Source organism: Eurytemora carolleeae, unplaced genomic scaffold (genome assembly GCF_000591075.1).
Source record: "Eurytemora carolleeae unplaced genomic scaffold, Eaff_2.0 scaffold71, whole genome shotgun sequence".
Lineage (NCBI taxonomy): Eukaryota > Metazoa > Arthropoda > Copepoda > Calanoida > Temoridae > Eurytemora > Eurytemora carolleeae.
The window spans coordinates 288,116-355,633 of record NW_019396152.1 but is presented as its reverse complement, the minus strand read 5'-3'; the positions used below and the strand labels follow the sequence as shown (position 1 = coordinate 355,633).

Genomic DNA, 67,518 nt, shown 5'->3' with positions numbered 1-67,518 from the left:
TGGTATCCCTGGTATCCCTGGTATCCCTGGTATCCCTGGTATCCCTTGTATCCCTGGTATCCCTGGTATCCCTGGTATCCCTGGTATGAATAAACCTGGAAATTTCGAGGACGACTCCAGGTATGCGGCGGAGTACCGTTTAATGAATGATTCTGTATTTTAACCCAGAGTAAATGCATCCATCACACTGTATCATTAAAATCTATATATTTACTCAACAACAAGGCAGAGCCCATTCTTATACACAATGCTTTAATCTATCATATAATTATATTCATGAAATATTTCTCTAGATATGAAGAATGAAGATATTTAAGCAGTGTTCTGTAAATATTGTAAATATTTGTTCATGTGCATTGGATGAAGCAAACGTATATACTTTCATATCCTTTTATTCTAAATTCACAATGAACATTGAAATTTGAGACATATAACTTTAAAGTGGTTCCTCCTTCCATCTAAACAACTTTTTAACATTCTTTCCTTAATCCCTTCATTAGAAATATTTCTAAACCTTGAGTTTTTCAAACCTGATCCTTATCCAACCCTCCACATAATCCATTCCATTGAGTTATATCTTCTTTATCTGCGTCTAAACCAACGCTTCAATTCTAATCGTCCTGGCTCTTGATTGTATCCGTCCTAAATCCTGAATTCTATCCGTCCTGACTTCTGATTGTATCCGTCCTAAATCCTGAATTCTATCCGTCCTGACTTCTGATTGTATCCGTCCTAAATCCTGAATTCTATCCGTCCTGACTTCTGATTGTATCCGTCCTAAATCCTGAATTCTATCCGTCCTGACTTCTGATTGTATCCGTCCTAAATCCTGAATTCTATCCGTCCTGACTTCTGATTGTATCCGTCCTAAATCCTGAATTCTATCCGTCCTGACTTCTGATTGTATCCGTCCTAAATCCTGAATTCTATCCGTCCTGACTTCTGATTGTATCCGTCCTAAATCCTGAATTCTATCCGTCCTGACTTCTGATTGTATCCGTCCTAAATCCTGAATTCTATCCGTCCTGACTTCTGATTGTATCCGTCCTAAATCCTGAATTCTATCCGTCCTGACTTCTGATTGTATCCGTCCTAAATCCTGAATTCTATCCGTCCTGACTTCTGATTGTATCCGTCCTAAATCCTGAATTCTGTCCGTCCTGGCTCTTGATTGTATCCGTCCTAAATCCTGAATTCTATCCGTCCTGACTTCTGATTATATCCGTCCTAAATCCTGAATTCTATCCGTCCAAACTTCTGATTTATCCGTCCTAAATCCTAAATTATATCCGTCCTGACTTCTGATTATATCCGTCCTAAATACTCAATTATATACGTCCTGACTTCTGATTATATCCGTCCTAAATCCTCAATTATATCCGTCCAAGTTCCTGATTATATATCCGTCCTAAATCTTCAATTCTATCCGTCCTAGCTCCTGATAAAATATCCGTCCTAAATCCTCAATTCTGTCCGTCCCAACTTCTGATTATGCCCGTCCTAACTCCTGAATGTATATCCGTCCTAAATCCTAATAATATATATCAAAACTCATGATTACATTCATCCAACCCTTCAATCATCCTAACTCCTGATTTTATCCAATCTAACACTTGATTTTATCCAATCTAACTCCTGATTTCATCCAATATAACACCTGATTTTATCCAATCTAACACCTGATTTTTTTCCATTCCAGGTTCTTCCTTCTTTAATTCGTCCTAAAAGCACTTTTCCCTAACCATCCTGGCTCCCCTCGCATATTCCGTATCAATATGCGACACCTAAACCTACCCTTGTACTGGTTAAGACTGAACCCAGACTTATATTTCTAGATGGGTTGAGAATACAAATTACAATTACAACCGTATCTCTGCACCCTCCAAGTCCTATCGGCTTCTTTTAACCCCATTTTTTATCTCGACACTAACGCCTGTATATTGTAAACCTTTGAATTGAATCCTGCAATAAAACCCTTGTTGTATAAATAGCCTTGAATTATACCACCCTGTTTGGATCAAATATTCCAGAATTTCAGATTAATATTTTATGTTTTCAAAAATTCTAGATGAATTCAAAATCACTTCACTCAAATATACAAGAAAGAATTTTAGCTTTTTGTTGCTAATTTTTCTGCAGAACTTTCTTCTTCGTTTGTTTCAAAATAATAACATTTAAAAATGTCGAGAATTGTCTGTTTTCATTGGCAGATGTTTTTAAAAACATTTTTTCCGTGGCATATTTTTTTTTAAATGTGAGCCATCACAAAGCAGTACGGACCCGAAGGGTTTAGACGTTTATTAGAGTTAAACAAATAAACAATCCATATCCATATATACGTATAGTATATTTTAGGTTAAACAAATAAACAATCCATATCCATATATATGTATAGTATATTTTAGGTTAAACAAATAAACAATCCATATCCATATATACGTATAGTATATTTTAGGTTAAACAAATAAACAATCCATATCCATATATACGTATAGTATATTTCACACTTTACACTTTACACTTTACGTGCTAGACACACTAGCAACTAGTCACTGATTAATAGAAAATAGACCTGGACATGGGGTTGGAAGGGGTTTTTGGTAAAAAACTGGCTTAAGTATTTTATGGGGTGGGGTATGGTTATGAATTGGATTTTAAGAAGGGGGGGAGATCCGGGTTTACTGAATTGATTTAAATACAATTATACGCTTGTGTCTGGGTTGCCCAATCAAAAAGATGGGAATGACAAATAGCTGTGTCCTTTGATTAACTCTAAAACAAGGTTGGGGGGGGGGGATGGATGTTCCTGAATAACCATCCCACCCCCTCCCTAGACTGTGTGCGTCAGAATGTGAACTAATATTTTTCCGTTCTCAATTTCGGACCAAAAAATTTAAAATTCTTTTGCCAATTACTCATTTTTAAACTTCACATTCGGCCCGGTCTCGATAGTTCATGCATGATAGATAGAGTATAGATAGAGGTAAATGATGCTAAATATGATGTCTTTACTTTCGAATTGTATCACATCTACTAAAAACGATATAATAATTCTACGTCTTTCGCCGAGCTTTGGATATGAGATGTGCCCTTATACATAAAGAAATATATATGTATTTAACTTCACATCTTCTTATTATACAAAGAATTTTACAAAATGATGTTATAGTGCGCGCATTGCAACAATCTTCAGAAGTAAATATTTGATCAACATATAAACATGTATCTATGTACAGCTTTTTTCTTGCAATACAGTGGCAACTATAAACATGAGAAATAGAGAAAAGATTTCTTAAAAATATGTGTATTTCATGTTAAATACAAAAGGTGTTATCGGTATCTTGAAAACCAACTTATTAAGACAACTAGGTTCTTATAGTACACCCCACAATTACTATGTTTTATGTAATGGAACATTTTTCAAAATCAAAGCTTGTGTCTGTTTTATACAGTAATCAAAATTTAACACATATTCAGTAGAGTTCTGATATAAGATATAAGGAGATATATCGATATACAGCGTGACTCCTGTAATATAACTCACACTGTTTCAGAATAATACAAGTGTAACTGTATCTTCGTCCAGAGATAGGAATATTCAAGGAACAATGTACTTAAAACATGTTGCCATTATCACAAAATAATCACGAACAAGAAAAGTTTTAGTTATGAACCTTCTTTAACTACGATAATTATATAACATTACCGATTACTGGTAACACTTTCTGACCTTGTAGCTCCTCTAGTTATCATATTAAGCACAAGTATAAGAAAAGCAAGTTAATCCGGTTACATATTAAAAATTCAAAACATTTATGTTCTTCTCAATACCTTTTAAAAAGAGGAGTTATGAATTATGATCAAAAACATTAAATATTTCTATTAAAATAAACTAATATAAGAAAATATGGAACTCAGAATCTGTTCGATTCGAAAACCTAAAATGTGTTATATGAAAAATGTTGATGGTTTTTTTATTTATTGAGTGAAAATGGTTCGAAATGGAGGTTTCACAGACAACCAAACCAAAACAACAAAAATAAACATGTTACATGGCGTGCTTGTTAGCTGCATTCTAGCTTTTTTATGATTGAACCTATCTTAATGCATGTTCATCCTTTGTGACAGCTATATGCATATGTAAATAAGCTAAAATTTGAAAACACACAAATCAGATTATTGAAAAATATAGGACTTTGAAAAGTACTTTTTCTTTAACTTAATACTTTAAAAATTTGAACAGCTAACTTGATAGATTTTTGAAACATTTCAATAATCTGTATTTCAATAATCTGTATTTCAATAATCTGTATTTCAAATTTCAATAATCTGTATTTCAATAATCTGTATTTCAATAATCTGTATTTCAAAAAACGATCTTTAATGACTACAATTTTCAGAATGGTTCAATTTAAATTTTTTTTTTATTTTCCAATTCTACGCAACATATCCAATTGATTTTAAAATGGCAAATAGGAAAATTCGTAAAAAAAAGCATCAAAACCTATGAGTAGGGTTGTTAATCGTTGTCAAAAACGATCGTAACAACTCTTTTTGAAGTTTTAAGAATGAAAAACGATCGTTTTTGAAGAAAAAATCGTTAATTTTAATTTTAATTTTAATTTTTCCAGGAATATTCGTCGGTTTTTAATTTTATCGTTTTAAAACGTGAAAACGATCTATCCCTACCCAAGGGTAGGTAATGTACCAAAATCTAGGATATTACATTATCTAAAAGTTGCAAAAGAGAGAGAAATGTGCAGCCGTTGATGTGGACAGTATTGTGCAATGTGCATAGAGCGGGCAATACTGGTTATAATACATTTTTTTAAATATGTATTTTTGCATTTAAGAAACAGTAAAATTAATTTAAATCATTATTTCTAATTTTTTATCAGTTATTTTTACATTTTATAATATTGATGAGCAAGTAAAAAAAAAGCTTAATTTTACTTCTCTAATTATCTTATCTGGGCTTCCGGGGGGCTTGGCCCACATCTTCAATTTTATATTTTGATTGTTGTTCTAAAATCGATTTTTAATTTTTTGGCAATTTTTTATCTTTAACCATCCGTACACTTTCCCCGGGAGTATTTGAGGTCCTAGAAAAAAAACTGGGCCCGATCAGTTCAGCCGTTTTGACGTTAATCCGAGTGGCAAACTTCAAACTGTCATAACTTTCACAATTTGTTAGTTACACACCTTTGAGACCCTTTGAGAGGTGTAGAGTCCTCAAGGAGAGTTTTGTTGTGACCCCCTCTGTATTCTTGAGGTAAATCCTTTGAGTTTATTTTTATTAAAATCCCCTCCCAGTATGTTCCCTTATCACAATATCTCAGATATTTTATAAACCTTACCCCGCCTCCTTCAACAATAAAAGATTCCTCCCCATAACTCGCCTAGTGTCCATCTTGTATTATATCCTTGAGTCGGAAACTGGAGATAATATAAAATGTCAAAACCGGGGTTTGAAACTTAAAAATGCGCTCTTCTGTGTCTATCTGTTTAATAGATTTGGATACGGGGAATGATAATTTTTAAATAAATATTTTTCGAAACTTTGACTCGCAGGTATTTTACATTTAAGTTTCCATCTCTGCTCCTCTGCTCCTCTGCCCCAAATATTAGCCAGGATGTTTTGTATTGAACCTGTTAGTGTAAACACGCCCAAATATGGATATATACCTCACACATTCATAATATACTGAACCATCACACAACTTTACACACAACCATATATAAAGAGATATACCTCACACATTCATTATATACTGAACCATCACACAACTTTACACACAACCATATATATAAAGAGATATATTTCAAACATTCATAATATACTGAACCATCACATAACTTTACACACAACCATATATAAAGAAATATATACCTCGCACATTCATAATAATCACACAACCATTAATACGACTCAGAGATATACATCACACAATCAAAATATACTTGGTCACTTTTACTAAATATACTTTTATTAATCTTAAGATTAATTTAATCTTGCATTAATATCCAGGAACGTATCTATAAAACACAGCCATTCAGAGAATATCGACTATAGAAACCGAAAAGCCAATCAGAACAGCCTAAACTTTTTAAATTTTTGTGCGCAACCAACGAGAGAACTCTCATAGGTCGGAATTCACCAGCGATATCCAAAAAAAAAGAATTAAAAGGAAAATCAAAAGTGTTCACAGTGGATTGAGAGATTTAGCAATCGGAATAAGGGAATCCAATACAAGAGTTTTCATATCCGGCCATATTAAACCAATCTTCACAAAACCCATATTAGTGTTTACACAAAACCTTTTACTATGAATAACACACATCCATAAATGTGTGTTATTAATTCATATTGTTTTAATATTAACTGCAGTGTTATGTCATTTTCGTCATGTCTGACAACCTGTTAAAGTCAGTTTTGGTAGGATTGCTAGATTTTGATTATGGATAATAAAACCATAATGTTCGTAAAATGTTTTTTAAAAAACTAAATGTTTTGGTGACATAATTTTTTCACATTAGGTCACATAGAACGTTTGCCCAATAATCATGTTGACGTATATATTTTTTTTAACCAACAACCCAATAAACAGACAAACCTGATAAATACAGTGAAAAACAGAAAAATTTGGAACAAAAAGTCGACTTAAAGACTTAAGATATGTCTTTAAATAGTCCAATGAACATGAAATACAGTAATTGTTTAATGTAAACAGATCCATTTCACTTAATAAATAAATGATTTCATAACTTTACTTGTAAAATTATTTGCTTTGTAACAACATAAGATGCACTTCAGTATTGTTTTAATGTCGTCGACATTTCATTTCTGGTTCTCACTGTATATAAGTATGAAGTTTGATATAAACTTCTAAAATATTTTTAGCAACTCCATTCTTGTGAATTTTGTACAATTAACAATACTGCAGTACAATCTTAGTGATTAATGACTATGTAATATATATACGTATATGACACTCATAGTTATATATTTATGTTTCATGTAAATATTTATCATACTTATATTTGAAATTTATCTAATGTTTATTGTATAAACTTGAAGTTCGTGGTATATTAAATTATTCTTTGCCACGGGCAAAACTAGGGTAGAGAGGGGGCAATGCGCTTATGGTGTAGCAAATACCTACTTTATAACAATTTATTCGAGACGTATCTATCCAGGTTTATCAGTTAACACAATCAAACAGGACCGGCTCTAAACGCCACACAGGGACACGTGCGTCCAATAATATAGGACAAATCGCAGACTCTATATTCAACCAGAACCGGCTCTAGGGGCACAAGCATCCAATAATATAGGACAAATGTGAGACTCTATATTCAACCAGGACCTTTTTTGTCCTCTATATGCGTCCACGTGCACATCGATTGAGCTAGCAAATATTTTGTGCAGAAAATGTGCACACTGGGTATACCAGACCGGACGGTTCCATTAAATGTATATATATTGTGTATATATATTACGATGACACTAATCTATATATTGTCAATTTGGACAAATAAGATGCTTTGAAGTGTACATTTTGGATACTTTGCGTAAACTAGCATAATCCAACCCTTGGAAATCTCTTAAATACAATTCAATTATTAATCAAAAATGTCCTTTTTTATTTTATTTTAAAGCATCAAAACTCTTACTGATACAAGTGCAAGACAAGATGTAAAAGTCCAGTTTTTCCCTGATTCTTTTATTTTGGAATATAAAAACTCTTTAGTATATCTTTAACATATTTTGTACTAAATAACGGAGCGGAAGTATAGAGGGGCGGTGGGTGGTCACAATTACATCAACGTCATCCTTTTGAGACCAAATTATGTCTAAGACACTATCTGAGTCACAATTCTAAGTCACAGTTATGGATCTAAGACACATTCTTAGTCACAATTAAGACAAATCCATACTTTTGAGACCAAGTAATAATATGAAATATATTGATATGGAATATGGACATTGTGACTTGGGATTGTGACTTAGAATGGTGACTTAGAAATGTGGCTTAGGCAAAAATTATGACTTAGAAATTTGTCTGACTTGGATACGTGGCTTAGACCATAAAGATGACTAAGAAATGCGACTTAGAACTAAAAATTGACTTAGGAATGAGGCTTAGACACAAATTATGACTTAAAAACGTGGCTTAGACAAAAGTTATGACTTTTAACTCTGGCTTAGACCGTAAAAATTACTAAGACATGTGGCTAAGAAATGTGACTTAGACAAAAATTTTGACTTAGAAATGTGTCTTCTTAGATAAATATTATGACTTGGAACTTAGACTGTAAAGAAAGCCAAGAAATGTGGCTTAGAACTAAAAATTGACTTAGAAATGTGACTTAGAAATGTTATGACTTGGAACTGTTGCTTAGACCGTAAATATGACTAAGCTATGTGGATTAGAAATGTGACTTTGAACTTTTGACTTAGAACTGTGGCTTAGACAAAAATTATGTCTTAGAAATAATTTAGAGATGTCAACGATAGTGTAACGTAACGTAAAATGTACGTTTTTATACGTTACGTAACGTTTTGATATATTCTATATAACGTTAACGTTAAACGTTAACGTTATAGGAGATCATACCTAACGTTAACGTTAAACGTTAACGTTAGAAGAACCTACCCCCAACGTTAGCGTTTTGTGGTAATGTAACGTTATTTTTCTCACATATACAACTTGTTAAGAAATGTTTTGTTTCCATGAGGAGCTTGAAAGTCAACGTTTGAAAAATTTACTGTGATTTGATTGAATATCGTAACGAAATGATTTCTATTTCAAAATTCAACTTAAAAAAGTGTAACGTTGTAGAACTAAAAAATTCATTGATGTTTATGAAAACGTTTTGAAACGTTTTCCCTTATAGTATAATGAAAAATTCAACGTTTCAGAAATGGGTTATTATTTTAAGAATCAGGAAACGAAAGTTTTTTTACAGAGTATAAATTTCAATAATGTAACATACAACATTTAAAAAATTTAATTTTGTAAATCAAAACGTTTCATAACTTTTCTCTGAATACTAAATTGATTAGTCTAACGTTAGATAAATGTCTGATGTAAATATTGTTCATAAAACGTTAGACTATGAGGGCTGAGTTTTAATTTCAAAAGTGTAACAATATTTCTGCCAATCAAAACATTTCAAACCGTCTCTAATCTATTAATGTAAGAGATTCAACGGATGATTATGACAGTAAAGACTAATTGTTTTTCATTTCAAGTTCAAAGAAAATCAGTTTATGCCACAAACTCTAATTTTCATATACTATACCTTTAAAACCCGATTTCGTTGACAATTAATATGGAGGTATACAAGGTTTGAACCATCAGGTTGGAAAGATAGGGATTAGTATATTTGACAAAAACTGAAGTGTAAACGGTTTTTTTGTAACAAGCTATTAGTGAAAATTCAAATCTTTTATAAATGTTTCTTTTGCCATTGTTTAATGCAACCCACTAAAAGTCTGGAAACGGAAGACATTTTAGAAATTTTACATTTGCATTTTCTGTTATAAAGCAAATGATTTACTAATAGTAAAAAAATCAACTTATTAAGTGGAACGGGTCTGTGAACAAACACAATTGCTGCTGGGTTTCATATTTATTTGACTACTTGAAATCATAACTTCAGTTGGCATGGTTCATGTTTTAGGTTGAAAAATTTAGAAATGTAGATACTTACTAAAATGCAAAAATATTTTATCATTTGGAAAATGTGTGTTGTTTAGAATAAAATAAAAAACTGATTTTTTAATCGATTTGTTAAAAAAATGTTATAAATATTTATTTTGCGTTGTTTGCGGTAAAAAATATAAAATTTTATTTCGCGTTGTTTGCGTTAAAATATAGCACTTGTCTTTCTTTATTTGATATATTTTAACCCCAAACATGAATTCAGAAAACATTTTCATTGTGGTTTGTAAACTAAAGCTATAAATGCCGCTTTTTTACTCACTTTGTAAGTAACATAAAAAAAACACAAAAAGAACTAAAAATTCGCCACAAATTATAATTTTCTAATGTAATATATCTTTGCAAGCAAACTTTTCATATTTCATACTATGACTTCTGTTAGATAAGAAAGTCTAAAGGAATTGAGTTGTTGTCACAAACTTATATTTCTAATCCCTATATCTTTGCTACCTAATGTTGTAGACCTTAGATATTTCAAACTATGAATTCTGTTAGATACAAGAAAATCCACCGGAGGTTCAGTTTGCATTGCGTAAAAAAAGAAAAAATTAACCCTAAACTAATCTAAAATAACTGGCGAAGCGCCATCTTCTATTTAAATTGTGAATATGTGCTTTTGTTTACATTTTAAAACAAAGAAGAAAAAATTTTCCCTTTACGACACACACTTGAGTTGAAAGTCTATTGCTAAAAACTTTCATTCACAAATTTAAAAACCGTTAAAAATAATAATATTAAAACATCTTTATATTGCATATTCTTCTGAACATTCTCTAAAAAGGTTAACAATACAACAGCAACAAACATAATACAGGGTGAGTAAAAAAGAGAGTAACAACACAATTTTTTTTTCATAGCATGTTTTGGGATGAAAACTACTAAAGTAAGAATGTAATTATCACGAAAAAATTCATTTCATTTAGAAACAATATTATTTATAATGAAGCGTAATGGAAGAAACGTAATTTGGCTTGAACATTTTAATACAACGCAACGTATAGAACATTTTTTTCAAATCTTTCTTAGAAACGAAACGAATAAACAGTTTTGATTGCCAGCTGTAAAAAAGTGTAACACAAAAGTTTTCACAATAACGTTTCGATAAATCGTAACGTAAGAAAACTTGCATTTTAGTAAAATTTCTAAACGTAATTAAAATAGTTTATATTGGAAAAGTTATCATAAAACGTAACGTTAACAAAAAATATTCTTTGCACTGAAGTAAATTGCAACGTGCAGAACTATGCCTAAAAGACGTTTTATTAAAGCAAAACGTTTGTCACCTTTTTGTTTTCAAACAAAGTGGAAGTGTAACGTAAGGTCTCTGAAAACATTTACCTTGCATGAAAGTGGAACGTTAAAAAATTGTGGTTATATTACTAAAGCTTTAACGCAACGTTGGGAAAGTTCTTTAAAATGGGAAATGCAAAAGCGTAACGGAGCTTACTTTTTTTCTCTAACATTTACAAAAGCTTAACGTTGTATAAGGTATTCAAGTGCAGAAAATTCATTACGTAACGTTACTCTATGCCATAAAATTTCATTATGTGCAACGTAACGTTTCAAACGTTTATACTTTTGATGAACACTATCGTAACGAAAGCTAAAATCTAGAAAAATCATAACGTTAACATCTCTAAGAAATATGTGTCCTAGTTAAATATTATGACTTGGAACTGTGGCTTAAACTGTAAAGATGACTAAGAAATGTGGCTTAGATATTTCTTAAATATTTCTAAGCCTGTTTTTGGGGACAAAATTATGTTTAAGACACTTTCTAAGTCTCAAATTATAAGTCACAATCATTATTAAGTCGCATTTTTCTTTTTTTAATTTTGTTTAAGAGTATGGCTTTGATACGATTGTGAATTTAAATATATAAATACATCATTGAAGACACAAACATATCTCAGTTCTTTTCTTAGGCTTGATAATATTCTAAGTCGCAACTCATAAGTCGCAATTCTAAGTCATAATGTTTGTTGCTTAGTCAAATAGAATGTCAAAGTAAGCATTCCATATCAATGTTTTTTCTATTTATATTAAGATTTAAAATTCTTTTAATTTTAATTTTTTTAAAGTGTAGTAGCCTTTGAAAAGTGACTAAATCCATTAACTTCTAACTTGAAGCTATTAACTATTTGCCATTTCAACCAAGTATTAAGAAATTTGGCAATTTTGATATCCTGAGTCATTATATCCAAAAAGGGGGGGGGGCATCTCTTGCCAAAACTTGCTCTAAGATTTTTCTTGATTTTTGACCTTAAAAATAAAAAATTTCTTTCATCTTATTTTACAACTGATGAGGAAATATTTGTGGTGTAAAATCCATCTGAAAAGAACAGTGAAAAGCAATGCTTTCTAATTTTAGCTCTTTCAGTCATAATTTTACTGGAAAGTTAATATTTTCTCTAAAAGAGTGAGTAAGGCACCAAATTTGATTTGGTTTTTGCTTTTGATGCTTTGAAATGTTGATTTCCATGGTTGCAAATTACACTTTTGATGCTTTACTACACGGTTTATTAATATATTGTAAAGAGGCGTAAACAGAATCTTGTCCTGGATACTTTTACGGGGGGGGATACCCCCTTGAAACCATAGATACCCCCCCTTGTATACGTCCCTGACCATTTACGTTGCTTATCTTATAATTTGAGACAAATTTTCCGCGAAATATTTGTTTTGTCTGTTCCTCATAAATTTGCGTGGTTTAAATTATTGTCATTAAATATTTGAGATTACGAGAAGAACAATATAAATTATAATTTATAAATACAAATATGCAAGATAATGTACAGAGAAGCATGAACAATATACATAATTACGCAACTTATATATTTTAAATAAAAAAAAAAAACATATTAAATAGACTGACGCGCAATTATCTACAGAATTATCTTTGTGGTTGACAAATCTTTTCTTTTAATTATGGAGATATCCTTGTTTTTCTTCTTTAGAAAATTGGTAGCCTACGGATTCTCTATATCAGTGAGATTTCATCAGCAAAACCAAGGAACGGAAATAACAAATTTATCTCTTTTCATGCATGATACGGACATATGTATCTCTTTAAATAGAGGCTCACTTTAATTTACGTCACAGTCCCTTTAATTCCTGCCAAAGATTCCAAACCTGGACGTTTTTATCATTTATCATTTATAAAATTGCCCCCCCCCCCACCTTACTCAATCCTTCCACACATCTTTACCCTCTGGCCACACTTAACAGTTGATTACAGGTCTATTATTTAAAAACTGCCCCGGCTCTAGGTCTATAATGTAAAAACTTCCCGGGCTCGAAAGGATTGATTTTAAACACTCCCTTAAAAAATTCTTTTGTCCAACCTGGTGCATTTTTTGCCTCAACTTTATGAAAAGCATTATTTCTCCTTTAAACCAGCGTGGTAAATTCCTAGAAAAGATTTAACAATACATTCATCGGTATTTCCGACGGTGGGTTAGAAGCGTATATGCGTACAGACGCCTCAATGCGTATATTGTTTAGATTTGAGTAGGTGTGTGTACGTTTTTTTCCTTGTGAAATAAATTCCTAAAGTCGGCGTATTTTTTACAAGGTTTTTTTTGCGCAAATTTTACAAATTTTAACTTAGCGCAATTTTTTACAAATGGGAGTGAGTGTTAATGAGCATATTGCAGGTTTATTTCGCTATTTTTAAAATTGTAAAAAGTTTTATTGAAACAAATTTACACAGCGGCGGGGCGAGGGGTTCTAAATTTTGAAGGGATCCAAGAATTCAATAAAATGAATGTTTTCAAAGATAATTTTTAGCATTACGCATTAAAAACGCACTTTTATTTAATTAGGGATATTAATTAGGAAATAGTGGCTAAGTGGCTCAGCTAGCCAGACTACATTGTTGTATAAAACGTGTTGGGTCGACTTCACACTGGGTAGTCCAGACTGTACAGTACGACTGAATGCATATTTTCATGAAGATATATTTATAATTAAACCTTTTTCTGGTCAAAGAGGAGTTATATTTCCTTCTTTTGCTCTCGAACAAATGAGTTCTCTTTAAAAATGAAATGCGTATTTTTGCTTTTAACACAATTCAAGAAAAATTTTCCTCAGATAGAGATTTGAAGGGTAGCAAAGTGAATGAGAAGTATATTTTACTTGAAACAAGTCCACAATCCCTTTAAACCTGTTGTTTAATGTATGCCAAAGGCAGTGTTTGGTCCGGATATACATTGATTGATTCAATTCTCTTCGGTTTGCTCTTGAATAAACTTCATTCTGCTTCAATAAAAATTCTTCCGCTTTGTTTCCGTTATTTTTTCATAATTTTTCTTACACTCTTTTCGTGCTTACTTACCTTCTACTACTTTATTTTACATTCTCTCCTTTACTATATTTCGTTCTTTTTCACATCTTTTTCGTTTTTTGCATTTTTGTCTTTCGCTCTTTTTCGTATCCTGATCTTTTTCTTTATTTTTACATATTCTTTTCTTCGTTTTCATTATTATCCTCTTTTTCTTTTTTCCCGTTCATTATTTTCTTTCGCTCTTTTTCTTACTGATCCCTCCCTTCCGTTATTTTTTTCATGCTTTCTTAAATAATTTAAATGTGTTCATTAATTCTTTTTTGTTCTCCTCTTTTCTTTGGTTCTTTTTCCTTCTCTTTAGTTCTCTTTCGTTCTCTTAGGTTCTCTTTCGTTCTCTTTTGTTCTTTTTCGTTCTTTTTCGTTCTCTTTCGTTCTCTTTTGTTCTCTTTTGCTGTCTTTCGTTCTCTTTCGTTCTCTCTCGTTCTCTTACGTTCTCCTTCATTCTCTTTCGTTCTTTTTCGTTTTTCATCTGTTTGATTTAGTTTGATCCAAACACTCTTCTTTCATCGCAGTGCGTTTTAAAGTTTGATAAATTCAGAAAATTCTAAATTTTAACTTGTTAAAGATTCTGTGAGTTTTCACCTTTTTCTCAACCTAAACAACATTTCTGATTTTTTTCTATTTTTCACCAACATCTATTGGAAAAATACACCAAAGTGTGGATGTTGTTTGTAATGATCTATCCTTATTATAACGCTCTAATGATAATCCTGGTGTTTATTAAGAATAAATTATACAGTCAAAAGAATATGCATCAGACGATAGATGTTATTTTTCCTTTAAATCAAAATAGTTGCATGTTTCAGATAAACTTATAACGGGATATTGTAGGTTGGGTCGGAAGTATGAAGGGTGTCCCAAAAAAATATAATTTATCAAAAAATTGTTTAACAATTTTTGTGATTTCTGGTTTCTTTAAATTTTGTTATAATTAGACTAGTATACGTATTAATTTAAAGTATATACTATTTATTTTTAAGACACCCAGACGAAAAGCTAAAATTTTAAAGGACAAATATTGTAGACATCGTAAGGAACATATATATAACGACTTCAAGAAAGAATATGATTTTAGTTGCTGATTTTCAAAAAGATCTTTAGTAGATATTTTTAATCTAAAATTCCTGTTTTCTCCGTCAAATTCCTGTCAAAAACCTCAATTACAGAAGAAAGAATGAATAAGATAATGAAGGAAAATCGAGGGAAGGAGGTAAAAATAAGGGGAGGGGAGGGATATGGGGGGTTTAGGAAATTAGAGGGAGGGATGGGAGGGAAGGTAGGAAAATAGGGGGATGAAGGGAAAGGGAAGTTAGGAAAAGGAGTTAATGTAGGGGTGGGGGGGGGGTTTAGAAAAATGAGTTGATGGAGGGGTGGAAGGCGATGTAAGAAACGGAGGGAGGAGGGGTGAAATGGAACTAGGAAGATCTGGGAGATTAGGGAGGAAGGGTTTATATGGAGAAGCAAGAGAAAGGAAAGTAGTGACGAATCACTGAAGATTTAAACGAATCATGCAACAGTATCTTAAATCATGTAAATCATGTCCTCTTTTTCTCTTTCATGAAAATCTGTTGAATTCGAAAAGAATTAGTTTAACGTCATATAATTCACTTCATTTTTCTCAAATAACATTTGACCGAAGATGGTGTAAAAAAGATGCATTATATAATGCCAAACCAAATTTGGAAAGAGGTAAAATTATCCGACAACAGAAATACTATGGCAACAATATTTTTGAATCCCTTGTTTCTAACTATTGCATTTTTCGGCATTACATCATCAGACTAAGGAGCTAAAGTTGTAAACAGTGCATCAATATTTTGTAGTTTTTGATATATTTTACATCTGACGTCTGCAATATTTAGCTATAGAAGCATCATGGAAGAATAAAGAAGGGAAATGTATAATATAGAAGCTGCATGGAAGAATAAAGAAGGGAAATGTATAATATAGAAGCTGCATGGAAGAATGAGGAAGGGAAATGTATAATATAGAAGCTGCATAGAAGAATAAAGAAGGGAAATGTATAATAGAGAAGCTGCATGGAAGAATGAGGAAGGGAAATGTGCGCAGTAAAGAGGAAAGCTAGAAGCTGGAAGAATAAGGAAGGGAAATGTGCACAGTAAAGAGAAAAAGCTAGAAGCTGGAAGAATAAGGGAGGTAAATATGCACTGTAAAAGAGAAAAGCTAGAAGCTGGAAGAATAAGGGAGGTAAATGTGCACTGTAAAAGAGGAAAGCTAGAAGCTGGAAGAATAAGGAAAGGAAATGCAGAAAAAAGGAAAGCTAGAAGCTGGAAGAATAAGGGAGGTAAATGTGCGCAGTAAAGAGGAAAGCTAGAAGCTGGAAGAATAAGGGAAGGAAATGTGCACTGTAAAGAGGAAAGCTAGAAGCTGGAAGAATAAGGGATGGAAATGTGCACAGTAAAGAGGAAAGCTAGAAGCTGGAAGAATAAGGGAAGGAAATGTACACAGTAAAAGAGGAAAGCTAGAAGCTGGAAGAATAAAGAAGGGAAATGTACACAGTAAAGTGGAAAGCTAGAAGCTGGAAGAATAAGGGAAGGAAATGTACACAGTAAAAGAGAAAAGCTAGAAGCTGGAAGAATAAGGAAGGGAAATGTGCGCAGTAAAGAGGAAAGCTAGAAGATGGAAGAATAAGGAAGGGAAATGTGCACAGTAAAGAGGAAAGCTAGAAGCTGGAAGAATAAGGGAAGGAAATGAACACAGTAAAAGAGGAAAGCTAGAAGCTGGAAGAATAAGGAAGGGAAATGTACACAGTAAAGTGGAAAGCTAGAAGCTGGAAGAATAAGGAAGGGAAATGCAGAAAAGAGAAAGTATGAAAGCAGGATAACGGGAAAAGAAGAGAGGTAAAACGAAAAAAGTCACGGAAGAAGTATAAAAGAACTTGCCTCAAAGTCTAACTTTGTAATACCTATATTTTTTCAACCTTATGGTTTACACCTTTCATACTTCAAACTCTGATTATTTATCTTGCAGAATATCAATACTCCACAACACCAGGTTGCAAAGATAAAAAGAGGAGGAATTGGAGTGATCAGGGAAATTAGAATTGGATCGATTTTAAGTATCGGAGGGATTGGAGGAGGGAACAGAATGAGTGGAGGGGGGGATGGAATGAGTGGAAGAGGGGATGGAATGAGAGTAGAGGAGGGGATGGAATGAGTGGAGAAGGGAATGGAGTGAGTGGAGGAGGGGATGGAATGAGTGGAGGAGGAAATGGAGTGAGTGGAAGAGGGGATGGAATGAGAGTAGAGGAGGGGATGGAATGAGTGGAGGAGGGGATGGAGTGAGTGGAGGAGGGGATGGAATGAGTGGAGGAGGGAATGGAGTGAGTGGAGGAGGGGATGGAATGAGTGGAGGAGGGAATGAAACGTGGTGAAGGGAATGGAGTGAGTGAAGAAGGGGATGATTGGAGGAACTCAAGAGTCTGGACTTGGAGTGACTACAGGTTTGGAGGATTGGAGGTGTTAAAAGAACAATGGGAATTGAAGGTATAGAAGGGATCTGATGGGATGAAGAGATGAGATGAAAGGTATCGTGGAAATTGTTGGAACAGCAGAGGTTGATGGGATTGGAGGGATTGAAGGAACATAAGGAAAAGGGAGAGATGAGGGGATTGAAGGAAATGAAGAAATTAAAAGGGTTAAATGGATTGAAGCAATTAAAGAAAAATAAGGGTTTTAAGGATTAACAAGAAATGAAGGGATTAAAGTGTTTGCGCAATCTGTACTTTGCTTTTAATTATTTTGGTTTTGTTTTCTAGGCTTACAAAGAACGTTTAATATGTTTTTTACCAAGGTTGCGTGATTTTATCAATGAGTATTTTATGCTTGAAATTCTATATTTCAACATATTAAGTCTTTACATCCTTAGATTCCCATTCTGAATCAATTTTAGGATTACTACGGTGGTAGGCGAATTTATCAATATAATCATTACGACTTTAGATTTCAATTTTGATTTATATCAAGCTTTTAAACAGCACGGATACACAAAAACACGGAAACATAGAGAAGCTGTCAATCATAAAAGCTTTTCTTTTGTTAATTTGTAAGTCTAACAAAAGCTTGATAACAATTAAAACCTAAATAAAAATGTCGACTTCATTATATTATTATACTCGCATACCACCGTATGTTAACAGCTTTAAACTTTTAAATTGTAATACGATAAATTGTTAAATTCCTTTCAAAAAAAAGTTTTCCAAAGCACGAACGGTTTTACAAGTGATTAAGTTTGATAAAAGTGACTTTTAGATTATTCTAAGTCTATTTTCTTACATAAATAGAGCATTTCTTGTTAAAAATCAAATTGACTCCCCATTTATAAAATGGTGTACTCTTAAAAGTTTCGCCTAATAAAAAATATTTGAATTTTTTGTTCCTCTATAAAAGTGACTATAAGCGCTATTTTGCTGAGGAAACAATGAGGAAAACTTCAGAATTTAACACTTCTTTTTGAGTGAAAAACACGATATCTACCACGGTATTGATCAGGTACAGGTTTGATGGGTGCTGTTGTAAATCGTACATGCCCCTATATAAAAAGTTATCTTATACATCTAAAGTTACTTAACACATGATTTAAAGAAAAAGAAAAATTCACTTTTTCAAAAACAATTACTTAATAGTTATTACATAAAGGTCATTTTTCGATTATAAAATATATTTTTATATTTTTCTCAAACAATGAATAGGAATTCTTTTTCTCGTCACACGCAATGATGAAAGATAAGTTTTATGACGAAATAAAGTAAAATTATATTATTCTATAAATACAAGGTTATCAGCTTTTTTATCCTTTCTGGCCAGAATATTTAAACACCACGAAATTCCTGCTTAAATCCTACATGAAGATATTAAAATATGTGTTCAGCTTATTAAAGGAAATACACACACCTTCAAGGGACTGTACAGTGTACTGCAGTGTACACTGTACACCTGATTTCAATTGCAGAGTAGCATACACGATTCACAGCGCAACTAATAACTAAACTTTAAGCGAAGAATTCTGTTAATTTCCTCTTTTATCTCTTGTGCATAAAACCTTAACTCACTTTCATAGAGAAATTAAGATTAAAAATTATCAAATGCTGAGACGTGTCCGTTGAAAGGACAGGCAGCATGTTTTTAAACGAAGGCAAATTTGTGCCATTAATGGTAAATGTTTTTTTTTGTTATTTATCTATCTATCTATCCATCTATCTATATATCTATCTATCTATCTATCCATCTATCTGTATATCTCTCTATCTATGTATATCTCTATCTATCTATCTATCTATCTATCTATCCATCCATCTATCTGTATATCTCTCTATCTATGTATCTATCTATTTATCTATCTATGAATATCCCTATGTCTGACCCTGAAATCTAATGAATAAAGCATAATACACACCAGGCAGGGATTTATTCAAATATTTTTTTCTTCTTTCAGAAAAAAACTTCTTTTTCAGAATTAGTTTAAGCCAGGATAAGTCCCCCCTATCCCTTTATACTCCTCTAAATCCCTGTATATTCCTTTATATTCCTTGCATAACTCTATAATGCGAAAAACAAGTAATTAAACAATAGACGGAGCCATTAATAAAACTCAATAAAGGGATTGTTTACATGTTTTCCTAAGCTCCCATCTCTATAAAGGGATTGTTTACATGTTTTTCTAAGCTCCCATCTCTATAAAGGTATTGTTTACATGTTTTTATAAGCTCCCATCTCTATAAAGGGATTGTTTACATGTTTTTCTAAGCTCCCATCTCTATAAAGGGATTGTTTACATGTTTTCCTCAGCTCCCATCTCTATAAAGGGATTGTTTACATGTTTTTCTAAGCTCCCATCTCTATAAAGGGATTGTTTTCATGTTTTCCTCAGCAATGTCTGGAAGAGGAGGACAGGAACGTTTAAACCTGCGCCACGACAGGACCACCAGAGGCCGAAATTAAAGAATTTGAGCCGCGGTTTAAATCCGCCAAAACCCGGTTTAAATTAAGCGCCGGCTTAAATCTTGAAACATTAGATACAATTTTAAGTGGAACCAACCATATTTAAACCGCGGCTTAAATTTAAACCGCCGCTCAAATTCTTTAAATTCGGCCTCAGGTTAACTTTTTGGGGATAGAGGAATGGCATCCTCTCCGCACCGCAATCCAATTCAAAATCTGTGGTCTATGCTGGAGGAAGACATGAAGTCGGAAAAGAACCAGCCTCAGAATATTGCTCAATTGGAAAAGCTACTGAAAAGATCCTGGAGAAAGATCAGCTTGGATACCCTGGAGGACCTGAGCTGAAAACTTTAGAATGAGATATCCTTAATCCCGATCAATTAATTAATCTGGAGATTAATAACGAGAGGATAACAAGCATTATTTAATCTGGAGATTAAGAAAAAGAGTGGATTAAGAATTAATCCCGATATCCACCATTATAAAGTTCTCAGCTCTGGTCTTATCAATGCCAAACCGTGTAAAAGATGTCTATTACAGTCGGAGTTATTTTATGTAATAAAATAAATCTATAATAAACAATTTTTTGACGCATCTAGAAGATTTTATTTTAAGTGATGCACACTTTATTTATAAAATGGTCGAGATGAAGAGCGAAAAATAGTAATAAACCGGCTGCAATTTATTTTTAGCTCACCATAAAATCAATAATTTCTTTATCTCTAAAATTAATTTGCAAAACCACAACGATCCAAAGGTTACAAGCTCTAACTCAAGTACTGATGAGAATTTTGCCAATTTCTTGAATATTACTTAAAAACTAAAGCTAATAATAATAATAACTATAGCTCTGAAACTAAAAAATATTAGTTAGATAAAATAAAAGTCATATTACGTTGATGCAACTTATTGTTAGTCACTCCTTTCAAATTTCATTGTTACGCTACCTTATTGTTGTTTTTGTGCACAGACCCTTTTAATTGATTTAATGTCGTGATTAATTCTCATCATGTAGATAATACTTATTTTATTAAATCTTTTCTATCATGAGTAGGCAAATATACAGATAAGGATGTAGCAAATATACAGATATAGGATGTAGCAAATATACAGATATATGATGTAGCAAATATACAGATATAGGATGTAGCAAATATACAGATATATGATGTAGCAAATATACAGATATAGGATGTAGCACATAAGCAGATATATGATGTAGCAAATATACAGATATAGGATGTAGCAAATATACAGATAAAATATGTAGCAAAAATTTGGTTTACTTTTTTCGTACATTCAATTCAAGTCATCTCTCAACTGTCATGTTTCGTGGGACACCCTGTATGTCACCACAAAAAAACCTTCAGTTTTAACTTCTTGCTTCTTCACAATATCTTTCATGGAATTAAGTGTTTGACACAAACTTAAATTTTCTAATCCATAATCTTTGCAACCTAATGATGTGAACCTTTGATATTTTAAATTTAAATTTTTGGAGTAAACAGAATTTAAAGTTTAAATCATTAGGTTGCAAAGATATAGAGATTAAAAAAAAAAGTTTGTGTCAAAGACACAATTCAATTTAAAAACTATCTATGAAAGAACATCATATATGTTTGCAAATTAAATTTTTAAAAGTTACGAAAGTACACAATTTGTTATCATTGTATTGAGACAGTTTCATATAAGCCACAACATGGTGGGAGTATATGATGTAATATTCCAAATAAGTCAAAAAATAAAAATTAATAGCTAAATGCATTGTAAATTTAATAAAGGACAGAAAAAATGTAAAATTTGATAACATCCGGAAGAATGTAAAATAAAAAAAAATTAGAGAAATATATGACACCCGTGGCACTTAATTGAATCCTACCAAATGATAGATTTTTTGTTTGAAATCTCGCAACCTCGATTCTACAAATCTGCGAATGCGTAAACACACGGTTTTAAAGCTGTTTGATCAGAAATAAAATAAATAAGATATTATTGCATATCCTTCCATCCTAAAATTCCATTTAAAAATTTCTCCTCCTCATGAATTTTGCATTTACCTGACTTTAAAAGTGAAAAGTGTTAAAAATAAGCTAATATAGTTGCTAAACGCCCGTCTTTAAAAAACGCAAGTTTGTTTACGTTATTCTCATGTTTAAAGATATTCCCTGTAAAAACTAATAAAAATTAAATTGTAATGAATTAATTTCTTTTAAACTTGAAACTAAAATACCTGACACAATGGAGACAGCCAAATTTAAACTTGAAACTAAAATACCAGACACAATGGAGACAGCCAAATTTAAACATGAAACTAAAATACCAGACACAATGGAGACAGCCAAATTTAAACATGAAACTAAAATACAAGACAGCCAAATTTAAACTTGAAACTAAAATACCAGACACAATGGAGACAGCCAAATTTAAACTTGAAACTAAGGAAGATGAAAGAACGGGTTGTTGTAGAATGAGATGCGCGCATGTTGTTTGTCACATGCGAAAACGCAGTAAGACAACCAGGCAACATAAGTAATTGCGTACAAGTCAAATACGATTTAACTCTTTTGTTAAGTCTGTGGGCTGAATGTAGAGTGTAGAGTGTATAGTGTAGAGTGTATTGTCGATTGTGTTATGTTAGTTGTATTGTGTAAACTAAATGAAATGCTCTTTTGTTTTAAAAATTATTTTTGAATATTTAATCATGCAAGGGTAGTATTGTATACTAGATATTATATATGTGCTTCTTATCCTATACCTACATGTAATAGATTCATGACAGGTCCCACACAAAACCAACATTTGTATCCATTTTTAACGGGAATGTCTTTGTGAGGATTTACTTTATATCCTTTGTAAGATCTTGTCTAGATTATCAGAAGCATCTTAGAATTCAGAATTCCAGAATGCGCGAGCGCCGCGTTTCATTCTGTTAACCAGAGAATGCATATCTCGTGTTTACAATAAATAGAAATATCTTGTTATACAAATTTTCGCATAAATTATAAATTTGATGTCTACATATGATTTATCAGTTTACCATATCTATATATTTAAATAAAACTATTTACAAGAATACGGTTGACGGTTGAACAGATTGTATTCAGTCTTATTTCCTGAATTCATGTTTACTGAAACAAGCCATATCGTCGTCTTTGCATTGAGTTGAAAATATGGCTAGATTTTTTTAAAGTTTCAAAATATATGTTAGGTGACTCATTTAGTTATTGGCCGGTCTCGTGTCATAACTTTCCTCGAAAAAAAATCAAATCCATCAAAAAACTCCAGTCGTCTAATCCTTATAATTTTTCAAGATAATGTGGTAGAACTACAGATCAATTAGTTGTTATTTGAAATTAAAGGTTTTAATCAACAGAATTTAGAGGTCGGACATTTCGTGTAAAGAACCATTAACTTTATACGCTTGATCTCGATATCTAATGTGGTCAGCTTTAAATTTAAAGATCATTGTTTGATCCATCAATTAAAATTAGCCTTGCATGGTATGATCACCTTGTGATCTCAAAGAGGGGTTAAATTAATCTGCTTTAGATGGAAATCAATGCCTGAACCCGAGCTTCACAACACAAAGTTTTGACTTTATATATCGGAAATTTTTTTCTGGAAGTTGAGAAAAGTGTTCAGTTTCTTTGCAAAAATTTATCTAATGATTGAAATTACAAAGAAGAAGAACGTTGTTTTTCTGGTTTGAAAAGTGTTTAATTCTTATAATTTCTCCACTGTTTCTGAAGCAAGAAACGTAACCACAATTCAAAATAAACAGTTTTCAAAAATAAAACATGGATATATAATTTATACTTGATCATGGTTAAAGTCACTCTATCACTTGAATTTACATTTACAGTCCCTTTAAACAAATTTTTACTTCAAAATAATAATGATTTAAAAATGATTTAAATAATGATTATGTAATCAAATTATGTTTTTTTAACAAGGTTTCCTTTTTTAGAATTTTAAATACTTCAAAGAATTGGGAATTAAATTATGACTTTCAAGTCGTCTTCATTTTCCGCAGCATTTATTCATGAATCTGAAGCATGTGACAGTAGCAGTAACACTAATGTTTGGGAATATCATCTATATATGAGTATTGAGTATGCATAAATGTCCAAGTGAAAAAATGGTAATTATATTTTGATTCTTTTAACATCTTTAAACTGTGCTTCATTCATTTATAAATCGCTCTTGTCTCATTTATATATGTTCACTCAACGGCTAAACCAAATTGGCTGATTTTTTTTAGGGAACCCATGGGCAACGTTCGGCACTTCAGCTGTAAAAGTCAACTGCAACGCGTACGATTTTAAATTTTAAATTATTAAATATTATTTGTAGCCCAGGCCCACGATCTGTATAGTTGAAACAAGGTGTTGACGGAAATAGATTTTGAGATTTATCATTTAAAAGTATCATTAGCGATTCACAACAATTGTATATCCTTCAAACCTAATAAACGGTTGTCAGCATGCAACTTGCAATAGTTAAGTTTGGCAAAAATTTGCATGACTAAAATATTTGTGAAAACTTATGTTTGGTAATTTGCTAAATCTGAAAAGTTAGCTGTAATTGACACTAGTGCATGCATAAAAAAGCATGTTATATATTTAAAGAATTGCGAACTTTTGTTTTGTAAATTAATCCCTTTCGTAAAGAGCATTGCCAACTTTGTCAGGGCAAATAAAAGGGCAAATCCAATGATTTAGTTGACTTACGCTAAACTCTATTAATGTTTTTCTCTCTCTCTTGCTCTCTCTCTCTCTGTTAAGTATGTGAATGAATGTGTGCAAAAAGGAGCAGGGTTCATTATAAATATATTTATTGGTGCACTTAGACCCATTCATTTATCATTTTACCCGCGTGGTCAGGAGCAGGATAAGATCCGCAATTTTCCAATAAATAAACTTGGTCAATAAATTACAACAAAGAGAGACTAGAACTTGGTTTAATGCCACAAGCACATCTGGGTCTGCATTCAAAGATCCATTTGAATCCGTGCCATTAGGGGGATATCCAATGTTGATTGCAGGGTAGAGATATACACACTGATTATACACGTCCAGCGTATGCAGCCTGACCGTAGGATGCTAGAGAATCAGATGCTTCAGGAGCACCATATCCTTCTTCAGGACTGAAAGCATCAGATGCCTCAGGTGCTCCGTATCCAACCTCAGGACTGATAGCTTCTGCGGCTTCTGGTGCTCCATATCCTTCTTCCGGGCTAAACGCATCTGCAGCTTCAGGGGCTCCATAGCCAGCATCTGCACTGAAAGTATCAGCTTCAGAATAAGATGGAACATTGTTGCTAGCATCAGCATAAGTGGGAACATCGTTACTAGCATCAGCAGCAGCCTCAGATGCTTCAGCTCGGGCAGCAGCAAGCTCGGAATTCTTTTCTGAAGCAATAGCTTCAGCTTCGGAGCAGTCAAAGTTGAACCACCAGTCGCAGATGAAGTAGTTCTGGTTAAAGATGGTTCCATTAGGACAGAGGAAGCTGTACTTGGCAAGACCTCCTTGACCATCAGCAGTGCAGATATGGAATACCTGGCATTCAGCTCCAGAGTCAGCATAGTAACCTCCATCTACTTGACCATCACAAGAGAAAGCAGTTTCAGGAATATCACCATAAATTGGGTAGTCTTCTCCAGGTACGCCGGGAACAGCATTCATCAACATTTTGATTCCAGTATCTCCTTCAGGCTCATCACTGACATTAGAGCCTGTATAGGTTGGGGGAGCAGCCTGATCAGTGGGAACATCAGAAGGATCATAATCATCATAGGCTTCCTCTGCAGCAGCGGAATCCAGTTCAGAGGCAGCACCATAGTTATCAACAGGTGCCTCAGCAAAATCATCAGATCGAAGATCAGCTTCTACATTGTCAACTGGGGCCGGAATAGCTTCTTCGGATGCAGCTCCATAACTGTCAGCTGGAGCAATTGATTCATCAGCTGCTCCGTAACTACTTAAAGGAGCATCATCATATGCTTGGATATCCTCAGAAGCAGCACCATAAGTCTCACTTAAACAGGGAAAATGTCAGATTTAAATCTTTGACACATCAAATGTGTCAAAAAATTAGTTTTACAATTATTTGAATATATTTTTACCTCGGGGCTTGGTTGGAGGCAGAGGGAAGGGGTTCATCTGCTGGAGGGAGGTAGGAAGTTCCTTGGCGACCCTGGCGGGAAGACCCTTGACGTCCCTGACGTAAACGCTGAGGAACAGAGGAGCCTAGGGCCAGGATACCTAAACATAAAGATAAGTTAATGACAAGGATGGGAGAGGAGGGGGGGATGGGGGTGTACTGTATATGACCTTGCATTCTTACACACGTTCACATATACAATACATATAAGTCGTGTGGACTAAACTAAAAACAAACCTTTGCTCATTAATAGCTATAGACAGACACACAATAACGATATTTATATGTACAACGTAGTTCTCCTATTCAAGAAGGTGTGAATTCTATAGTATTTACATATATGAAACACTATCATGTACGTACAATGTACATACAAGGTACAAATAGCTAAACATATTGCTCATCCCTCCTACGGTGTATAATGATTAATCGAATGTATGACCTTATGTATAAATATATTTGGGCCTAGTGCCCTATATGACTGCAATATATAAGCACAGGTCATGGGGAATTATTCAATCAGTCTTATTCCTTCAGACATCTGATCATATTAAAAATAAGAACAAGAACAACCACAAAAATGCAACAATAGAAGTGTGTGGAATGTCGTTGGAGTGTTAATTACTTGGAGTTTGATAGGAGTGCAAATTTTGTTGAGTGAACAGTATAAAATGTGGAGTTATAGTGAATTGTTTCGGTATATGGAGTAAAAAGTGTAAATCTAAAGTGTTTAGATTGAAGTGTAAAATGTGGAGTATGAAGTATATATATATTGTGGTACTGGTATGTGGAGTAAAACGTCTAGAATTGGGGTGTTAGGAATGTGAAGTATGAAATGTGGAGTATGAAGTATATATATTGTGGTATGTGGAGTAAAACGTCTAGAATTGAGGTGTTAGGAATGTGAAGTATGAAATGTGGAGTATGAATATTACGTATTGTGGTGTGTGAAGTGTAGATTTCAAGTGTGAACTTCTAAATTATAAGATGTGGTGTTAAGTAACAGGTGTAGATTGGATGTGTTTAAGTACGTGTATATAAGTGTAGACTGTAGACAGAATGTGAAGTTTTATTTTGCCTGCATAATATACTAAATATGGACTAATACAGACAGATTTGTCAACTCCTCCCTTCCCATCCCTACCCCCGGCCATCCCTACCCCATCCCCGCTCAAATATATATTCACAAATTATCATTTTTATCCTATTGATTTGAAGAGGAATCTATGTTTTTAAGATGATTTGTATCCGAGAGCCCTGAGGGCTGTTCAAAGCGTCGTTTAATGCCTAAATTAGGGATGTTATATTCACTCAGCCTGTCAAACATGATACAGTCGATACTATTAGTTAAACAGAGATTTAGAGATTTTTGAGTAGGCTCTAAATAGAATGAGTGGAATTGTCAGACGGAATTTTTTTGACCATCTTCGGACTGCGATGTCTTTTAAATTCTTGATCCATGTTTCTTTTTGATGTTTATTAAAAAAAAGGCATGATTAACCGAAGGTTTAAACCCATCTTAGGCATATTATACATTTAACATCAAAGTAAAAATCTTCTGTATGATGTATGAAAGTATGAGGGTTAAAAGAAAAGATATCTTTCCTCATTCCTAAATAATAAAAGAAAAATGCAAAAAAAAATCGGAATTTAAATTGCAAAAATTAACGAACAAACATTCATTATTTAAATTTTGCAAAACATTTAAATCAAAGAATTCTAAAAAGTGGATCGTTAAACTTGCCCAATAGTTTTGATAATGAAAGTATTTTTGAAAGACTAACTTTGCAAAAAAAAGTCATCTAGTATAAACGGTATTTTTCAAGCGATAAAAATAGATAAGCACTCTAATTCAATTTATATAATCATTGATCTAAATACTTGAACAAAGAAATAAAAGAGCATACGAAATTGAAATATTTTAAACTTGAATAAAATCTGAACGTAAGAAGAAAGTTATGAGCAATTAAAACCAAGGAAATAATTACTGTCACAAGGAAATCTGTAGAATTTTTAACATTAAGCAAAAGAATGCAATTTCAATATTCCAATTCTTATCTTTCACGTGTTTAGGGAGGGATTTATTTTCATAAAAAGTTCCTCTTATAAAACGATAAACCTAAATGTCGTATAGTATTTATCTTACAGATACTTTTTATGTCATGTATATTTTTTTACTATAACAAAATTATGAAAATGAATATTTAAAATTAAAATATAAAAAAATATAAAATATTCTTAAAACCTAAGATTATAACAACACTTCTCGACCGTTTTCCCTGCAATCGTGCCGTCTACTCTATAATTTGACTCCATTATATAATATATTTCTGAATAATGATTATTAGATTTGTACAAGCGTAGAGGGGGGTCTTCACGATACATGGAACTGTACAGGGATTAAGTCGGTACATAATGCCAATGTTGTGTAAGTGGCCGATCAAAAAAGAGTGTAATTCTTTTCAACATTAAAGTTTAAATGCCTTTTAAAAACTGTATCTAAATATTAATGATGGGTTTCAAAACTGTAAAAAAAAATTGATAACAATCTTCAAATGTAACGTCACTTTATAATATCAATGTAAATACCTTTACCGTAATGTTAATTGTTACGGAAAAAATCTATGTTGAAGAATTTACGTTGTGAATATTTACAAGTTGTATAAAAACGAATCTTGAAAAATTCTAAGATTTAATGTTTCACGATTCACTTGCTATACAAACCCCTAATACCCTACTATTGCCCATGAATATATGTATATTTAATGAGTATTGAATATTATTTGTAAACACGCATATTAGTTTCCATATTTATGCATAAATGGTTGATAATGAGCTATATTATGCATCTATAATATTAGGGGAGAAAATACTGACGTTGAAATCATTGACCTTTTTATTTTACAATATCATCTGTATACCCTGTACTCATTGTATTCTCTGTATATAATTAGTATTCCTCTAGTATTCCTGTATCCTTATATCCCTTTTATCCCTGTATCCCTGTATCCTTGTATTCTCTGTATATATACATGTTTACATGTTTACTAATATTCCTGTATCCTTGTATCCCTTTATCGCCTGTATCCCTGTATCCTTGTATTCTCTGTATTTATACATGTTTACATGTTTACTAGTATTCCTGTATCCTTGTATCCCTTTATTCCCTGTATCCCTTTATCCCCTGTATCCCTTTATCCCCTGTATCCTTGTATTCTCTGTATATATACATGTTTACATGTTTACTAATATTCCTGTATCCTTGTAACCCTTTATCCCCTGTATTCCTGTATCCTTGTATTCTTTGTATATATACATGTTTACATGTTTATAGTATTCTTGTATCCTTGTATCCCTGTATCCTTGTATTCTCTATATATATACATGTTTACATGTTTACTAGTATTCTTGTATCCATTTATCCCTGTATCCTTGTATTCTCTGTATATATACATCTTTACATGCTTACTAGTATTTCTGTATCCCTTTATCTCCTGTATCCCTGTATCCTTGTATTCTCTGAATCCTATGTAAACCCTGTATCCCATGTAACTCTTGTATAATCAGTATTCCCTGTTCTCTGTATCCTCTGTATCCTCTGTATCCCCTGAATCCTCTGTATCCCTTGTATCATTGTACCCTTAAATAACTTCATTTCAAATTCGGTGTTAATGATGCTCCAAACTTCACCTTAAATCACTTGTTTATCTTTTATCCCTTTTTTCCATGTATCTCCTGTATCACCCTTTATCCCTATAGCCCTGTATACACATGTATCCCTATCAATGTAATATCCGTTTTCTTGTTCATGTACCCATATCTATCTATCTATCTTCCTATCCAACTATCTATCTATCTAAAAATCTGTAAGTCTATCCATCCATCTATCTATCTATCTATCTCCAATAATGATGTTGACTTAAACCAAAAACCAAAAAACATACTTCCAAGACAAACTAATTATAGAAATGGTTACTTCAACAAGACCCAAAGCAGACCTCCCTACCCCCCTCCTCCTTCTCCTTGTTGTAAGAAGGAGTCTAGAAACTAAACTGAAGTTAAAGGAAATGAAAGTTAAGATGCGAACAGATGAACAGAAGTTGTAGATGGAACATCTTATATAGATATATATTTATCTACACAGTAAAGTTCATCTCTGTTGTTCTAACTTTCAGTCCGGCAAACTTATCCCTTAAACTGTTTCAACAATTTTAATTAAATGTAATATTAAAGTTATAAACTTATAAACTATTATACCTGATTTAATTCGCTTTGTTTTAGACTGGTTCTGTTCTCTTCAGTAAATATCAAAATAAAGTTTTTGGACTTATTTAAAAAATATAAATTTACTTTAGAAATAAAAATAAATAAAAAAATTGATATCTGTCCTCGTTTACCTTGATGGAGTATAGTGACTGAATTTGAGCTGCAGGATTGAGGCTTGGCCCAGGAATTTAAGGCCTTTCTCGATGACCTTCTCATTAATTCGAATCTGTTGATTGTCGTGAAGGGTGTAGGCAGACCCAAGGGGTGGTCAGAAGCCTTTTGTTCGAGTAAACATCTTTCTTCTTCGATCATTTCTGAATAAAGATAATAAAATTACAAACAGTATTTTAATGGGTGCAACCTTTTAAAATTGCAATTTCCCTTTCTAGCTTTAACATTAAGCTTTTTATTTCAAAACATTGTTTTCTTTTTCATCCTCAATATACGCAGTTAATAAAAAATCGTTGTAAATGGAAAACGCAAAGAAAGGTACGTTCTCAATTATTATTAATAGGCAATATTAATATTGTTTGTATCTGTAATGAAAAGTTAATATAGGCAATATTAATAATGTTTGTAGCTGTAATGAAAAGTTAATATAGGCAATATTAATATTGTTTGCAGCTGTAATGAAAAGTTAATATAGGCAATATTAATATTGTTTGTAGCTGTAATGAAAAGTAAATATAGGCAATATTAATATTGTTTGTTGCTGTAATGAAAAGTAAATATAGACAATATTAATAATGTTTGCAGCTGCAAAAAAAATTAATAGGCATTATTAATAATGTTTGCAGCTGCCATGAAAAGTTAGGCAATATTAATAATGTTTGCAGCTGCAATGAAAAATTAATAGGCATTATTAATAATGTTTTCAGCTGCTATGAAAAGTTAGGCAATATTAATAATGTTTGCAGCTGCATTGAAACGTTGATGTGTGAGTTAAAATACACAAACCAAATGCGCAAATATTCTTGTAAAGAATGCGCAAATCTAGTTCTCCAACTCTATAGCTACATGAAGGGGTTTTCTTAAGCAACCAAGATTTGGCCTGTCCATTTTCATTTAGAATTTAGATAATTAGAGATTTAAGTTGAGTGCAATATAATAGTTAGAACTGTCCAGGGCTCACTGCACTGAATTAAATACTAGATATTAAACTCTGTTACTACCTGAGGTGTCTAGTGTAAAGTTATATGTACACTATATAGGTTAGAACTGTACAGGGCTTACTGCACTGAATTAAATACTAGATATTAAACTCTGTTACTACCTGAGGTGTCTAGTGTGGAGTTATATGTACAATATATAAGTTAGAACTGTCCAGGGCTCACTGCACTGAAATATATACTAGATATTAAACTCTGTTACTACCTGAGGTGTCTAGTGTAAAGTTGTATGTACAATATAATAGTTAGAGCTGTCCAGGGCTCACTGCACTGAAATATATACTAGATATTAAACTCTGTTACTACCTGAGGTGTCTAGTGTAAAGTTATATGTACAATATATAAGTTAGAACTGTACAGGGCTCACTGCACTGAATTAAATGCTAGATATTAAACTCTGTTACAACCTGAGGTGTCTAGTGTAAAGTTATATGTACACTATATAGGTTAGAACTGTACAGGGCTTACTGCACTGAATTAAATACTAGATATTAAACTATGTTACTACCTGAGGTGTCTAGTGTAAAGTTATATGTACAATATATAGGTTAGTATTGTACAGGGCTTACTGCACTGAATTAAATACTAGATATTGAACTCTGTTACTACCTGAGGTGTCTAGTGTAGAGTTATATGCACACTATATAAGTTAGAGCTGTCCAGGGCTCACTGCACTGAAATAAATTCTAGATATTAAACTCTGTTACTACCTGAGGTGTCTAGTGTAGAGTTATATGCACACTATATAAGTTAGAACTGTCCAGGGCTCACTGCACTGAAATAAATACTAGATATTGAACTCTGTTACTACCTGAGATGTCTGGTTTAGAGTTATATGTACACTATATAAGTTAGAACTGTACAGGGCTCACTGCACTGAAATAAATACTAGATATTAAACTCTGTTACTACCTGAGGTGTCTGGTGTAGAGTTATATGTACACTATATAAGTTAGAACTGTACAGGGCTCACTGCACTGAATGAGATTTTAAAAGCTTAAACCCAAGTAAAACCCGGTCTTTACATCTGCTCAGACCCAAGTAAAGCTCAAGTGAAGACCCGGGTTTTAGATGACCTTGAGTGTAGTAAAAACCAACCACCTTGGGTTTTTACTCTTTTCAAGGCTCGAGTCTTCAGCAGCTGATGATAGTAAATTTTGAAAAACCTTTTATATTTGTACATTTAAATTCTGGGGAATTATTTGTAGTGTCATATTTGATCAAAAGTTTGAAATAAACAAACTATACAAAAAATGTATCTATGTAAAGTTAGATTTTCAAAATGTACATCTCCTTGTCACAGCTGATCTGCTAGTAATCTGTCTGCTACAGAGAGAAAGCTTTCTAAGCAGGCTCGGCTTGGTCCAATCATAGCCAATCCTGACTTGGGTTCTATCTGAGCCCAACTCTGAGTTTCACTCGGGATTAAGCTTTTTAAATCTCATCTCAGGGTTCACTACATTGAATTGTTATAAATTTTTTACATTAAACTCTGTTACTACTTGAGGTGTCTAATGTCAAGTGTCTTGTGTATAGTGTTTTGCACATTGTATACTATAACTGACTGCTATTTTGGTTCGCAGTGTTATAAAATGTTTGGACAAAAATTTCCCCTTTATCGAGAATTAGAATTAATTTTTTTCCGAGCTTTGGTGAGATATAGAGAAAATTTAAGTCCAAAAACTTTATAACACGTGTTGTCCCATAATAATAGTGTTTAGATAATTTAATGAAACGTTTGTGTACTTGTCTTTTTTCAATGGTCATTTTTAGATCAAATAAGCTTTGAAACAAAAAGCAGAAGTCAAAATATAAAGTTGATTTCAATTTCATTTTCATTTCAATTGAAAAAAAATATTTTGAAAATATCCTACATTTTTTGGAGAAAATCCGGGAACCAATGAAAACTTTATAGCAAACGTGCAATAATGTACAGCTAATTTAACTTTATAGCACGATAATTACTTTATGAAATTCACGATGAAGTGAGTAAGAGAATGATAAAGTACACAGTAGTTTCATAAAACTTTGTTAGTACCTTAGGTGTCTAATGTCTAGTGTTATGTACAATATATACTGTAACTGTCAGTGTCCAGGGTTCTTTACGTTGAATTAAATTGAATACTATACATTAAACCCTTTTGCCACCTAGCTAGGTGTCTAATTTGTAGTGTCTAGTGTCTATTATGATATAAAATATATAGGTGTCTAATTTCTAGTGTCTAGTGTCTAGTATGATGTACAGTATATATATATTATAACTGTCAGTGTCCAGGGTTCACTATACAGAATTAAATTAAATACTTTACATTAAACCCTGTTGCCACCTAGCTAGGTGTCTAATTTGTAGTGTCTAGTGTCTATTATGATATAAAATATATATATTATAACTGCACAGTGTCCAGGGTTCACTATACAGAATTAAATTAAATACTATACATTAAACCCTGTTGCCACCTAGCTAGGTGTCTAATTTCTAGTGTCTAGTGTCTAGTATGATGTACAATATATATATATATATTTATAACTGCACAGTGTCCAGGGTTCACTATACAGAATTAAATTAAATACTATATATTAAACTACTCTTCAACAAATACAAATACTACAAGGTTTAGTTATACAACAACTTTATTCATCAAATAGAAAACTTTTAGGAGGAAACATATTAAACGGATGTTTGAGAGAGGTGGGAGGAGGGGCCACGGGTTTAAGGCATTAGAATCAGATAAAGTTTCAGTTTTAATTTTGATATCATTTTTTTCTCGTAATTGACTTTACAGGAAATGCAAATTTTTAAATTTCACAATGGTCACCAATATATTGTGGAACTGTAGCACAATCAAATATTTTCGTTCATACCGAGGATAAACGAAAACATTGGAATTAAGAAAAATCTTTCTTGTTTTCTGATTTTTATTTTTAAAAATGAAATCATCAAAATTTATACTTCTAAGCAGATTTTAATTTAATTTCATAAGTTGAAATAATGAGAGCAAATTCACAGAAAACACGGAAAGGTGTAAAGACGATATAATAGTCGTCAATTGATTCCATTTTTAATCATTAGGGATAATGTAAATTCATAAATTTTTAGTCTTTAAAACTTAGGATTGTATTATTTGGGGACCACTGTACTTTTTAATGGAAATATTTCAATGAGGAAAAGTTACTATTTGATGCCTTAAACAAATTGAATAAAAAAGTTTTGGTTTCTTCGGTGAAAAAAATTTAAACATTAATTAAAGAAAAATATTAAAAAATTTGAATTTTCAAAATGTCTTCACAAACAAAGTGTCGAATAAAAAATCGTTGCGTAACCAGAGCTGGGAACTTTTGAACGGTGGATATCGGGATTAATGCTAGACCCACTCTTTTTCTTAATCTCGAAATTAAATAACGCTTCTTCTCCTCTTGTTATTAATCTCCAGATTAATTAACCGATCGGGATTAAGGATATTTCATTCTAAAGTGTTCAGCTCAGCATCCATAAGAATGTTAAACGCAATTTAATATATATACGTATATATACGTATCTATAAATCCAGAGGCCGAATTTAAAGAATTTGGGCCGCGGTTTAAATTTAAGCCGCGGCTCAAATATGGTTGGTTCCACTTAAAGGGACTGTAAAGAAAATGAAAGGGGGGTACAGGCTGAAAGCTAATCACTTTAGCTCTTGATCGCGACCCATGAAAGTTTGATCTGATGTTCCTGTCTCGAGAAATTGATATAAAACTGTGTTAAAATTATACGAAAGTTCATAAATGTAAAATGTAGAAAATCTTAAACTTAAATCACGTGACCAGAACTATCACCAATGGCAGAGCAGTAAACTGGTCACCTGTCTCCGCCTGTATCACGTGACCACTTCACTGCACTGCCATTGGTGGCATTTCTGGTCAAGTAATACGGACGTATAAATAATAATATGAATTAAATCTATAAAAAATAGAAATAACAATTATAAAATTAGAATTGGAGTAAACCTANGAACCTATATATACTCCAGTATACTGTGTTTAGAACCTATATATACTCCTGTATACTGTATTTAGAACCTATATATACTCCTGTATACTGTATTTAGAACCAATATATTCTCCTGTATACTGTGTTTAGAACCTATATATACTCCAGTATACTGTGTTTAGAACCTATATACCTGGTGTTTAAGAGCCTCTTGTTTAGTCCTAACTAGACTAAAGTTTTCCCGTTAAAACAATATATAACAGGGAGGGATATATATATAAAGTATACAACAGGGTGTAAATAAACATCATAGGGATCAATAAATCCAGGGCTTCATATGTTTTACCAATAAAGAACTGCTTATTTTCTTTTTAAACTTGTATATGAATTGTTAGCATGGTCTATAAATCAAGATGGATGTTAATCTGATTGCATAAAGTGATATCTAAAGGGACTGTTCACTATCACATAATGTAATGGAGTATGGGTAGAAATCAGCATTATGTGGGTACTATCTGAGACCTCAAAAACTATCGTAGACCCCCTGATATTTAATGATGACACCAATTTTTTTTTATCTGAGACCCCAAGATTTTTTTATTGAATACCACCAAATGTTTATCTTTTTATTGGAGATCTATTATTTATTGCGTCTGTAATGAAGACATGGGGGTCTCCGATGAAAATCTTGGGGTCTCCGATGAACATATTGGGGTTTCCCATGAAAATATTGCGCCTCCAATGAAATTTGGGGATCTATGATGAAAATCTGGTGTCTCTGATGACATTTCAGGGGTCTATGATAAAAAAATCTGTGAGTCTCCAATGGAAAATTGTGTGGGTCTTCGATCATAACCTTGGGGTCTCAAATGAAAATATGGGTACTCCAATGAAGAGCTTAGGGTCTCCGATGAAAAGCTTTGGGTCTTCAATGAAAATTTCAATGAGATGGCCATGAGGGTGTCTCCGATGAAAGGGATCTCCGATAGTATACTCCAATCCCAACGCTGAATTGCATTCCTGATTTTCAACTCAGTACCCGGCCTTGAAATCTTTTACTGAGAACCAAATTCAACATTAGAGCGAAGATTTCATTGTTTTTCAATCCAAAAAAAACCATATAAATTTCCTTTATTGTCTCTTATGCATAAATCCGCAATGAATTCTTTAGATAAAACGACGATAATAAAAATCAATTTTCAGGTATACCCAGAAAATTGATCTTAAATGTTTTTTCATAAAACTAAAAACAGGAATAATTGTTCTCGGCCCAGAAAGTATCTTAACCTAACCTAACCCTAAATAACAAAAAATTAAATAATAATAAATTTGCTGAAAAATAAATGGTCATGTACAAAATTGATAGGAGGGGGGGGTCCAAAAATCGTATACTAGGACAGACCCAATACTTGAAAAGAGGTACTTAGTAATCTGCAGTACACTGACCAAAGATAGCGGAGAGTGAAAAATTGTAGAATTTATTTGTAACACATTCATATTGGTAGAAAAAATAATGCATGTTACAAGAAAGAATATTTTCGCGTTTACTCCCTTTAAAGATGAAATTATTTGTTGCTCAGCGGTGCAGATTCTCCATTCATCCCCCCCCCCTCCCCCCAGTTCAATGTCTTAAATGAAGTTTAAAATCATGAAGAAGAAATGTTTTTGTTTAATTTTGTAAATGGATCTTGTCAGATAATTAGCTACGCTTCTCTTTATGCAAACAACAAAATACATTCTCTAGAGTGAAGAGAGAGGAGGGGGGGGGGGGNGTATATTTATATTGAGGAGATCTGTTGCCGAATTTGAAGAATTTGAGCGGCGGTTTAAATATGGTTGGTTCCACTTAAAATTGTATCAATTGTTTCAAGATTTAAGCCGGCGCTTGATTTAAACCGAGTTTTCGCGGATTTAAACCGTGGCTCAAATTCTTTAAATTCCATCTCGGATTGGATAAAATCTGTATGTACACCCTTTCCGAAAATATCATTGCTGCATATATAGGTTTTTGTAATTTTGACAATAACAATAGGAACTTACGTTCACATGAATACTAAGGTGTGCTTTTTCTTCTTCAAGCAACTACGTTTTTACCCATTATGGTTTAAAGAAATCATTTCTCCAACGTGTGAATGTTTATGGTTAATCCTGATTAAAACTTTACACTGAAAGAATTTTGTCTAAGCTCTGTTGAAAATACATATTTCAAGTTTAAAGTGTTTGTATTCCTGCTTTCCAATATTCTTATCTCTAAAAGTGTATTCAACTTAGTATATAAATATATATAAATATATATTTATGTATATAAATATATATAAATATATACTTATATACTTTATACATTTATCTATATTGTGTACAGAATTTAAATAGTGTTTAATTCTTTAGTTTTAAACATTGTGTTCAAAATCTAAAACACAATGCTTGTGAGAAAAGAATCGTGAGCCGTCTATAATCGTATGTAGTCTTTAAACTTTGATTCAGCATCAGATTTTAATGTTGAACTGAGACTCTTTAACTGCAGGACTAACTTCAAAGAATGATACCTATTTGAAGACCTAAAACTTTGTAAACATTGCGGGGTTAGCATCAATAATCCAGAATTGCCTGGACATTATGTATCATTTTGTATATTGTACATATTTCAAACTATGAATTCTGTTAGATCTAATAATCTAATTTTGAAATACCATTAGGTCGCAAAGATGTAGGGATTAAAAATTTTTAGTTTTTGGCAAAGGCTCATAATTCCTTGAGAGAAAAGAATAATAATATCAACATCTCTTGAAGTCTCATTCTTTCTGAACTAAACTGAAGGTTAAATTCGGTTTAAACATAAAGCCTAAGTTATAATTGCTAAAAAGATGGAGATTGCATAAAAACACAAGAATTTCCAAAATTATGTCGTCTCATCTTTTGCGGGTAATTCTATAAATATGTATATAGATTTATTCAGAGGCGCAACTGGGGGGGGGCGGCCGGCGCGCGCCCTCCCCTAGCACCTAAGAGGTGGGGGCGCGCCCCCCCCCCTGCAGAATGAAAAGAAAGAAAGAATGGCGAAAATCAGTATCACAGGAATAAGAAAACCAATAGAGTTATTGTAGAAATTTTGTTATACTGTAGTTAGTTTTAAAAAGAATATTTTTATCTTTCTCAATTCTCAAGGCTAAAGGCCATTGTAAACATTAAATGTAAAAAAAGATCTGAACTGTATTTTATTTGTGTTGAGTTTATAGAGTACTCGTAGATATCAAACTTTGAATTCTTATGGTAAAATATTCCAAGTTTGAAATATCAAATGTTTACACCACTCGGTGCAAAGATTTAGGGATTAGAATATTTGAGTTTGTGGCAAAAACTCAGTTCCAAATCTAGAGAAAATTCTGAACCTGGCAAATTTCTAACTGATTATCATATTTGATAACTAACAAGATTTATCTTCTCTGACAGAAGTTCTGTAAAATCGAAAATGAATTTAGATTATGAATGTTGGTTAGATCAATAATTAATTCAATAACTTCAAGAGAAAAGGTAACATTATCTGTCCTTTTTCAATGTAGATGATTGAAATTATTATTTACCTATGTATTTTTATGTTTTTTTTCCAGAAACTATAAATGATTATTTCTTGCAATTTAATCTGTAATTAAACCAGGTACTTAAAAAATACTCTTTTGCGATTCGCATACATATTCAATGAATTGACTCATATCATTCATTTTACAGCTGTTGGAAGCATAAATTTTGTAAAAACACAAGAACAAAAAAATCGATTTGAATTGAACACATCCAAATCTGCATGCAACAACTTAAAATTTCCTTTTTTTCGACTTCAAACCCTTAAAAAAGCACTTTTGTTTTTGAAAAATTTTCGAAAAAGGGGGGAAACCCCCCCTTAACCCCCCCCCTAGCAACAGTCCTAGTTGCGCCTCTGGTTTTATTTATTATATATGGTGTATGTATACAAATTTAGGGCTTTTTGAAATTTTGAAAACTATCATAAAACGATCGTTTATCTTTTCGTTTTAGATCGTTTTCAAAAACGGTACGGTTTTTATAAAAACGTTAAGGGACCGTTTTTTATACGATTGTATTTTATAAAAACAATAACGGACCGAGTTTTATACGATGGTTTTTTAATAAAAAACGATCGTTCTTTAAAAATCTATTGTTTAAAAAAAATTGTCATTGATAAATATGAGTTTCTTTATGAAAAAGTTATGAATGTCGTCTTACCTACAATTTTATCGAATGTCGTTTTACATGCAGGTTTATAAAAACATAAATCGTTTTACGTTTTAAAATTTATTGTTTAGTTTTCGTTTTTCGTCGTTTTTTTAATGACATAAGGATAGTTTTTCAAAAAAATTTAAAACGATCCATCCCTTTCTACAATGGCCTTTTTCTATTAGATACGAATCATACAGAAGTGATAAGGCCTGTAGACACTACAGTGCAGGTCTATAGATCTATACCCTAAGAACTCAAGCTAGGTCCAAGATATTCACATTAGTGGTAAACCGGTTTTTTTCTTTTCTTCAATCATCGTGAAATGAAAAGTTATTCAACATTTTTATTTAAAAAAAGTTTTACCATTATTAGTTTGTATCGGAAGATTACATTTTTTTATGTTTTAAATCATAACTCCTCTCATTGAAGAGCTTTTGAGAAAAACCAATTTGTGCATTAATTAAAATCTAAGGTCACAAACTCGCACCAGTGATGTCGCTTTAAGCTAGAGTAAGAAAACAGGTCGTTAATTCTGATAATAGAGAGCTAATAAAAGTTGAACAACAAAATATTTCAAAAATATTATTACACACATTTGACTAAAAGTGTAAACTAATGTGCATTGTGCACGCCAGATCAGGGGAACAAGAGAGTATAAGCGGATTGTTCGCCCTGAGCTGGGAACTTTAGAATGGTGGATATCAAGATCAATGCTTGATCCTCTCTTTTTCTTAATCTCGAGACTAACCTAATCTTGTGCTTGTATTCCTGAAATGTGTATAAAATTCAACCAATCAGAGTCGGGAATCAGAAGCCAGGAAATTTGAAATTTTGCGCGCCATTTAAGATTAATATACAGAAACGGGACTCTCTAATTTTGAAAAACCGGTTTTTGGTTTTTCTGTAATATATCCAAAAAAGAGTGGATTAAGCAAGAAACTAAGTGTCCACATTGGATATTCGGATTAAGCAGTCGGGATTAAAGGTATCTCATTCTAAAGTTCCCAACTCTGGACTAACTATTTGTAATCAAATCGCGTGTTGGTCTAACATTCGATCAGCGTTAGAGTTACTTTTTTCATTAAAAACAAATCTGCCGAAAAGATTAGGATTAAAGTCACATCTGATTGTGGCGAGACAAGGCTATAATTTCAACACTTCAAAGTCGACCCGGTCTGAACATTGATGCATAACTTCTTAAGTTTTTTGGCATCTTCTGTAATGTGTAATATATTAATCCTAGGATAAAAAACTTCAATTATTCTTAAAATCAAACCATGCAAACCTTGATCAGTATAAATCTAGGTTACACAAGAATTTAAAATGTTCAAAAAGTGATGTACTGACACAAAATGTTCAGGGATCTAAATTACAATAAAATTCTGAAATAATCCTGAAATCTTTCTTTTTAAATAATACAATTGATTTTCGAGATCTTTGACGCATTTTAATCTACAAATAGATATTCAATCATTGTATTTCGCGCCGATCGACGACTTACAGATCAACATGAAGGACGGGGATTAAGTCTCTGAGGTTCAAAGGTACAAAACGGTTGAAGTAAAACTTTATTCATCTTCGGATGTTCATACACTGAAATAATTCATAATTAGAAAAATACAATTAAATTACAATACAATACAAGTTGAAAGAAGTAAATACCAAATGACGCTCAGGAGTACAATTATATCCTCCATGTACTGATATACTGGGTGCTATGACAAACTCCTGAAAGACAAACTCCTGAATTAAAGACAAACTCCTGAAAGAAAAAATCCTGAAAGACAAACTCCTGACAAGACAAACTCCTGACAAGACAAACTCCTGAAAATACAAACTCCTGAAAGACAAACTTCTGAAATTATGAAATTTTTCTCTGAATGAAATATGATAAAATTCATAAACTTTAGGAGAAAAAATCCGCAAATATCCTAGAAAAATTCTCAATCTTTAGTAATTTGAATATGCTTCAAGCAGCAAAGTATTTTAATGATCAGAATAACCAGCAAATTTATTATTATTTATTTTTTATTATTTAGGGTTAGGTTAGGTTAAGACACTTTCTGGGCCGAGCGCTGCGGCTAGGACAGGCTAGGGGGGGCCGAGCGCTGCGGCTAGGACATGCTAGGGGGCCGAGCGCTGCAGCCATGGGTTAGGTTAGTTAAGACACTTTCTGGGCCGAGCGCTGCGGCTAGGACAAGCTAGGCGGCCGAGCGCTGCGGCCATGGGTTAGGTTAAGTTATGACACTTTCTGGGCCTCGAGCGCTGCGGCTAGATTAAATATAAATTGTGAAACATTTTTTTAAAATTGATATTATGGAGTTTGTATTTTAGAAGTTTTTATTTTCAGGAGTTTGTCTCGTCAGGAGTTTGTCTCGTCAGGAGTTTGTCTTTCAGGAGTTTGTCTTTTCAGGAGTTTGTCTTTCAGGAGTTTGTCTTTTCAGGAGTTTGTCTTTCAGGAGTTTGATTTTCAGGAGTTTGTCTTTCAGTAGTCTGTCATGGCGCCGATCTTCAGTAGAAACTGACAACTATTCACACTCAGTGTTAATTGTAAACAAAACCGGATTATAACATACAGAAAATCAAGGGATTAGGGTTGTTTAAAGTTTTACAATTAATTTACCATTATAACACCGACATACCCGGTGTTTACAGAATTTAAAGTTTTACAATTAATTCATTAAAGGAAATGGGACTTCGGTGTTTTACAACTAATTTATTAAACCATGCTAGATCGCGAATCGCGATACAAAAGCGAAACACATTGAGCAAATCCCATCCAAGACCACCACTCTCATTAGGCCAGTAATGAAGATAGAACAAAGGATTTGCCTGGGACATGTCATAATGTGTTTTAAGTTGATACTCAGTTTGGATTTTGCAAATTCTTGTCAGTTTCCAACTAAAAGTTAGATTTTAAACTTTTTGAATATTTAACTTCAGCAATTAGCATAGAAGATCCCACATATTCCTATCCTTTGAGCAGGAGCACCGAGGGACCGAATTTAATAAGTTTGAGCTACGTTGCTGAAATACCTACTGTCAGATCAAATTTGAACCACCGATTCATAGCAAAAGAAGGATTTGAATCGGTGATTCAAATTTGAACCGGCGCGAGTTTGAATTAATTAAATTCAGTCCAAGAACATTTATTCAGAGAAATAGGTTTAAATCTTACGATGAACATTCAGATACAATGATTAATACAGCTGGTGTCCAAGGGAAGTTACTTTTCAAATCATTCTTCTTTTCCAGTTATTGTAGAAATCTACTTGAAACAGCCAATATCTAAAATCCTTTGTTTTGGGATTTTCAAAATGTGGTTAGCCATTTTTACCTTCGAAATTGACCGCTAAAATAAGGAATTTCGATTTTTAAAATAAATTAAAAAATATATAAGGACCTTCACTTTAAACATACATAAATAAGCCACGTTTTTTAAAGCATATTTTTTTTATTTACTACTCAAAGCCATTTCTTGTTATTAGAAATTAAACTTTATAGAAAGATTGCAATTTTTAAAAAAAATTCAGACGCGTTTTGTGGAAGCTCTCTCTAAATCTGACCATGTTGGAGAAGCTGAAATGGGCATTTTTCACATGTTTCAATTTATCTGTGCATAAAGCATCATAACCTACAAATCAAGCGATTTATTTGATATTGAATTTTCTTCCTGGATTTAAGATTTATTATTCAATGTGAATAAATTAATAGTTTGTCATGTAATAATTTGATTTTTTGTTCAATTTGATCATTTCAAATACCTGATATAAGAGTAATAAATATATAAATTCTATAAAACGTGAATTATTTAAATTTTTTCAGGTAAAATGTTTGTAGAACTAGGAATGACTATTGGTGGGATGATGATCGGTATTCCTGTTCTTTTTTCTTTGATATTAAGGTTAATGTTTAAATTTACACATTTTTGAGAAATGTAATATTGTAGCAGCTATGTGTATTTGATACATTTGTAATGAGATTTGAAAACTCAATAAGAAGATTTTTTTCTCTTGATTTTAATCATTTCTCACTTTTTATATGCGCGCATCAAAAATGGCGGAAAATTGTTATACAAGTTTGCTGTTCCTGAATTTAAAGAAGTTAAACTGCCAAAAATCGGTTCCAATTGAGCGCCGGCTCAAATCTTGGAACAATGAATACAATTTCAAGTTGAACCAACCATGTTTGAGCCGCGTCTTACATTGAGACAAGACGCTGTTCAAATTTTTAAATTCGGCCTCTGGTAAAACATTTTAGTAATCTGTCTTAAATTCAGTTTTTTGCTTAACTAAAAAAGTCTTACGAGATGTTTTTGAGAAGTAATAACATATAGATTCAGCCTGCCTATCATAAGACACGGTCGATTTTTTGAAGTGTCGCAACGCCTTGTGCTTTATTTTACCGCTCAAACTCACTTATATCTTTATATAGCCCTTTTCATATAAATTTACATACATGTTAGCTTCAGTTTTAAAAAAAGAAATTGGCAAAATTATCATCGATTTTTGCTCGACAGCTTGAAACCTTTAAATCACATATTTGATAACTTTATAAAATCAATAATTACATAGATATGAGACAAATAAGATAAAACTAATATTTCCCTTGACTACAGGTTTCTGGTTACTGGATTCAAGATGTTTCAGGCAAACTTTATAAACTTTATTAATTTGCATAATTTATATATTCTAAAACTATAGAAATCTAGAACTGTTGACAAAACATTAATTAAGTTTGAAACCCAACCTATAGAACTTTTTAATATTTAGATAAAGCCCCGCTCAACCGTGCCAAAAGCACTGATGGATAAAACATTAGGGCAACACAAGGTAATATTTTCACGTCAAATTTAAGTAAATATTACGTTAAACTAGATTTTTACAGATTTTCAAGCAAAACTTGATTCTCTTAAAGGGAGTGTTCGCAAAAAATAAATGGGGTATAGGTATACGGCGAAAAATAAGCGCTTTTGATCGCTACTAATCTTACTTCTGTCTGTTGCGTCTAAAAGGAGAAAATTGTTAAAAACGATTTGTACCGAATAACGTAGCATCCACCCAAATTGAGAATTTTTTTTTCGCGAACACTCTCTTTAATAAAGGATTGTTTGTTTTGGATGACAACCATTTTTTTATATCTTTTTTTAAAGTGTTTTCAAAACCATAGCAACGCTGGGTACTCCATCAAATTCCTAATTTTAACTTTATAAATTTTCTTTTCTTTTTTGTAAAATCAACACTAGAACTAAGAACTGAGAGGTTACAAAGTAGTATCAGAAATACTGATTATTTGCTTACCGTCTCCTTTTGTCTAACGTGTTACGTGTTTTTCAATAGGATTATACATTTTCCGTCATTTGTCTAGTTTTTTCTTTTATTTTGAAATTGGAGTTTACAATGTTTCTTTTGGTTAAGTAGGTAAACATTTAGGATTCTCCATTCATGTTTTAAAATTTATTGACATCATTATAGCTTGTATTAAGATAAAAGGAGTATTTTCTTGGTTATGTCTCCAGTAAAAAAGGAGAACCAACTGTGGAGTATTTTTTTATATAATATAAAGTCTATGTAGTCTAGTTTGTTCAGTTAATTTATAGAGAGAGTAACTATTACTTTTATTGAGAAATTATATCCCATGATTTTATACTTCTAAAAGAAGTCACATTTTGATCTACACATTTGTGCAGATCACATATTGATCTTCACATTTGTGCAGATCACATATTGATCTACACATTTGTGCATATCACATGTTGATCTTCATATTTGTGCAGATCACATGTTGATCTTCATATTTGTGCATATCACATGTTGATCTTCATATTTGTGCATATCGCATATTGATCTTCACATTTGTGGAGATCACATATTGATCTTCATATTTGTGCATATCACATGTTGATCTTCATATTTGTGCAGAACAAATATTGATCGATACATTTGTGCTGATCACATGTTGATCTTCATATTTGTGCAGATCAAATATTTATCTATACATTTGTGCTGATCACATGTTGATCTTCATATTTGTGAAGATTAAATATTGATCTATACATTTGTGCTGATCACATGTTGATCTTCATATTTGTGCAGATTAAATATTGATCTACACATTTTTGGAGATCACATGTTGATCTTCACATTTGTGCAGATCACATATTGATCTTCACATTTGTGCAGATCACATATTGATCTTTACATTTGTGAAGATCACATATTGATCTTCACATTTGTGCAGATCACATATTGATCTACACAAATAAAATATCTGAAATAGAAATCTACCATATGTAACAACGTATATCGTTGAAATGATATCACAATATAAACTGTATATGTATTATGATGAAAACCAGTAAGTTATAAAAAAAATTGTGAACCATTTACACAAAATATGGTAAAATAAATATTTGGTTTTAAAGAAAGAGGAAGGAATTGAGTCTTCGTCACAAACTATATTTTCTAATCACTATATCTTTGCGACCCAATGTCGTAGACCTTGGAGATTTCAAACTATGAATTATGTTAGATGAAAGCATCTAAGTTTGAAATATCAAAGGTTTGCACCATCAGGGGGAAAAATATAGGTATTAGAAAATCTGAGTTTGTTGAAAATACTCAATTCCTTAGGAGCAGTTTTAGTTCCAAGATTGGGAGTACCCAAAAAGGAGTTATGTCGATGTTTAGTTTGTATCTGTGAATGGAGTACAACTCCACTATGTTGAATCTGGAGATGAGAATAAACCCCTTATTCTGTTTGTTCATGGATTTCCTGAATTCTGGTTTTCATGGAGGCATCAGATTAAATACTTTAATAAGGTGTTTATTTTTATAAAAAATATATAAAAGCTTTTTTTTTGAAGATCTCCTTATATAATGTTTGTTCTACGGTGAGAGCTCATAAACTGTGGAAGAGGAAGACGACTATAAGACTCAATAAACACAAAAAAACATTCCAAATAATAACTAGATGTTTAAGTTTCTAATCATACTTTTTATTTTCGAAGAACATTAGATTAAATCAGAGGTGATGATAGTTCTCTACCTGTGTGCTCAGTTAGCTGTACTGTACACTTACAACTGTTTACTAATATTGATATACTATAGGTTAGGCCAGAATCAACTTATAATAAACAAAAATGCAGTACGCTCTCGGTATAGTTTATGGACTGTAAAATTAGTAAAGGATTAGCGTACATCATCACTCTATACACTATAATCTCGTTGGATTAAATACATATAAGATTGCTTAAATATCGTTATCATAATTCACAACTTTATGGGCCTCCCAGTAATAAAACTCATGAGTAATTATTCAGGTTTGGTTTCAACTGCAGTTGTTTGTAGGATAATAAGATAAGTAAATGTTTAGAATTACCATGTTGTTGCCTTTGATATGCGAGGATATGGAGAATCCTCTAAACCTGAAGGAATATCCAACTATCAACTAGAACATTTAGTTGAGGATATCAAGGCTCTTGTCACCGAACTAGGATATAAAAGGTTAGATCAACTAACTATCCAACTATCAACAAGAATATTTAGTTGAGGATATCGGGGCTCTTGTCACCCAACTAGAATATAAAAGGTAGATCAACTTAATATCCAACTATCAACTAGAATATTTAGTTGAGGATATCAGAGCTCTTGTCACCGAACTAGGATATAAAAGGTTAGATTAACTAAATATCCAACTATCAACAAGAATATTTAGTTGAGGATATCAGAACTCTTGTCACCGAACTAGGATATAAAAGGTAGATCAATTAAATATCCAACTATCAACTAGAATATTTAGTTGAGGATATCATGGCTCTTGTCATCGAACTAGGATATGAAAGGTTAGATTAACTAAATATCCAACTGTCAACTAGAATATTTAGTTGAGGATATCAGAGCTCTTGTCACCGAACTAGGATATAAAAGGTAGATCAACTAAATATCCAACTTATGCAGTATTTGTGAAAGATTTTTTTATTCCAATGTCTCCTGATCATGCCTAGAGTTATTTAAGTTAGAATAATTACAAATAATGATATAATAATATATAATCACAAATACGGCATGTATTTCCCTGTGTTTTGATTACTACATTATAAAATAAAATTTTACAAATAATTTTAACACCTTGTGTTACAAAACATTCCTCGAATATAATCACATAAAAAGAAATGAATAAATAAACAGTATTATAATAAAGGTTTCATCTGGTAGCACATGACTGGGGCGGTGGAGTAGCTTGGGCGTTTACAGGACTTCATCCTGATATGGTACAGGTAGGGTTTACAGGACTTCATCCTGATATGGTGCAGGTAGGGTTTACAGGACTTCATCCTGATATGGTACAGGTAGGGTTTACAGGACTTCATCCTGATATGGTACAGTTAGGGTTTACAGGACTTCATCCTGATATGGTACAGGTAGGGTTTACAGGACTTCATCCTGATATGGTACAGGTAGGGTTTACAGGACTTCATCCTGATATGGTACAGGTAGGGTTTACAGGACTTCATCCTGATATGGTGCAGGTAGGGTTTACAGGACTTCATCCTGATATGGTACAGGTAGGGTTTACAGGACTTCATCCAGATATGGTACAGGTAGGGTTTACAGGACTTCATCCTGATATGGTGCAGGTAGGGTTTACAGGACTTCATCCTGATATGGTGCAGGTAGGGTTTACAGGACTTCATCCTGATATGGTGCAGGTAGGTTTTACAGGACTTCATCCTGATATGGTACATAGGGTTTACAGGACTTCATCCTGATATGGTACAGGTAGGGTTTACAGGACTTCATCCCGATATGGTACAGGTAGGGTTTACATATGTTTTTGAAAAGGGCACATTTCAGAAATTATTCTAAACTATATTCCCTTCAGTATATTTTTAATGATTTAGAATTATAAGCACATAATCATGATTGGGACATTCGAGGGAGTAATTTGTTCCAATCACAATTTTGCAACTTATAGTTTTAGTAGAAGAACACATTTTTCCAGTTTTTAAATTTTATATTATAATTTCTGGCATTTTATGACCCTTCAGATATGGTTTAAAGATATAAAGTTAAAGCTGAAGTTCATTTATATTACGGTAAAATAAAAATTATTTATGGATTAAACATTTATTCTTGATTAACTCCTGATTTCTAAATGAATAGATTGTTAGAAGATAGTCTTGTGAAGATATCCTGTATTGAACTAAATCAAAGCAATAATTGAATAGATTCACTTCAAGTTCATTGAAGATATTCCATCTGAAATAGGGAACAGAGAAATAGGAATTAACAACCCTTATAAATTCTAGAATATTTCGAAAAAGGAACAAAACAAATTCTTTTTTAAACAAAAACTTATTTTTCATTTAATAGTACGGTTAAGGAAAGGAATTTGAGTCTTAATTTGCCACAAACTCAAATATTTTAATCCCAATATCTTTGCAACCTGAAGGTGTATACCTTTGATATTTCAAACTTAGAATTTTAGATCTAACAGAATTCATAGTTTGAAATATCTAAAGTATACGACGTTATGTTGCAAAGATATAGGGATTAGAAAACTAGAGTTTGTGACAAAGACTCAATTCCTTTCAGTACAGTGCTGATGAGTGGGTGAAGCAATACTTCTTCTATATTATATATTACATAAAGAGATATTTTAATTGATTACTGTCCTGTTTTGCCGTCTTAGTCTGTCATCAGAATGTACAAGCTGTACAGATTGCTTTATAGCTGCATGACATAAAGCCGGTTCGGTACTTCAAATGACGCATATTTTCCAGTGGTGCCGGGCACATGTATTTTGAATTTTAGACCTACACAGCCTGTAATATACCTCATAACCTGGCGCTGGTTGACCAGCTCAGAGGATCCTGGGAGCAAACCTTCAAATCTTGGTATATGCTCTTCTTCCAGGTATTCCAGAAGTTCATCACTGCAAACTTGACACAAGGAGAAAGTCAAACAATGTGAGATTATTGATACAACTTTACGACCGCGGAGCTCCTTTAATTTTGATTTTAAGCATATGAATAGAAAATGCAAAGGAACAAAGTCTTTGGCGCCATAAACTCTGACTTTGTAGCCGCTATATCTATAACCTAATCCCGTAGCTATATTTGAAATATCTTAGATGGTATGCACGAATAGATTAATGTAAAGAAACATGGATTTCACTATTCTCCTAGTTTTACGGATAAAGATAACCAGCATAAAAATGTGCAAAAAAATAAAAAAAATTGTGGTTGCAATTCTTATAATGTTTCCTTTCAAATATAATTAATGCTATGATAAACATATTTCACTGAATCCTGTCACAAATGGATTCTTAACTTTTATACTAAACATTGTATGGAGTTATATATATATATATACTCTTTATTGTTGTTCTATAAAGAAAGTGTAAAAATAGTCTTTTTATAACATTTTGATTTTATTTTTCTGCCTCTTTTCGTATTATCAAGATCGTTCTAAATAATGATACTTGATTCTAAGCTATTTTTATTATCTGTCATTCCAGGGTTTTCATAATATGTTTTAATTGTTATGATCTGAGAGTTACTTATAAAAACATTTATTCCTGTTTCGAGGATTTTTGGTAATGAAGACGACATTTTCATATTTTCCAGGAATGTTCGGAAACAAGTTGTCAGCTAAATATTATTTTAAAAAACAAAATCAAAACTAGTATGAAATATCAAATATATACAAATGTGGCGAAAAATAATCGATGACTATAAGTTGTAATATCTGAATGACTTGTTTGAAATTAAATTTATTTTTTTTGCGGTCTAAGTCGTATGTTGCAATTTTCTCAATTTGTATGGACGCCATGCTATTCGGTATGAGACGACTTTAACAATTTTCTCCTTATAGACGCAACAGATAGAAGTAAGATTAGTAGCGATTAAAAGCGCTTTTTTATCGCAGTAAGCCTATACCCCCTTACATTTTTCGCGAACACTCCCTTTTAAGTTCTACGCCATATTCACCCTTTGATGATTTTAATCATATAATATAAAATAGATACACGTAACAAACATATATTTAGGAAGTTTTCACATTTTCTTATAATTTACAACCAAACTAAACACATATAAAACAGACTGTGGTAAAAAAGCACAACTAAACATGAGGCGGATTTAGTTTTATGAGATTTACTACAAAGCCTATTTTAGATTTTTGAAAATAATCAAACCTCGTTTAGAAATTGAGAAATTTCTACTAGCCAACGTCTGAAACAACTTCTATCAAAACTTTTTAAAAACAGTAAAATGACGTTACTTTAGTAACTATATGATTATTACAGAATGTTTAAAACTTTCAGTGTCCTGTTATCCCTGAGTTGAATTTTTTGAGCTCCGACATGACGTTCTTTTATGGACTCCTTCGTGATGCAGGATTACATAAAGGTTGATCTCATTTCATTTATCATGTGTAGGATAATACAGTGATACCCATAAAACTGTGGAATAGGAAGACACCCTTTAAGCAACATGTATTGTTCTTTCAAAGAAGTTTTACCAAATTATGCTTAAATTGAATTTGGTTTGTGTACAAAATTTCTCGGTTTTTGGCACAGATGAATTGCATCTAACATTTGTCATCTTTTTGCACAATTTTATTGGTCGCCCTGTTACTAACCTATTCTATTAATTCTTATCCTGACAATCTAAATAGTATTAGGAATCATATATTCAAAGATAAGACTGCTGCATAGGTATTTTCCAAAGACATTTTCTCAAGAGTGTCTTCCCAAATGATAATTTCCCAAAAGGCAACTTCCCAAAGGTTAGATTAGACCTCCTGATGTGCAACATGATGTAATGAGGCGGGGGGGGGTCGAGTGCTGCGGCTTTGATGAGATAGGGCGCAGAGCGCTGCGACAAGAACAGGCTAGGGGACCGAGCGCTGCATCTTAGGACTTCATCGGGAAGTTGCCGCTTCGGAAAATGCCTTTGGGGAAAGTACACAGTTATGGTGTTAATAAAGTCCAAGGAAGATACAACAGGAAACACGTGTTTTGTACTCTGTACTTTTTTGTGAAAAACACTTTTAAGCTGGAATTTATCGTTCTATATAGCATCAGCTTTTGAAAAACAAACAAAACCAAATTTGTGAATGAATTTAAAGGGACCGGACTGTAAGTATAAAGCCACAACAGTACCCTTAAAACCTTAATCTGATCAATAATGTGGAAGATATTGTCGTTTTTGTCAGGTTCAAAAGTGTACATTCTGATATTTCAGAATGTTTTTATTCAGTTTATGATCGCGCAAGCCACTTTTGTAGAGAAACCCACAATTGAAAACAATATTTTTTTCAAAATTATAAATATTGATATATAATTCATAATTGATCAAACAAAGCTTTTTAAGGGTAATTTGGTGAACCGGACATGGATGGTCTTTTCAAATTACGCTTACAGTCCCTTTAAGTCTTTTTTGTTTCTCTTTAGATGAAGAACTAGTTGAGGCATACAAGTTTGCCTTCAATGACTTTAAAACTTGGAACAGGTAAAAATTAGAATTGTTAATTTGGAAAAAAAATACAAAATATTTATTTTAGGACAATAAACTACTACCGAGCTTCAGCTAGGCCGGGTAGTCAAGCGAGGAAGAATATATATCGTCAGATGAAAAATATTGAGGTAATATTATAAAATTTTAAATGGAAGTTTTAAGAAAGAATTAAAGAGAGAAGGAAGATAGGGATTATGGATTTTAAAACAATGATGACAGAAAATCACTATGTTATAAAAACAACGAGAACAAATAAATCAGAACTTAATGAGCATTTGGGGAAAAAATTTAAATGTTTATTTCTAAAATACATTATTTGATATAAAAAAACGAAAAACTGATAAATAAAGTAATTGGTTTGACAGATTTGACAAGAAACAACGTCCAGAGAAATGTAAAAATCATATTTAATGGGGAATAATGGGGGAAAACACAGGTTTCTCCCCCTATGCTCAAATCTCTGAACGATCCCTTTTTAGACAATAAAACTAGAGGTATAGTTTTAGATGAAATAAATAATGACATTTCATGAAGAAAGAAATGAGTTATTACTTGCAATATATCACATCAATTTCTATTCTTTAAAACGTAAAATAAAATAGAAATACTATTTTCAAACCTTTGTATTTGAATTCACATTTTTATTTTGTTGAATAATTTGAGGTTCCTGTTCTTCAAATATTTGGAACTGGAGATAAATATTTATCAGTTGGTGCTGCACAGGCTTCAGCTAAGTAAGTTGACTTTTTATATCTTAAAGGGACTGTCAACGTAATTTAATATCTTAAAGGGACTGTCAACGTAATTTTATATCTTAAAGGGACTGTCAACGTAATTTAATATCTTAAAGGGACTGTCAACGTAATTTAATATCTTAAAGGGACTGTCAACGTAATTTTATATCTTAAAGGGACTGTCAACGTAATTTAATATCTTAAAGGGACTGTCAACGTAATTTAATATCTTAAAGGGACTGTCAACGTAATTTTATATCTTAAAGGGACTGTCAACGTAATTTCAAGTGAGCATCTATTTAAAGAGTTGCATAATTACCATATTAAACCTTTATCTGAACATAATTATGCCCAAGATATTTTTTTTTGTTTTACTACATAAATATTTAATAATTTTTATGTTTTTTTCTGTGAAAGTCTCTAGCAGATATATGCAACAGAGACAGAATTTACAGAATTTAAATGCTTTAAGATAGAAAAGCAACGATATCTTTCTCATTGTTGCTCTGATAAAGGCGTTAAGTGTACCGTAGTGCATCAGGCATTACAGTTTTGTGTTGGGGGGAGGTGCAGGGCAAATGTTGTGGTGACTGCAGTCCCTTTTATTTTGCAAAAATTAATTCTAAAATTGTTTCTATGAATAATCTATTATAACTAGAGTTGAAATATAAAACTTCTAACTTTCTAAGAATTAAACTATTTCTCTTTTTATATTTTAAATTCCAATTTGTAAGTTTTTAACTTATTTTAGTTTTATTTTATAAATATAAACTTGTACCCAGGAAACATTTCTTTTCCAACTAATAAGTCAGATTTAGTCATAAATACCTTACATTAGAAATCTATCATTGGAAGCTTCATATTACTTTTGATAATAAGTACCATACAGACCATGAAATTTATTTATTTTTACAATTACCAAGATATTGATAAAATAACGTAAAACCCGTTGAAAAATGTGAAGACGACATTTTTAGGATTTTTTTAATATTTCCTAAGTTTCTGTTTAACTTATTGTAAATTGAAATTCAATTAATGACTAAGATTCGGAAATTTTTTTCAACATCCCGAAAAATAAGGACAGAATGGTGAAAAAACTCAAGGCAGGGGGGGGGATGTTCACTTATCAGAAAGTGTTAAAACCTCTCAGAAAACTTTTTTAAAGCATATTCTTATTTATTTCTTCAGGTTTTGTACAAACTTGACAACTGAGCTTCTACCTGGAGTCTCTCATTGGGTTCAGCAGCAGGAACCTGAGAGGGTCAACTCACTTATCAATCAGTTCATTACTAAGCACTCCTAGTTAACAATCAACTCATTAATCAGTTCATTACCAAGCTCTCCTAGTTAACAATCAACTCATTAATCAGTTTATTACCAAGCACACCTAGTTAACAATCATCATTACAAAATTTCGCGAAATTACGTTGGAGAAATTTAGGGTTTCCAGTCGTAATTACGTTACGCGTAATTACGCGTAATTACACGTAACACTTTCTGTCACTTACGCAGGAGCATTACCCGTAAATTTGAGAAAGTAGGTTAAAATATTAACAAGTTGTTGAAAATTGAAAATTTAAGGATTATGTATTTTTTTGATAAAAATATATTGTTGGCCCTTTGTTAAACTTTTTAGTACATCAACATAGTATTGGCTGAAATTGCTGATTTAACTTGAGTGACACTGTTTTCCTTGTAAGTTAGTTCTTTTATTTAAATTAAAAATTAAAACTTCAAAATTTCATAGATGTAATTATTGCAAAATTTCGCAAAATTACGTTGTAGAAATTACGCGAAATTACGGCGTAATTACGCGTAATTAATACAAAATTTCGCAAAATTACCTCGTAGAAATTACGCGTAATTATAGTTTCGCTTATTATGCGTAATCATTACAAAATTTCGCGAAATTACGTTGGAGAAATTACGCGAAATTACGCCGTAATTTCGCGAAATGGATATTTCTCCAATTACGCGAAATCCTGCGAAATTACACGAAATGAAAATTATTACGCGTGATTGCGCGTAATTACGCGTATTTGAATAATCTGTTACGTTGGAAACCCTAGTCAATCAATTCATTAATCAGTTCATTACCAAGTACTCCTAGTTAACAATCAACTCATTAATCAGTTCATTACCAAGCACTCCTAGTTAACAATCAACTCATTAATTAGTTCATTACCAAGAACTCCTAGTTAACAATCAACTCATTAATCAGTTCATTACCAAGCACTCCTAGTTAACAATCAACTAATTAATCAGTTCATTACCAAGCTCTCCTAGTTAACAATCAATTCATTAATCTGTTCATTACCAAGCTCTCCTGGTTAATAATCAACTCATTAATCAGTTCATTACCAAGCACTCCTAGTTAACAATCAACTCATTAATCAGTTCATTACCAAGCACTCCTAGTTAACAAACAGCTCATTAATTAGTTTTTCATCAATCACTTTTAGTGTTTGGCTAAAAATTGTATTGTATTTGGTGATTTGAATAAACAAAAAACTATAATTCTTTATTAATATTAATTTAAAATTTCTCTAAAGTCAGAACCAGAAAACTGTGGAATTGTAAAACAACATTGAAGCAAGTACGTTATCAAGAGCCTGAATTAAAAATGCTTAAAAATTAAAAATTTTAAAAATGCCATAGGTAAATTTATAATAGTATTTTAAACAAAATTGGTTTCATAAATCAGAAATGTTTGTGAACAGGAAATAAACATTAATTCTCCAATAAATGAAAAAAAACTGAAACCTTTTAAAAATCACAGTAATTCACGAACACAATTCAACAAATTGAAAAAAAACCTTACATCTAAAGAAAACAAGGTTTACATCTAAAGAAAACAAGGTTTACATCTAAAGAAAACAAGGTTTATACATCTAAAGAAAAAAAGGTTTACATCTAAAGAAAACAAGGTTTACATCTAAAGAAAAAAAGGTTTACATCTACAGAAAACAAGGTTTACATCTAAAGAAAACAAGGTTTACATCTAAAGAATTAAGGTTTACATCTAAAGAAAGCAAGGTTTACATCTAAAACTCGCATTAATATAGCACACAACCTGCTCTGTAGCTAATAACTTATATGTACAAATTTAACATTCATCTTGTTGCAACAAGAATTCGTATTGGTAGGAGAACACATGATTTTCCAGTATTTCTGATGTCAAGGATATACAAGAATAATACAAATTTTGCGCATCATTGCGCTAAACTTACGGCATGTGCATTTTTAGCTGTGCATTTTTTCATAGGCTTGTTTTTTGATAATTAACTTTAAAATATATTTGCTTAAAAATCAAAAATAAACGAATGTATGGAAGTAAAAGCTTTTCAAAATGGAACTGGGATTAAATTGGATTTAAAGGGATTATAAAGGGAGGGTTTACATAACTCCGTGTATTGTTTGTGCGAGCATCAATACTATCTATATACAATATACATCTATATTTAAAGGGATTATAAAGGGAGGGTTTACATAACTCCGTATATTATTTGCGCGAGCATATATAGGATTTCTCTTTACACATTTGCTTTTATATAATTGACCTAATAATAAGAAAAAATATTGAGGAAAAAATTAGAAAAACCATGGTTCTAAAAAATATGTTTCTAAACATTGAAAAACATTAAATATTTAACTTTTTATCTTTTATCCTGTCTCTTTGTATCCAATAAACGTCAAATTATAAAATCTTCGTCTATATTTAAGCTAATAGATTTTCTTAAAGTTAAAAACATTTGAAGGGAAGCAGGAATAAACTTTAAAAGGAAACAGGAATAACATTTGAAGGGGAACAGGAATTTTATGTAAACCAAAAACAGGTTTTAGATCTAAACAAAAACATCTTGAGGAAACACGATTTACATATTAACCCTATTTAGTCTGACGTCTGGTTTACTGACTGGCTTCCTAGGGGGGGGGGGGGTAAAATTCCCCCCTCCTCTATTTTCTTATTGTTATATAAGCTTACAACATTTGATACGTTTTAAGAAAGCACTTGAGCTCTACCTCAATAATCTGCCAAATAATGGCAAATTTGCAAAAATCCAAAAAGATCATTGCGCGAATTGAAACAAATTATACTTTTTGAAAAGCCTTTGGCCCAGAAAATTCAAATCTGCAAAAAAGTTTGCTAAATTTTTAAAAACCTAAATGTGTATTCAAGAAAAACTGAAAAGTGCCAATTTATGCAAAATTTCTTTGCAAAAATTGAAATCCAATGACTGACAGTAGGTTTAAATATAGATTTAGTCTGTTGTACGCAGTTTGCCTAATGACTCAGGCAATAGGTATAAAATCCCAGCTTTAAGCCAGAAAATTTTAGCTTCCTACTCAAATACTTTTTGAGTTATCGCAAAACTCAGGCCAAATAGGGTTAAGGAAACACGGTATACATCTGACTAGGAACATATACATTATTTCTGATAAAAAATAAGGTTCACTATAAAAAGAAATAAGGTTCACAATAGAAAGAAATAAGGTTTAAAATAGAAAGAAATTAGGTTCACAATAAAAAGAAATAAGGTTCACAATAGAAAGAAATAAGGTTCACTATAAAAAGAAATAAGGTTCACAATAGAAAGAAATAAGGTTTAAAATAGAAAGAAATAAGGTTCACAATAAAAAGAAATAAGGTTTACAATAGAAAGAAATAAGGTACACAATAGAAAGAAATAAGGTTCACAATAGAAAGGAATAAGGTTTACAATAGAAAGAAATATGGTTCACAATAGAAAGAAATAATATTCACAATAGAAAGAAAGAAGGTTTACCGAAGAAGGAATAAAATCTTCAATTTGTTTATTCCTCAGAAACACATTTATGCTTAACATGTGATTAATTTTGACCAAAAAATAAATCCCCCCACTGCACTGTTGTGTGGTAAACAGTAAATCTAAAATCACATTACATTTATTGGACAACTTTAAACGAGTTTGCTTTAAACCAGAAACCCGCATAGTTGTTATTTTATATTTGTGTAATATTTGGAACTCAATTAACTACCACTTAAAGGAATTTATTCTTTGCCTAAAACTTTGATTTTCAAATCCTTATATCATTACAACCTAATGTCGCAGACCTTAGATAAAACTACGTATTTTGTTAGATAAAATCATCTGAGGTTGAAATATCAATTGTTTAAAAGCATCTTATCTGTTTAATTTTTTGCGTGGATTTGAATCCATTAATTAAATGTTTAACCCTACCCCTGCTGGGGTACTTGAAAACCAGGAAACACTGGGGGGGGATGTTCAAATTGACCCCCCCCCCCACAAGCGTTTTCTGGTTTTCTAAATCTCATGTTTGATGTACAAATATAACAAATAATACATCGTTGGAAAAGCTCTTATGCTTAACTTTAAGGATCTGCAAAATTTAGTAAGTTTGCAAAAAAAAATTATTTTTTGAAAAATCCAGTTATAGAAAGAACAATTAGGGTTGCAAAAAAATGTTAAAAAAATGATAAATAATACAATTTTGAAAAGCCGTTTCAAATATGCAAAAGTTCTTGCAAAATTTTAAATAACCTGATGTGTAATTAAGAAATGCTAAAAAATTATGCAAATAATTTGCAAAAAATTCCATTACAATACTTGTACAATCCGTTTCCTTATTCATAGGCTTTCCAAAAAGCTAAAAATTATCAAAATCTGACAAATGAAAATGGGTCAGGCAATGCATCGGAGGACTCAGGCAGTAGACCTAAAGGTAGGGCTAGTATTTAGGAAAAGTCAAAAAATTTCAACAGCCTCAGACCGTTACTTTTTGAGTTATGTAATAAAAAATATAGAAGGGGGGCCATGTTCCCCCCCTTCCAGCAGGGGTAGGGTTAAGATTTAATAGATTGAATACTCTTTTGTTCCAGAAGACACAAACCTCTCTATCTACAACATTTTAGGCAAATCGGTCAAGAGTTTCATCTAATCAAACAGATAGCAGAGATTATCACTTTATATATAAAAAAGACCACCCAAGAGGAAAGCCATGGAACATAAGAAATGAGTTTGTGTCTTTGAAATTTTATTTTTAAGTAGGATTATAATTCATACCTTCATTTCCTATCTATCTAATTGGTTATTACAAAAGAAACAAAAGTATTGAACTTCCTTCTTTATACCGGAAATGCTGCAAAGGTAGTAATATAAGCCGGGAGATGAAATTCTAATAAAATATTTTATATTTCCGTCAAAATATGCTTTTATAGATCAGGTTTCTTTCACAACGTCTAAACTACTGGTGCTGTATAAGGGGGATCTCAACTTTAAGATAAAACCTTTTCACTACATATTCACCACTTTCAAGGTTGTGTATATCTAATATCTATGGGACCATATAAGAAATTTAGATTTTTCCAAATTTTTCAAGTTTCCTTGATAAATCCAGGACATTATTTAAGCAGTTATTGTTTTATTTTCAGAAAAGTTGTCGGTATGTAACTAAACCATAAATTTAGACTGCTATAAAATTTACTACTTTAAAGTGTCGCACCGCCTTGGCCCTTCAGTTTACCTTTCTAGCTGAATGCACATTTAAAGCATTATTGTAAAGCACTTGTTTTTAGCTTTACTTTAAGGTATTGACAAAATCATTTGCTTGAGAGCTTGCAACCTGGATCATTGTTAGTATTATGTATTAACAAACAATTTTGGCACATGAAATTTTTACTATTTTAAAATCAGAGGCATTCACATTTCACATTTTTTTTTCATTATACATTGGAGGCTCAACCCTCCCTCCATCCTAAAAAAATAATAGTTTTTAATTTTATTTCCCAAAGCCCCATATCCCATTATGAATCAAACAAATATTTGATTTTCTACTTTTCAACTTTGCCAATTTTCTTTTGAATAAAAAAGTTTAATTGTTTTGAAAACTGACAAAAGAATAGAATAGAATAGAATAGTTCCAGATTGGCAAACTGTTCATCTTCTAGATCCTATATCTGTGCATTAATGAAATAAAATTAACATTTTCTATCACAAGTTATGCAAAATTTTATTCTACACCATTTGAATTTTCAGATTTACATCTCGAGTGAATCAAGCTTGAATCCTAAACGGAAATAAATCTTAGAACATTTTTACCAGCTCGCAATAACTCAACTAAGTATTGAAGATATTTCATACAAAATTTGTTTCTTATAAACTAAACAAATATAATTTATAAGTTTAAAAATATGTATATAGCTTGATAGTTCGGTTTCCCATTATAACTTTTCCTTTAAACACATTTTGAAATACATATCTTTATATGACAATTTATATTCAAAGTTGTAGTTTTAAAATTTTTTAACAAAAATATCTTTCAAAAATAAATTTTGAGATATTAAGTTATTGATAATCATCAAAAGCTTAGGACAAACGTATTTTGAATCTAAATAAAGCCTGATTTTTTCCAACAAAAATTTTTTAAAAACCTGTAAACTAACTTTAAAACCAGGAAAAACATAAAAATGTAGCTGCATTTTTGTTGATACAGTTTTGACCAACACTTTACCCCTTTTACTGAACCTTTTTAACAAACTCAAAAAAATATATCTTTTGTTTAGAATTTTTGTAAAGTTTTCTAGAATACTATATCCTTGATATATGATAAACCTCTGAAATGTGTTTACCAAGATAAGAGTTTATTGGAAATATGAATGCAAATACTTTAAACTTAAAATATATATTTCAAGAAGAGCTTATACCAAATTGGTTAAATATACCAGGCTAGAACTTTAATACTAAATTCAACTCAGAAAAATATGAATTTACATAATTGACTTCAAATATAAACGTACTGAACAGACAAAAATAGTGTGTACCTCTGAGTAATGATCAAAACTTTTCTTAAAAAACTAGACTCTTAGTTTTAGCGTGAATTTGGCTAAATTTTTTACATTAATTTCCAAAAATAATTTAAAAATCTATTTTTTTGCAACATTTTTCAACAAAAAAACATTGAATCCAGTTGGTTTTTTGATCGTTTATTGGACACTAAAAAACAGTCATTAAGGAATATTTAGATTCTTAAAGTTTAAAAAAATTGATTAACAAAATAAAGTTAGCTGAACAACACTAAGAATAAGTTTTCTCGCTAATGATTATTGGAAGGATGGAGAAACTTAAGAAGCAAGAAAGAAAATAAACTTTGATTGATTTTTCTTTTAACAATTAATTGGGTTTGAATTCTTGTTCTTAAGTTTAAAGTTTGTAGAGTGGAAGATTTCTATGGACTAAACTTAAATAGGTTTCTGAAAAATTTTTAAATTTCGAACTATATATTCTAAAAACAAACATTTTTTAGTTTTTGTCAATATCTTAACTTCAACATATTTTTGTATATTATTCTTTTATTTTTTTGAGTTGGGTTGAATTCAAACTAATACTTTACTATGAATATGTTTATAATCATGCCTAGTTTTATTGTCTACTAAATAGATCTAAAATTCAATTTTCGATATTAATGCTTCCCCCCTCGCCCGTCTCTTTAATACTCGGGCGGCTATTTTTGCGTTTCATGAAAATTTCCCATTTTTTCGAGAAACAGATTGATGCAAAGTTTTTGCAATCTTTTGCAAAATCGTCGCATATTTTTTTTCACGAAATTCCGCATCATTTTCGTTTACATTCGCAAAATTCAGTTTTTTGGAAAAATACTAAATTTCATGAACATTTTTTCAAAACACACAAGAAAATTTAAATTACTAACCGGCCATAAACTACTCCTTTATTGGGTCATGTGATATCCTGAAAAAGGGATAAAGCATTTGCTATAAACTCTACAAACAAACTGATTTTCTTAGATATTTCCAAATATAATTCTGTATAGTGAACCCTGGACATATTTATATACATATATATATATTGTAGACATATATATTGTAGTAAATGCTGTACGAAGAAACCGGTTTAGGGTTTTTTTTTGCCTAGCCTCATGCCACTGTACACTTACCATTACTAGAAGTAGAATCTCTGACGGTTAGACATAGTAATTCGGATCTTTTACTTTCACGTTTACATAAAGTTGCAGCTCAAACTGTTTTTCAGAGAAAAGTTTTAGACACTAATAGATCTGATTTAGTCAGGATTTTGCTAATCATATCATATTTAGGTACATTTTAAAGGGTTTGCATTATTTTTATCATCTGTACGGGATGACCCTTATTACATTTATAGTTTGTTTGTTATTAGTCCATAAATATAAAAGGACTGGGTCTATGCCTCTGCTTCTATATAATTAATTACATTATTCCCTGTATAATTATCAAAAAAGTATGGTTCTTTCTGCTTTAATTGAACTGGGAACCATCATGTCAAACCTTTTTTCTGAGAGATAAGCAGAGTTACAATCAAACCAGCAGAATTCATGGCAAAGTGAATACTGGATTATTTTTCTTTATTTTGAAATTATCGTGGCCTGCAATCGTCGCATAACAATATTTTACATAGTAGTAGACACTGGACTTGAACACTAGGCATTTGACACCTCAGGTAGTAACAGAGTTTAATGCATAGTATTTAATTTAATTAAATGTAGTGAACCCTTGACACTGAAAGTTCTAATATTCATTACAATAGACACTAGATACTAGACATTAGATACTAGACACTAGATACTAGACACTAGATACTAGACACTAGATACTAGATACTAATTACTAGACACTAGATACTAGACACCAGTTATTAGACACTAAATAATAGTACTAGATACTAGACACTAGATACTAGACACAAGATACTAGACACTAGATACTAGACACTAGTTACTAGACACTAGTTACTAGACACTAGTTACTAGACACTAGATACTAGACACTAGATACTAGACACTAGATACTAGACACTAGATACTAGACACTTACATAAACTCTAAGAAAATTTCTTTTATACTTTCTGGTGCCGGAAATTGAGAACAGGTTAAAAATAGGTTCAAAAACTCATTTCATCAAAAATTTGGTTTCACAAACTTTATAACTCTTTCAAAAAGAAATTAATTCTCATAAAAGATGATTTCATTTTTCCAAATAAATATGACGCAGGAGATTCAAGTAAAATATGAAACTTAGCTATATGTATGTAAAACAAACACATATTCTAGGAACAGGTTGTCCAAATAATTCTTGAAACATGGAATGGAAACCATCATCTATTTAATTTTATAAATATTTAAAAAAAAATTTCTAATAAATAATTATTTTTTTTCAACAAATATAAATTATTAGACAATCAATCTTTTGAATTGGCTAATCTTTTGAAGTCTAAAGGAAAATTGCAGATTTTATGCGACAAAAAAACTCGATATAGCAATTCTTAGGACAGCAAAAAAGTTTATTTTTCTCCTAAAAACGTTTTAGAAAAAGCTTTCAATGATAATCTTTTGTTATAAAACTTAAAATGTCCAATCCAATGGTTTTACTCCATAGCGTAATTAAAAATGATTTTTTAAATCTTAAAGTAGTTGAGTTTTTGCCACAAACTCTGATTTTCTAATCTCTATATCTTTGTAACCCAATGTCGTAGACCTTAGATATTTCAAACTATTAATACTTATAGATAAAATAATCTAAGTTTGAAATATCAAAGGCTTGCACCATGAGGTTGCAAATATATTGGGATCAGAAGGTTTAAGTTTGTGGCAAAAACTCAATTCCTTTAAAATTTGTCATATTTCTAAATAAGTAATGTTTGATTAAACATATTCTGCCGAAACAAAATCTAATATGAATATTTAAAGTTTAAAACTTATTCTTTAGATCATATCTAAATCTAATTATATAATATAGGGGACAGGAGTATCATACTTTAAAACTGTTTCAGATAAAAGTAGAAACAAAAAACCTTCTTTTATTTCAAATATAAAATTGCTATAATTTTGTCCATATACTCTACATTTTTTGCACCGCATGATACCAAAATTATCAATTTTTTGCACATCGTTGACCTAAAAAAAGTTTTTTTTGAACATTAAAAACATATTTTTTTTTAAATAGTAAACAATAAAGAAATGTTTTATTGCTAAAATGTGCTGTAAGCCGAAGCTGCCTTTTTGCAAGAAAAACAGAAAATTTTCAAATGTTATTCTTCTCACTTAGTTTTACAATTTAGATTTCCTGATAAAAACCGGTTTAGTCTTTGTAAAAACAAGTTTTGTTTACATTATGCAAATTTTGTTCCTGCTCGAGCTTGTTGAAAACATTAATTTTCCTAAAGCATTTTATAATCTGCTTCCGGGTTATACACAGTACACACACTTATAAAGATAAAACTTGACAATAGTTATTACACAATTTTATTGAGCATCACATAGTTTTTATTCTATTTTTGTATTTTTCTTTCAATAGTTGATGTAAGACCTAATCATAATACATAATATACTAAAGTACGGAGCTCATATCAATTTAAAAATTTGTCTGTACAAGTTGCCAAATAAATTTATTCTTCTTACAGTGGTATTTATAGATAAATATATAGATAGATATTTCCGCTTAATTCACAGTACATTCATTTCAAATTTTACGACAGGGCTAAAGTCTAACCATCCTGTGTCCGAATTTAATGAAATTGAGCCGCGTCTTAAATCCGCCAAAAACCGGTTTCAATTGAGCTCCGGCTTAAATCTTGAAACAATGAATATTATTTTAAGTGGAACCAAGCATATTTGAGCCGCGGCTCAAATTATTCAAATTCGACCTCTGGCTGTTTTAACTGAGTTTTATACAAACTTTATTATACAAAAAAGGATATACATAATGTAATACATACATAATAAGTTATTAGAGGGAGTGTTCGCGAAAAATGAAAAGGGGTATAGGCTTAAAAAATCCATTTAATTTCAAACAAATCATTCAGATATTACATCGATTATCTTTCGCCACATTTGTATATAGTTTATATTTTATAATATTTTATCTTTTTAGAAAACGTTTTAACTGATTTCGAAAAATGCGGAAGCCGCAAGAGAAATAATCAAATTCAAAACAAAATGATTAAAAAATATTATAAAATATAAACTATATACAAATGTGGTGAAAGATAATCGATGACTATAGGTTGTAATATCTGAATGATTTGTTTGAAATTAAATTGATTTTTTTACTTTCTAAGTCGTATGTTGCAATTTTCTGAATTTGTATGGACGGTAAGTTATTCGGTATGAGACGTCTTTAACAAGTTTCTCCTTATAGACGCAACAGATAGAAGTAAGATTAGTAGCGATCAAAAGCGCTTTTTTATCGCATTAAGCCTATACCCTCTTTCATTTTTCGCGGACACTCCCTTTAAGTATTAAAAAAGGCAAAGAATTGTTAAATTTAAGCCAAATTACTGGTATGATTTTTTGATCTTGTAGCTCCTTTATGAAGAGGAATTATTGTAAAAAACATGTAATATTAGAAAAAAAGACAAAGGACATTTTCGCGATTAGATGATTTTTTCCTCTTTTTGTTTGTCGGCGATTCGTTCATAAGCCTTAGATTCAATAGTTTTGCTACCCTTGTATTAATGAATTCAAGTTTCCCCGTATACCAACCAAATAAACATGATATGGTCAATTTATGGTCAAGCTAATTTAAATTTGAAAGTTAATTATTCATAATGAACTCTCGTAATTAATTTTTAGTTATCAAACAAGCCTAAAGGGAAATGAATATAAAACTCTAATCCACATAGACCCAAATTAAGTTGCATATTTTATTCAAAAAAGACTGGATCTCGACTGGTAAATAACCCCCTTTTACTTTTATTTTGTGTAAATAAGTACATTTTAGAACATTCTCCAGCTTTACTTTTTTAAAGTATTCAGCAAAACTTTTATTTTTTTGATTGCAACCTTTGGATCACTGTGATACCCTTAAAATCATTAAACCAGGCAATAGAGAAAGAAAATGTATTATCATAAAATATACATGAAACTCTGGTTTAAGATTATATATGTTGTGAACTATATAAATCATTATAATATACAAGAAAATGTCCCAGAACTCTAGATATAATACTAGTTCTCCTTCTCAACAAGGGGTATTTTTAAAAAAGGAAACTGAGACCACCAGGATGCAAAGATGTGGGCTTTGAAAATTATAGTTTTTTCGTAAAGAATTCTGCTTTTAAATAACAATGCAAATGTGTATTTTATTTAACTATTTCTGCCTTTAAGTTAATCAATATTGGAAACCTTTCTCTGAAGGATAGATACAGGGCTAACCATAAATGATGAGACAATTGTATAGAAATTTTACTGTCTATCATATTAATGATTCCCTGCAACTGTAAACTTGTTCTGTTTTGCCGAATCATTGAATAAGCCATAAAAAATTGTATTCAAGGCAGTTAAGAATTAATTAAACCCCGGATTTGTCACATTCAAAGATATTCAGGTCGTCTTTACAGTCTCATCCTTTGTGGGTAACCCTGTATATAAGTTTAGTAATATTTAAAGAGAAAGGAATTTAGTTTAACTGTCACCTGCTGGTATAAACTTTTATATTTAAAACTAAGTTGCAAAATAAAGAGATTTATAGAAAATTAGAGTTTGTGGCAAACATTCAATTCCTTTATTTACATTGTAAGTCTTAAGGTTGTTTTAATCTGATGCGATGGTGGGAAAAAACGGTCACTGAGTTTTCTTTTAAGCTTTTTATGTTCAATCCACACTCTTTTTCCTGAGAGTTTCAAGTAGATAGATTTTGTAAATTGAGCGTCTTCAACATTTTACTTTTTTTCTTAGCTCTTCTAAGAATAAAAGTTAAGTTTGAAAAAATATTAAAACTCAGTTGTTATCTTTTGAATAGAAGGATTTAAAACAGAGCAGAGGAAAACCTTTTTGTATTTCAACCAATGAGAGATTGGTTAAGTCTGACCAAGCTTACAGTAGAAAATATAACGCGCGCTGTGAAATTTAGACACTTGTTATGAATTTAAATGGTCCATAAAATACAGCAATTTTGATTTTTAAAGAGACCAATTTTACACATGTTGTTTTTAGCATTTCGTAAAATATTTGCTTTAAAATAATACCAACTGCATAAAAATTGGTTGCATAAAGGTTGTCATCCTATTCCTCAGTATTATGGGTTCCACTCAGCACTCTACATTGTTTAATTGTTCAAGGATTTGGAAAATTATACTTTTAGATCATTCTGGGGAAAATGAGCAGAACTAATTTCTTATTTTTCAAGTCTCCTCCATGAGTACAGATTATTTGGGTGCTCCCTGTAATATGAATCCTCCATGACTGGACTGAGTGTTAAATCCTAAGATTTACTCTTCCTTTTCTCTCACTGTAGGTTGGAAAACTTTTTAATAGAACTGTCTCTGACGGAGTTGGACGGGGGATTTAAGGGTAACAAGAAGGATCAACTTAATTAAGATTTTCAGAAGGGATTATATGATACTTCTCTGTTACCAACTCCCCCACCCTCTTCCACTTCTT

The 67,518-nt window shown here is 31.7% G+C and overlaps 2 protein-coding genes and 1 long non-coding RNA gene across 4 annotated transcripts; 1 reads left to right on the top strand and 2 right to left on the bottom strand.

Moving 5' to 3' along the window:
- Positions 1-24,845: 24,845 nt before the first annotated feature.
- Positions 24,846-26,388, bottom strand: LOC111696592 (uncharacterized). Its single transcript, XM_023466231.1, has 2 exons — positions 26,159-26,388; positions 24,846-26,070 (listed from the first exon to the last, which is right to left on the bottom strand). The coding sequence occupies exons 1-2, from the start codon at positions 26,371-26,373 to the stop codon at positions 25,098-25,100; spliced, it is 1,188 nt and encodes a 395-aa protein (XP_023321999.1). The 5' UTR covers positions 26,374-26,388; the 3' UTR covers positions 24,846-25,097.
- A 4,045-nt stretch (positions 26,389-30,433) lies between these two features.
- LOC111696578 (uncharacterized) lies at positions 30,434-35,837 on the bottom strand. 2 transcript variants are annotated; one of them, XR_002764117.1, is made up of 7 exons: positions 35,795-35,837; positions 32,544-32,608; positions 32,342-32,406; positions 32,241-32,305; positions 31,736-31,800; positions 30,594-30,776; positions 30,434-30,491 (listed from the first exon to the last, which is right to left on the bottom strand). It is a non-coding gene; the product is annotated as an uncharacterized LOC111696578 (long non-coding RNA). The 2 variants fall into 2 exon arrangements; XR_002764118.1 differs by lacking the exons at positions 31,736-31,800; positions 32,241-32,305; positions 32,342-32,406; positions 32,544-32,608; positions 35,795-35,837 and adding an exon at positions 31,420-31,697.
- Positions 35,838-43,655: 7,818 nt separating this feature from the next.
- Positions 43,656-54,843, top strand: LOC111696579 (epoxide hydrolase 1). The gene is made up of 12 exons (XM_023466218.1): positions 43,656-43,735; positions 44,450-44,480; positions 44,604-44,663; positions 46,521-46,652; positions 47,206-47,336; positions 48,034-48,109; positions 49,647-49,748; positions 51,160-51,244; positions 52,291-52,348; positions 52,401-52,482; positions 53,018-53,088; positions 54,277-54,843. Exons 1-12 carry the CDS (start codon positions 43,662-43,664, stop codon positions 54,389-54,391), a joined length of 1,017 nt encoding a protein of 338 aa, XP_023321986.1. The 5' UTR covers positions 43,656-43,661; the 3' UTR covers positions 54,392-54,843.
- Positions 54,844-67,518: the final 12,675 nt, after the last annotated feature.

Coding starts and splice junctions, on each gene's coding strand:
- LOC111696592 (XM_023466231.1), bottom strand. CDS start 26,373: ATGCAAGGTCATATACAGTACACCCCCATCCCCCCCTCCTCTCCCATC. Junction 26,071..26,158: donor GCCTCCAACCAAGCCCCGAG/GTAAAAATATAT, acceptor TCCCTGTTTAAG/TGAGACTTATGGTGCTGCTT.
- LOC111696579 (XM_023466218.1), top strand. CDS start 43,662: ATGTTTGTAGAACTAGGAATGACTATTGGTGGGATGATGATCGGTATT. Junction 43,736..44,449: donor CTTTTTTCTTTGATATTAAG/GTTAATGTTTAA, acceptor CCTTGACTACAG/GTTTCTGGTTACTGGATTCA. Junction 53,089..54,276: donor GCTGCACAGGCTTCAGCTAA/GTAAGTTGACTT, acceptor TTATTTCTTCAG/GTTTTGTACAAACTTGACAA.